The sequence below is a fragment of the Triticum urartu genome, chromosome 1A (genome assembly GCF_056163025.1).
Source record: "Triticum urartu cultivar PI428250 chromosome 1A, HENAU_Tu73, whole genome shotgun sequence".
Taxonomy (NCBI): domain Eukaryota; kingdom Viridiplantae; phylum Streptophyta; class Magnoliopsida; order Poales; family Poaceae; genus Triticum; species Triticum urartu.
This window is the reverse complement of record NC_141873.1, coordinates 177,895,537-177,967,625: the sequence shown is the minus strand read 5'-3', so window position 1 is coordinate 177,967,625 and position 72,089 is coordinate 177,895,537. Positions and strand designations below refer to the sequence as shown.

General features: G+C 45.7%; 1 protein-coding gene and 1 pseudogene across 2 annotated transcripts; one reads left to right on the top strand and one right to left on the bottom strand.

Annotated features, from left to right (window-relative positions):
- Positions 1 to 59,334: 59,334 nt before the first annotated feature.
- LOC125554080 (protein trichome birefringence-like 26) lies at positions 59,335 to 66,112 on the bottom strand. Of its 2 annotated transcripts, none has more exons than XM_048717691.2 (3): positions 65,783 to 66,112; positions 61,089 to 61,393; positions 59,335 to 60,370 (listed from the first exon to the last, which is right to left on the bottom strand). In XM_048717691.2, exons 1-3 carry the CDS (start codon positions 65,970 to 65,972, stop codon positions 59,588 to 59,590), a joined length of 1,278 nt encoding a protein of 425 aa, XP_048573648.1. In that variant the 5' UTR covers positions 65,973 to 66,112; the 3' UTR covers positions 59,335 to 59,587. The 2 variants fall into 2 exon arrangements, with proteins under 2 accessions (XP_048573648.1, XP_048573654.1); XM_048717697.2 differs by having other exon boundaries at positions 61,089 to 61,366; positions 65,783 to 66,108.
- On the top strand, positions 62,863 to 63,001 carry LOC125527223 (small nucleolar RNA Z247; annotated as a pseudogene).
- Positions 66,113 to 72,089: the final 5,977 nt, after the last annotated feature.

Below are 72,089 nucleotides of genomic sequence, written 5' to 3'. Positions count from 1 at the left end.
GAGATAAAGTAGAGTCCATCAATAAGTTCTTGTCACCGGTCATGTGATTTGTACATCCACTGTCAAGGACCCACTCAGTAGCTTTGAGAGATTCATCATGCAGATGAATTAGTGCATCTTACGAACTCATATACTTCATAGTGAAGAATATGACATCAAATTCATCAGATGGAATTTCATCAAGTGGTGCAATAGATACAGCAGTATAAGGACGTGAGAAATGAGTAATTCATTTCTTCATGATTAGCTTGCGTTCTTTCGAGCACTCTCAGGTCTCCGGCAAATTCTTCAGACGTTCAAGTTTGTCTGGAGACCTGTCCCTGCATAAGAGATTAGTTCTTTTTCTTCACCACCCACACCTGGAGGGGTGGCAAAGAGTTCATCATTCTGCGAGCTCCATAAGAGAATGGTGGCATTGAAGCCCGTGCACTTAGTTTCACATAAGAGGGGTTAGAGTATGCATATGAGTAAGCAGAGAAATTCTTCGAGGACTTATGAACATAATGATTTGAAGAATAATGCACATATTCATAACTCTTAGATTTTCCCTACGAAACAGATGCATTAGCACGATGATGTTCATATGGGGAATTTGATCCATATGAGGACTTTGGTCCATATGAAGAATTTGATCTAGGTTCCTATTCTTCACAGGTGGTGTCATGAGGACATTCACCTGAAGACTTTCAAGGAACCTTTTGGGAACCCAGATTTTCTTCATAGGGGGACCGTTCCTACAGTTAGTTCCAACATATCTAGCAAATACTTCACCATTCTGATTTTTGAACAGCTTATAGTTGGAGTCAAATGACTTATTAGATGAATATGAAGATTCACATGTAAAGTGAGATAAAGTAGATGGATCTATGGGAGGTCCTTTCGCAGCAACCTATGAGGTTTTGGGATACTACTTAGGTTTCCAGTAGGTCCCATCAGCATTGAGTTTCCTCTCAAAGGCAATACCCTCTTTCCTAGGTTCCTATTCAAGATCTGCTTTTTATCACATCACAAAGAGCTTGATGCCCTTTGAGGCTTTTGTACATGCCTGTCACATACAATTCCTTCAACCCTGCATTTTTTCAGTGATACTAGTGGTATCCTTAGATGAGGAATTTGTGACCACAGAAATAGTTGAAGAATTTGAAGCAATAGAAGCATTTGAACTTTCAGGTGAAGAATTAGCAGATTCACATTCAATGCATTTCAAACATGGTGGAATGAATTCATCCCGAGCAGAACTGATTTGTTAAGCAAGTAAGGAATCATTTTCCCTTTGAAGATCATCATGACTCACCCTTAGTTTCTCAAGATCTTGTTTTCTTTGAAGAAATTCATAAGAAAGCTTCTCATGATCGGCTAAGAGTGTTCCATGATGACCTTGAAGGTTATCAAACTTAGACTATAGTCATTGAAGATTGTCAGTTTGAGTTCGATTCATTTCCTCACCCAACAGGTCATCACTTTTATCTAGCAAATTTTGAACCCTTTCCGAAGCTTTTTGTTGTTTCATGGCAATATTAGCGAGCTTGGAATAGCTAGGTTTGAGGTTTTAATTAGATTCATCTTCACTCAATTCAGAGGAGGGATATTTGAGTACCTTGGCACATTTTGCCATGAAGCAATAGGTGGGAGCAAAGTCATCGTCGCGATCATCAGCGGAGTTGGAGTTGTCATGTTCCTCAATGTTGAAGATGGACTTGCTGACGAAAGCAATAGCGAGAGCTAGGCTCGCCACAGCAGAGTCTGACTCCTCAGATTCCTCCCCTTCCTCATTTTCCACAGATTTAGCTTCAGAGTCCATTTCCTTGCCAATGAATTCCCAAGCCTTTCTAAAACAGCTCTTCTCGCGAGATGAAGATTTTGAGGATTTTGATGATGAGGACTTTGAAGATTTCTTCTTTTTCTTCAAGTCATCTAAACTGTCATCCTTGTACTTCTTCTTCTTTGATTACTTCTCCCACTGAGGACAATCAGCAATGAAGTGACCAGACTTCTTGCATTTGGGACAAGTCCTCTTCTTGCAGCCACGGATGAGGAATCTAATCTCATGTCATCACCTCTTGAAGATTTTCCAAAACGGCCATGCCTTGAGAACTTCTAAAATTTCCTCACGAGCATTGCTAGCTCCTGGCTTAGTTCCGATCCTCAAGATCACCAAGGCTGCTGTCAAAATCTTCCTCTTGAGATGAGGAAATTGCCTTGGCCTTCAGTGCCCGTGATCTTCCATAGCTTGGCTCGTAGACGTCTCTCTACACAGCTTGTTGGAACTCATGAGTATTCAGTCTCTCGAGGATATCAGCGGGATCTAGTGACTTGTAGTCTCCACGTTCTTGAATCATCAGTGCTAGTGTATCGAATGAGGAATCAAGTGATCTCAGCAATTTCTTTACCACCTCGTGGTCGGTGATGTCAGTGGCACCAAGTTCTTGAAGCTCATTGGAGATGTTAGTGAGGCGATCAAAGGTTTGCTGAACATTTTCGTTGCGAGTCTTTTGAAGCGTTGAAGAGATTGTGAAGAACGTCAACTCGAGAATCATGTTGGGTTGAGATTCCTTTGTTGACCTTAGACAGCCTATCCCAGATAAGCTTTGCAGACTCCAAAGCAATCACTCTGCCGCACTGTCCTTTGCTCAGATGTCCACATATGATATTCTTCGCTTGAGAGTCGAGTTGCTTGAATCTCATCACATCAGCAGCATTCACGGAAAGAGTGATGGAGGGAACGCCATTTTTCACAACGTACCAGAGATCGTTGTCAATTGCCTCAAGATGCATGCACATCTTTTTCTTCCAGTAGGGGTAGTACGTCCCATCGAAGGTAGAACACCCAGCCGAGACCTGATCATGCATGTAGTCGACATAACTAAAACTCTAGGTGGTTCGACCAAAATCACACAGAACAAGGGAGTACCTTGCTCTGATACCAATTGAAAGTGTGTTATATCAACTACAGGGGTGAATAGGTGATTTTTACAAATTCGTCACTGAGAAAATACAACTTGAGGAATTTGCTAAGTGACGAACTACAAGCAGCGAAATAAGTACTCAGTTGCATGCATAACAAGACAGTAGCATAGTCATCATGATGAAATGAAACATACAAAGAGCACAAGTAGCATGCAAACAGGATAAGCAGGCAGAAGACAAGATGACTGAAGAAATAGGATCGAAGAAATTGAGAAAGTACTCAGTCAAAATCTTCAAACAATAACAATCAATTTCCTCAACACATAAGCGAGGAAATCAAAGGGTTGAGGAAATAGGACCAGTAGCTCGGTGAAGACAGTGATTTGGTAGACCAGTTCCAACTTTTGTGACAGTTGTACGTCTGGTTAGAGTGGCTTGGTATTTAAACCAAAAGACACACAGTCCCAGGACACACAGTCCTTATCGTATTCTCCTTGAGCTAAGGTCACACAAACCTCGCCCAATCACTCGTGGTAAGTCTTCAAGGTGACTTCCAAACCTTCACAGACTTGGTCACCCGGCGATCCACAATTCCTCTTGGATGCTCTAGACCATGACGCCTAACCATCTAGAAGATGCACAGTCTTCAAAGATAACAAGCGTCGGTTCCACATAGTAACAATCTCTTCAGTGATGCTCAATAACTTTGGATTGAAGGTGTCGGGGTTTTGGATTTTTCCTCACTGATGATTTTCTCTCAAAGTCCTCGGAGGATGGGATGCTCTAAATGACAAGTGTTAGTTTCTCTCGGAGCAGCCAACCAGCTAGTGGTTGAGGGGGCGGCTATTTATAGACAGGGAGGTGCCCGACATGATAATACATAAATGCCCCTAATGATATGACCGTTATGTGGATAAGATATTTGGGACAGTTGGTGCTAACCACAACAACGGTCGGAAATTTGAGCTCTCAAATTTCTCAGGGCTATCATGTTCCTCACTGTAGGAAATCCGCACTGGCGAATTCCTAACTCCTCAGTCAGAACAAATTCCTCAGAGACCAGAAGATCTTCGTCTCTGTCACTAAAGAATTGACTGAACTACATGAGATTTCCAAAGGCTTCACTCGAACGATTGGGTATGTGTAGGCTTTGAGATGAGCATCACTTGGAAAAAAATTTCCTTAGTATTACCTCGACCCCCTTTAACACTACGGTGTTTCCTATGACTCAAAAGAAAGGAAAATGAAACTACGAAAACTAAAGTCTTCACGCTTCATAGTCCTCGCATCAATATCAATATCTTCAAGGTCACACCAATTTCCTCATTTTCAAAGTCTTCAAGTGAAGACATTCATTTTTAGGGGTCGACTTTCTTAGAATATATCAAATTCCTCATAGACTTATAAGACCTGTGTACACTCACAAACACATTAGTCCCTTATCCTATAAGTCTTCAATACACCAAAATGACTAAGGGGCACTAGATGCACTTACAAGAACACACCATGACATACATTAAAGAACCAACATCACTGGAATATGGAACTCTTGACATGTACTCAAACTCTTCGTCATTACTAGGACAATGAGAAGATGATAATTTGAAATGAGGAGTAATGGGAGTGCCTACTGACTTAGCATCATGCATATTAAACCGATGAATAAGTTTCTTAATGTAACTCTGCTGACTAAGAAATAACAAACCAGAATTTCTGTCCCTCATAATCTCCATACCTAGAATTTTTTTAGCAGCACCAAGATCCTTCATCTCAAACTCACTACTTAACTGTGCCTTTAAAGTAGTGGTATCTTTCTTGTCCTTGACAGCAATCACCATATCATCAACATATAACAGCAAGTATATAGGAGATCCATCAACAAATTTAATGTAAACACAACTATCATATGCAGACCTCTTAAATCCATGTGCTATCATAAATGAATTAAACCTTTTATACCACTATCTCCGAGACTGTTTCAAACCATATAGGGACCTCTTTAACTTGCAAAAAAAATTCTTCTTACACTACTGCAGGATGTTGCTAATGCGACACTACGATTAGAGACCCTTCGAGAAACTGTGTGCGATGTAATAATCGCAAACGGTGGTGTATGAAAATCATCAAAAAAGGTGAAAACATTTGTGATGGAGGGTGCATCAAACATGGTTCAGATTTTAGTTGCGTGTGCGATGAAGGGCATACGGCTCGGTTCAATTAACTGTTTGCGATGGGGAGGAACAAAAGAAACAGGCAGCCAGATGAAGGCGTGTGCGATACACAGCATATGGTTCACTCGGATGAACTTCTGTGACTAGGCAACACAAAAGAAATGGGCAGCTAGATGAAGGTGTGTGCGATGTATAGCATACAGTTCACTCAGATGAACTATTTGTGATTAGGCAACACAAAAGAAATGGTCAGCCAGATCAAGGTGTGTGCGATATACAGCATGCGGTTCACTCGGATGAACTGTTTGTGTTGACACAAGAGAACCGAAACGGTTCAACTTAACAAGGCGTGTGTGTTGTGCGATGGGATTGCATGCAGTTCACTCGGCCCTTGTCGTCAGTGTGTGAGCTCTGTGGCAACCGTTCGCTCCCCAGACTCCTCTTCATGTACCGTGGCAACCGTCCACTGGCTCTTTGCCTTTCTCTCTCGATTTAGAACTGATGTCGCACGCTAGCTCTTGCTCCCTCCTCCATTTGCCTTCACCCTTCCTTCTGCCATTGTTTGATCATCTTCTCCATGGAGGGAACAAGCCGGAAACGGCCCCGTTATTCTTGCCCCTATCTGAATGATGACGCGCTGGAGGAACTCATTGATCGATGCGACGTCGTCACCTCGGCTAGCATGGCAGGTTCATTCAAGACCATTCTCGACTCAACTAATAACATCATTACAAGGAACCCAAGGGTCCAGGAGCGGTTTGATCTCCCCTATCTTCTTCGACGTGACCCTGCTAACTGGCGCGGGGACGAATGAAGCCTCGCCTTGTGTAAGTTGATGTTGCTTGATAATGATACGTATGATCTTAAGATTCCATCGCTTGAGGGCAAGGCTTGGGCAGGCACAAATGGAGATTGGGTTGTTTATATTGGGTACAACTGCGAGTGGGAACTTGTGAATGTGTACACTCGTCGCCGGGTTCCACTTCAAAAAATCTCAGACGTCTGCCCAGAGGTTGAGTACACCGGTATTCTACGTGAGTTCATATACGATCATGCTGACTGTCGTCTACGGAAGAGAGCAATTTGTCGAGTTCCCAACCGCTCTTGGGGTTATAGGAATGCTTATGTTGTCGCTATCATCGACAAGCTTGTTGTCGTCCTTCATGGTTCGACTCGATGGATATTGCTCAAAAATCAGTTTCTATACACGGATGAGTATTGTGATGCAATTCAATACGAGGGTCTTGTGTTTGCTGCCACCACTCGTGGCACTATTTTTGCATGGAATCCTCATGTTTCGGTACATTTGTCTTCCACCGTAATTATAATTGTTTCATCCCATGCATGTGGGTTAGCTAGTTTCCCTTTACTAATTAACCTTCTTGTGTTTCCAAGGTCCTATGAACATTCCACCACCTATACTTGAAAATTTTATTCACGAGCATGAGGACGAGTAGGACCCATATACTCAGTGGCGCCTGGCAACTTATTCCGATGGATCACCTCTTCTTATCTATATATGGGGCACTGCTGATGTTACTAAGGAAGCAGGTGTTGTCTCGTATGGTCGCACTCTCCGGACCTATTCCAACATCCGTTGCAGGGTATTCGGGATGGATACTAATGTACTAGAGCCAACACCTTCTCCCTGGTTCAGTATTGAAACTCTTGGAGGAAACTCGCTCTTCCTTCGAGAAAACTATCCAATGATGGTGCAAGGTGATTGTAACGCCCTCGATGCGGCTATATCTCCCACGTGTCGAAGCACAACTTAGAGGCATAACCGCATTGAAAGCAATGTCGCAAGTGAGGTAATCTTCACACAACCCATGTAATTCATAAGGGAAAGAGATACATAGTTGGCTTACAATCGCCACTTCACACAATTACATGAATAAAACATTACATCAACTAGATACAATCAAGGTCCGACTACGGAACCAAAATAAAAGAAGAACCCCAAATGCGACAAAGGTCCCCGATCGACCCCAACTGGGCTCCACTACTGATCAACTAGAACGAAACAACACAAAGAGCAAGATCTTCATCGAGCTCCTCCTGAGCTTGGTTGCGTCATCTGCACGGTCTCATCGGCACCTGCAATGGTTTTGGAAGTATCTGTGAGTCACGGGGACTCAGCAATCTCGCACCCTCGCGATCAAGACTATTTAAGCTTATGGGTAAGGTAAAGGTATGAGGTGGAGCTGCAGCACGCGACTAGCATATATGGTGGCTAACATATGCAAAAGAGAGCGAGAAGAGAAAGCAAAGCACGGTCGAGAATCTATGATCAAGAAGTGATCCTAGAACAACCTACGTCAAGCATAACTCCAACAACCGTGTTCACTTCCCGGACCCCGCCGGAAAGAGACCATCATGGTTACACACGCGGTTGCTTCATTTCAATTAAGGTCAACTTCAGGTTTTCTACAACCGGACGTTAACAAATTCCCATCTGCCCATAACCGCAGGCACGGCTTTCGAAAGTTCAAATCCCTGCAGGGGTGTCCCAACTTAGCCCATGACAAGCTCTCACGGTCAACGAAGGAATAGACCTCCACCCGAGACATTCCGATCAGACTCGGTATCCCGGTACAACAAGACATTTCGACAGGGTAAAACTAAACCAGCAACACCGCCCGAATGTGCCGACAAATCCTGATAGGAGCTGCACATATCTCTTTCTCAGGGCACACCGGATTGTCTAAACTTCCGGTAGGCCAGCCCAGAGTTGCCCCTGGTGGCCACCGGCGGCTGACATTTTTGGACCAACACTCAGAGGAGCACTGGCCCGGGGGGGTAAAATAAAGATGACCCTTGGGCTCGCCGACCCAAGGGAAAGAAAAAGGCTAGGTGGCAAATGGTAAAACCAATGTTGGGCATTGCTGGAAGAGCTTTACTTAAGGCGAACTGTCAAGGGGTTCCCATAATAGCCCAACCGCGTAAGGAACGCAAAATCCAGGAACATAACACCAATATGACGGAAACTAGGGCGGCAAGAGTGGAACAAAACACCAGGCATAAGGCCGAGCCTTCCACCCTTTACCAAGTATATAGATGCATTAATTAAATAAGATATATAGTGATATCCCAACAAGTGAATAAATGTTCCAACAAGGAACGGCCTCCAATCTTCACCTGCAACTAGCAACGCTATAAGAGGGGCTGAGCAAAGCGATAACATAGCCAATCAATGGTTTGCTAGGACAATGGTGGGTTAGAGGTTTGACATGGCAATTTGGGAGGCTGACAAGCAAAAGATAGGCATCGTAGCATTGGCATAGCAAAAGAGCGAGCAATCTAGCATAGCAAAGATAGTAGTGATTTCGAGGGTATGATCATCTTGCCTGAGATCCCGCAAGGAAGAAGAACGAGTCCATGAGGAAGACAAACAGACGTAGACGAACGGGTCCTCACAAACTCGACATTAACAGAACCAACCCGAAGAAGCAACACCGGAAAGAAGCAAACAATCATGGTAAACAACCATCACATAATCATGGCATGATGCACAATCAAGTATGATGCATGTCCGGTTCAAGTATGCATCGCATGGCAAAGTGCACAAGCAATCCTACAAATTAAGTGGAGCTCAATATGCATCGGGATGCATATTGACAAAACACCACATCAATTATTTAGTTCTCTCTCGTTTATGTACCCCAACAATATTAAAGGTTGATCAACATGGCAAGAGGTGAAGCACAACAAAACTACCTATCTAGGCAAGTTGAAATGAGGCCGGAAGCAACGAACAACATTTCCGGAAACTCCTCATATGCATATATTAGGTTTGCTACTGTTCTGCCCTAAACATAATTTTAGAGTTGTTAAGCATGCAAAATGAAGCCACCATGTTAAACAAGGCATTTTTCTACCCCATTTACATATAAAGATTATTACATTCCGAGTTACGGTTATTTAGTTATGAATTAAATCATTTTAACATGGCATAGGAGCAAATTAATGCAAACAACATTTTTAGCATTTGAAACATGGGTGAAAGTTGCATATTATTAATCTACACAAAATTCTGAGCAAGTTTCATATATAAAACATTTTAATCCGATGCACGGTTAGTGAGTTATTAAATGCATGAACTAGGGGGGCTAATCTGCAAAACTGGCAATCCCTGGATAAATGGGCAAAATCGCTCCGCAGAAAAAAAACATGAATCGGGCCGAATCTGGGCAAGCCCAACAGCAGAAGGAAAAAAATGGGGCGCTAGGTGCTCTCTCACCACGGGCTTCGGCCCGGCTGGAGGGGAAGCAGGCCGAGGCGGGGGCGGCGCGCTGGGCCGGATGGAACTGGCCTGGGAGGCGAAGCCGGCGCTGGGCCTTGGCGCTGGCTGCGGGAAGCTGGGCCGGCGATGCTGGGCCTTGGAGCTTCGGCCCATGCGGGGAGGAGGCGGAGGCGCTCGTCTCCCTTGATCCCGATGGGATCCCAGGAGGCAAGGGCGGCGGCGCCCGAGGTTAACGGCAAGGCGGCAGCGGCGGCTTGCCGTCGGGGAGGAGCAGAGGAGGCCCCTGAGGTGCGGATCCGGACAGGATCCGTCCGTTTCCGGCCGTGGTGGTGATGATCCGGCGACGGAGGCAGCGAGGCGGCGAAAGTTGGCGCCGGCGACGAGGCTCGGAGGCGGCGGCGGAGGAAGACTCGGGCGGCGGCGGATCTGAGTGGCGGCGGGAAGACTCGGGCGGCGGCGACCGATTGGGCTCCGCGGGTCCGATACGGGCCCGGCAGGCCTGGCGCGGTGGAGGAGGAGAGAGAGGACGGCGGCGCTGACGTGGCACGCCGTGGTTGGTCGCGGCGGGCGGCGCGGACATGTCTGGCACGGGAAGAAACGTCCGGCGGCGCGGATCTAAGAATTTTTAGGGTTAGGGGAAGAATGAACCGCGAATTTCGGAGGGGGGTTGTATATATAGGCATAGAGGGAGCTAGGAGAGTCCAAATGAGGTGCGGTTTTCGGCCACGCGATCGTGATCGAACGACCGAGATGATGGAGCAGAGTTAGGTGGGTTTTGGGCAAAATTGGAAGGGTGTTGGGCTGCAACACACACGAGGCCTTCTCGGTCCCTCGGTTAACCGTTGGAGTATCAAACAAAGTCCAAACGATACGAAACTTGACAGGCGGTCTACCGGTAGTAAACCAAGGCCGCTTGGCAAGTCTCGGTCCAATCCGAAAAAGTTTAATCCCCACACATGAAAGAAATGTAGAAATGACCACCGGAGGAGAACGAAGCGCCGGAATGCGAAACGGACAATGGGGAAAATGCTCGGATGCATGAGACGAACACGTATGCAAATGAAATGCACATGAAGACATGCCACGCAAGCAATGACAAGGCAACAACAGCGAATAACTGAACGACACCTGGCACATCGGTCTCAGGGCGTTACAACACTCCACCACTACGAGAGGATCTCGTCCCGAGATCTAGAATGGCACCGGAGGGACAACGGAAGAGAAAGAGAAGAGGTAAGACTAAGTTGCTTCTTTGACAAACGAGTGAAACCAAAGAACCTTGCGAGGTTGAACAAATTGAAAGAAAAGAATACATTGAAGAGGAACGAAGTGGAAAACACTCCGTTAGGAAAAAGGAACAAGGAACATCATGAGAACCCTGTAGGTTGAAAGACATGAGAAAAGGGTTGCGATGAACAAAAAATTACATGCAAGCACTCCGGTAGAAAACGAGAAGTACAAGGAACGATAAAGATCAATTACGTCAACACTCCGATTGGAAATGGAAGGAATTGAACATGATCTTGGCAAAACAAGATGATAGGTCGAAGAGAGCGACATCACAATGCCTCCGGAACAAAAGAATAGAATATAGATAATTGAAATAGGAGAAATGACGAGAAAATGCCAACTTCTGCCAAAAGAGCTTGAGAAGGCATCCTTAGGAGAAGGGTCGAATGGAGTTGTTGAAAAAAACCCAACAATGAAAAGAACGGGGTTGTAGTGGGCTTATGGAGAACATCTCAAAACTATTAGGTGAAATTCTGCCACTAACAGGAACGATATATCCTATTGATAACAACAAGGAGATGAGAAGTTTAAATCACCGGGAGGATAGGTGAATAACTTGGGTCATTTATAAACACCACTATAGCAACAATCCTTAGGGAAGGCTTTAGGTGAAATATACCCCCAGATAACTCCAAAGAAGAGATTGATGGATTTAAAATACCTCATTCTTAATAACATGTGAATCATGAACTCAAATTATCAAGAATGATGTAAAACCACCTCCAAAGATACGGTAGAAAGAAATTGCACTCCGGATTGCAAGAAGAAGAAAGCTTGAGGTTCTTAGAAAAGAATCTTGATGAAAACTTCGAGAATGAAATAAATCCTCTATGAACCAACAAGTGGAACCTTCATGAAGAACTCCGGTAACAAAAGGATGATCAAACGGAAAGAAAGGGTAGTTGAAAACACAAGGTGGAACCTTGTACAGATTTAGATAGATCTCCGTGATTACATAATTGCGAGAGCTTGGAACTCTGGGAAAGAAAAAATGAGCACTTGAAACAAGAATAAGTATGATGAACCACTCCGGAAAAACAGGAATTGAGCAAACTCGATGAAACAAGAATAAGAATTACATTATGCTTATTCCTCACCAATTAAATTGATGACAAACAATGGATTTGGCATACTACTTATTCTCCTAGAAAGGATTAAAAGAGATATATCAAACTTGAGAAGGTCTTCAACGAACCACCGGTAGAATTTGAAAAGCATGAATGCATAGATATGATACACAAAGGAAGAAAACTCTTGAATGAACCACCGTAAGAATTGAAAAAGAACGAAGAAAAGATAAAGAAACACCGGGAAGAATTAGCAAATGAACGAAAATGCTTGCTAGGATTTAGATACATGAGAACGAAAAGGTCACGAGCTGATAAGAGAATACTTGAACGATGCACCGGTAAGATTGGAGAATGTCAACTGAAAGCTGAGAATGAATAAACATGAATTGATGGACTCCGGATAATCAAACTGAGACGACTCTTGAATTACTCCGGATAGGTGAAAAGAATTCTCACGATCAAAACAATTACGAGAGGATGGCAACATGCTAGAATCACGAATCTTGAAGAGAATGGAGCAAGATTAAAGAGAAACTCTTCTTCGGTCTTCAAAAATCTGAGAATTACAACGGGAAACACCACCAAGAATTGTTGAGGCACTCCGGGATGAAGAATGGAAAGGTTGAGCCAATGATGAAAAGAATTTGAAAGATCTTGGAGAAATACATTTGACTGATGATAATTCATTCTTACGTCAAACTTTGAAAAGAATTTGAAAATAACTCCGGGAAAATAAGAAGAGTCAGGTAAGATCCTAGGAAAAGACTTATGGGTTAGGGCCCACTAAAAAGAAACACCGTAGAACGATTTAAAAGAGAGGTTGCACTGGTTGAATTAAAAGGCTTGAATGAGATAACATTCTCAAAATAGCTTGAACGGATTAAGAGTGGGAACACGAATCTTCTGAGATATCTTGAGCACTCCAGAACAATTGAATAGCGAGAAATGAATGAATATGATGAGCACCGGCATGAGGACACATTTGAAACGAGGAAAAGGATGTGATCACCATCGAAAGATTGCATTGAGAACACCGGGGAAGATAAAAGAACAAAGAATGATAAACTTGAGGCTCCGTTAGAATCTTCATGAGCAACACCGGGTAAGAATATTGACGGAAAAAAAGAGTGGGGAGGCTTCACATGAATAAGATGGATACTTGATGAAGAAATCTGAATCCTTTAAGAAAAACAAGGGTGGGAGGGTGGGAAAAACAAAGGCAACTTGGAGACGGATGAAACAAACACCGTTGAGAAGAACTGATACTTGATCTTGCGGTTGTTGAAATGATCGGATCCACTTGAAGAGAAGCACACCGGTTAAAAAGGATTGACAAAACAACCTCGATGATCGAGAAGGATTAGTATTCACATAGGAATATGAGAACACCACTTAGGGAAGGTATGGAATCAACACTTGACATTGAAGCAACTCGAATACCACAACTTAAAACAAAACAAAGGTTTGGCTTGCAAAATAAGCTGGAACAAACATATGATAGAGATTTCGTCCAAAGTTTTCGTGGTGGGGCCTACACGGGCTTGATCGTACAGCACCATCATGTACAAGGCAGTGCACATGACATACGAAGCGTCCCCGAGTTGGCATAGCCAAGGACTCTTTAAGACACAACGAGACCACTGTAAAACCGACCGTGAATAGGCGGACCACTAGACGTCGAACCCCAATTTCATATCATACATTTGTCAGAAAGATATCCTAAGAGCTACTTGAATTCCCACCTATGAAACTCCCGAACCTTTCCGGTTATGCAATCAGGTGTTGGGGATACAGGGGAAGCATAATATCTCACCCAAAACTAGCAAATCCTACATCCAGCTGTATCCATCCTTCAACACATAACCAAGAAACCTTCGGAAACCATCTACCTCAACCTTCGAAAAGCATCTGTTATACAAGTTATGGCGATACTCCCGAACTCCCGCCCCAGTACTGGGTGGCGTCGAGGTTATCTCACCAACGAACTGCATAAAAGAGATTTTCAATGTCGGTGTACTAAACTCAGGTATTCCAGAACTGCAACGATAAAATTATGATGACAACACCTCAGAGCTCAACTCCCCGGGACACTTCCACTAAACCCCTGACAGGAGGCACCAAGACAATGTTCTCATCATAAGCCATCGGAACGATTCCAAGATACCGGCGTGATCCTAAAAAAAATTTAGTGAAATTTGAGAAGAGAAGAGCCAAAACTCTACGTCAGGATGCCTTACCAGAGCGATGAGGAGACTGGGAAGTAAAAAGAATTCCTAAACTCTTCGATATATAATTCCTAAATGACTCAAAACATTTTTCTAGACACAACTCGGCCGCTAAAACGATCAAGAAATGGGGCTCCTAAGGTCGGGGAAGGCTCTGATACCAACTTGTAACGCCCTCGATGCGGCTATATCTCCCACGTGTCGAAGCACGACTTAGAGGCATAACCGCATTGAAAGCAATGTCGCAAGTGAGGTAATCTTTACACAACCCATGTAATTCATAAGGGAAAGAGATACATAGTTGGCTTACAATCGCCACTTCACACAATTACATGAATAAAACATTACATCAACCAGATACAATCAAGGTCCGACTACGAAACCAAAATAAAAGAAGAACCCCAAATGCGACAAAGGTCCCCGATCGACCCCAACTGGGCTCCACTACTGATCAACTAGAACGAAACAACACAAAGAGCAAGATCTTCATCGAGCTCCTCCTGAGCTTGGTTGCGTCACCTGCACGGTCTCATCGGCACCTGCAATGGTTTTGGAAGTATATGTGAGTCACGGGGACTCAGCAATCTCGCACCCTCGCGATCAAGACTATTTAAGCTTATGGGTAAGGTAAAGGTATGAGGTGGAGCCGCAGCACGCGACTAGCATATATGGTGGCTAACATACGCAAAAGAGAGCGAGAAGAGAAAGCAAAGCACGGTCGAGAATCTATGATCAAGAAGTGATCCTAGAACAACCTACGTCAAGCATAACTCCAACAACCGTGTTCACTTCCCGGACCCCGCCGGAAAGAGACCATCATGGTTACACACGCGGTTGATTCATTTCAATTAAGGTCAACTTCAGGTTTTCTACAACCGGACGTTAACAAATTCCCATCTGCCCATAACCGCGGGCACGGCTTTCGAAAGTTCAAATCCCTGCAGTGGTGTCCCAACTTAGCCCATGACAAGCTCTCACGGTCAACGAAGGAATAGACCTCCACCCGAGACATTCCGATCAGACTCGGTATCCCGGTACAACAAGACATTTCGACAGGGTAAAACTAAACCAGCAACACCACCCGAATGTGCCGACAAATCCCGATAGGAGCTGCACATATCTCTTTCTCAGGGCACACCGGATTGTCTAAACTTCTGGTAGGCCAGCCCAGAGTTGCCCCTGGTGGCCACCGGCGGCTGACATTTTTGGACCAACACTCAGAGGAGCACTGGCCCGGGGGGGTAAAATAAAGATGACCCTTGGGCTGGCCGACCCAAGGGAAAGAAAAAGGCTAGGTGGCAAATGGTAAAACCAATGTTGGGCATTGCTGGAAGAGCTTTACTTAAGGCGAACTGTCAAGGGGTTCCCATAATAGCCCAACCGCGTAAGGAACGCAAAATCCGGGAACATAACACCGATATGACGGAAACTAGGGCGGCAAGAGTGGAACAAAACACCAGGCATAAGGCCGAGCCTTCCACCCTTTACCAAGTATATAGATGCATTAATTAAATAAGATATATAGTGATATCCCAACAAGTGAATAAATTTTCCAACAAGGAACGGCCTCGAATCTTCACCTGCAACTAGCAACGCTATAAGAGGGGCTGAGCAAAGCGATAACATAGCCAATCAATGGTTTGCTAGGACAATGGTGGGTTAGAGGTTTGACATGGCAATTTGGGAGGCTGACAAGCAAAAGATAGGCATCGTAGCTTTGGCATAGCAAAAGAGCAAGCAATCTAGCATAGCAAAGATAGTAGTGATTTCGAGGGTATGATCATCTTGCCTGAGATCCCGCAAGGAAGAAGAACGAGTCCATGAGGAAGACAAACAGACGTAGACGAACGGGTCCTCACAAACTCGACGTTAACGGAACCAACCCGAAGAAGCAACACCGGAAAGAAGCAAACAATCATGGTAAACAACCATCACATAATTATGGCATGATGCACAACCAAGTATGATGCATGTCCGGTTTAAGTATGCATCGCATGGCAAAGTGCACAAGCAATCCTACAAATTAAGTGGAGCTCAATATGCATCGGGATGCATATTGACAAAACACCACATCAATTATTTAGTTCTCTCTCGTTTATGCACCCCAACAATATTAAAGGTTGATCAACATGGCAAGAGGTGAAGCACAACAAAACTACCTATCTAGGCAAGTTTAAATGAGGCTGGAAGCAACGAACAACATTTCCGGAAACTCCTCATATGCATATATTAGGTTTGGTACTGTTCTGCCCTAAACATAATTTTAGAGTTGTTAAGCATGAAAAATGAAGCCACCATGTGAAACTAGGCATTTTTCTACCCCATTTACATATAAAGATTATTAAATTCCGAGTTACGGTTATTTAGTTATGAATTAAATTCCGAGTTACCGATTGGGCTCCGCGGGTCCGATCCGGGCCCGGGGGGCCTGGCGCGGTGGAGGAGGAGAGAGAGGACGGCGGCGCTAACATGGCACGCCGTGGTTGGTCGCGGCGGGCGGCGCGGACATGTCTGCCGCGGGAAGAAACGTCCGGCGGCGCGGATCTAAGAATTTTTAGGGTTAGGGGAAGAATGAACCGCGAATTTCGGAGGGGGTGTATATATAGGCATAGAGGGAGCTAGGAGAGTCCAAATGAGGTGCAGTTTTCAGCCACGCGATCATGATCGAACGACCGAGATGATGGAGCAGAGTTAGGTGGGTTTGGGGCCAAATTGGAAGGGTGTTGGGCTGCAACACACATGAGGCCTTCTCGGTCCCTCGGTTAACCGTTGGAGTATCAAACAAAGTCCAAATGATACGAAACTTGACAGGCGGTCTACCGGTAGTAAACCAAGGCCGCTTGGCAAGTCTCGCTCCAATCCGGAAATGTTTAATCCCCACACATGAAAGAAAGGTAGAAATGACCACCGGAGGAGAATGAAGCGCCGGAATGCGAAACGGGCAACGGGGAAAATGCTCGGATGCATGAGACGAACACGTATGCAAATGAAATGCACATGAAGACATGATATGCAATGCATGACACGCAAGCAATGACAAGGCAACAACAGCGAATAACTGAACGACACCTGGCACATTGGTCTCGGGGCGTTACAGTGATCCAGCTGCTGTTAACACAACGTTACTACCATTTATGAGAGGAAACTGTATCTATACCTCGGACATTAGTATGCTTCCCTACCGTCCCAATATGGGTCCTGACATTGGCCGCTTCAGCCTCCTTGATCAGTCATGCGTTGGTCTCGAGATTGATAGTAGCTGGCCCTTCCCAGAGAATCACTTCTGGTTCAAAGCAAGTGTTTCCAACGCCAAGGAGTGGTTGAGCTGAAGTTCATTTCATCGTTTTGTTATTTGTTGTGTGAGAAAAACTTTACTAGAATGTTTTGTTGGAAATGATCTGTAATCCAACATGTATCCTTGTTGTCGTTGTGGGTTGATGACTTGTTGTATGTAATCAATGGTACATTTGCATACGCGTCCATGAACTCACGCCTGCTAGTGGTGTCCATATGAACAGTGCTAGTGATTTTAGTTGCAAAAATTAGATAGTGCTAGTGATTTGTAGCTGCATATTTTGACCAATCGCAGTGTCACAAGGTTGACAAATGGCAATGTTACTAGATAAACAAATGTCAATCTTTCCAGTTTGAGAAATGGCAACATACCAAAAATGATAGATATGCAAATCTTACCAAATTGTTTGTACGTGGTTGCACACGGGCCATGCAAAACAACCGTTTGCATTGAAGGGATGCAGAAATCTTGCTTAACACATTTTCCCTTGGCTTCCTGGGGAAGCTGTCGGTTTGCATACGGGTGTTCTAACTAAAATGTTTGTGATGAGTGTTTTATATTTAAAAATCGTTGACGTTTTTTTCAAAAGAAAATTGTTTGATAAGTCTGTTCATTAAGAGAGAACAACGCAAGTTCGTTCAAACCATATCTTTCATTCAGTCACACTGCGAATTTATATTCACATGATCGAGAACTCGAGATACAGTATTAAACACCAAAAAAACTATTTTCCGGCGGCGGTGGAGGCGGCATGCCGCATCGTCGTTGTCGTTGTCGTCCTCCGGGACGCCGTCATTGAAGTATTCAAGGCAGCACAAAATGTTCTTCACTTGTAAATCAAACATCATGTCGTCGCGCGAACGACGGGCGGGGCGCGGGAGGACGACAACTGGTGCCGCTGAGAGGTAGCGGTTGACGGCAGCATCCCATGCCGCTGAGAGGGGGGCGCGCACGGGCACGGGCGTGGCGGGTGCAGCCAAATGCACGAGGACCAGCGCCGCGGTGGGTGGAGGGGTGCGCACGGCGCGGCGGGGTGCAGCCAAACGCACGGGGGCCGGCGCCACGATGGGTGGAGGGGCGAGCACGGGCACGGGCACAGGCGCTGGCGCTGGCATGTACACGAGCACGCGCGGGTCCGCGGAGACCTCACTGACGCCCACGGCTTCTAGCTCGGCGATAGTGCTCGGCGACCAGCCCGTCAATGCTACAGGGATGGTCGCTGGCGCGGGTGCGGGGATGGGAGATAGGATGGGAGCGGGGGCAGCAACCGCCGCAGCCAGCTAGTTCTGGGCCATGTCCATGAGGCCCCATTCCTCCTTATTTTCTATCTCCTCCGGCTCAGATTCAACTTCACCAAACTTGAAGACTAGTCGCAGATGATCATTCTGCGCCATGGCGGTGGAGGTCTGCAGGGGGTGGGAGCCGAACAGTAAGGCCGCCCGTATTAAACAGCGTCTCAGGCGCCATTAATGGAGAGGAAGGCGGGCGGCCATGGAAGTCAAAGGGCTCGCTTCCCAGTGAGCCTGCGCAGCGTAAAGCTCGCACGCTTCCTGGTGAGTGATAACCCACAAGTATAGGGGATCGCAACAGTTTTCGAGGGTAGAGTATTCAACCCAAATTTGTTGATTCGACACAAGGGGAGCCAAAGAATATTCTCAAGTATTAACAGTTGAATTGTCAATTCAACCGCACCTGAAAGACTTAATATCTGCAGCAAAGTATTTAGTAGCAAAGTAATATGGAAGTAACGGTAACAGTGGCAAAAGTAATAGTATTGGTTTTGTACTGATTGTAACAGTGGCAACGGAAAAGTAACTAAGCAAAGATCAATATGTGAAAAGCTCATAGGCATTGGATCGGTGATGGATAATTATGCCAGATGCGATTCCTCATGCAATACTTATAACATAGGGTGACACAGAACTAGCCCCAGTTCATCAATGTAATGTAGGCATGTATTCCGAATATAGTCATGCGTGCTTATGTAAAAGAACTTGCATGACATCTTTTGTCCTACACTCCTGTGGCAACGGGGTCCTATTGGAAACTAAGGGATATTAAGGCCTCCTTTTAAAAGAGTACCGGAACAAAGCATTAACACTTAGTGAATACATGAACTCCTCAAACTATAGTCATCACCAGAAGTGGTCCCGATTATTGTCACTTCGGGGTTACCAGATCATAACACATAGTAGATGACTCTTGACTTGCAAAATAGGATCAAGAACTCACATATATTCATGAAAACATAATAGGTTCAAATCTGAAATAATGGCACTCGGGCCCTAGTGACAAGCATTAAGCATAGCAAAATCATAGCAACATCAATCTCAGAACATAATGGATACTAGGGATCAAACCCTAACAAAGCTAACTCGATTACATGATAAATCTCATCCAACCCATCACCATCCAGAAATCCTACGATGGAATTACTCACACACGGCGGTGAGCATCATGAAATTGGTGATGGAGGAAGGTTGATGATGATGATGGCGATGGATTCCCCTCTTCGGAGCCCCGAACGGACTCCAGATCAGCCCTCCTAAGAGAGATTAGGGCTTGGCGGCGGCTCCGTATCGCAAAATGCAATGAATCCTTCTCCTTTATTTTTCTTCTCCCCTCACGTGAATATATAGAGTTGGAGTTGAGGTCGATGGTGAAGGAAATATGCCCTAGAGGCAATAATAAAGTTATTATTTATTTCCTTATATCATGATAAATGTTTATTATTCATGCTAGAATTGTATTAACCGGAAACATAATACTTGTGTGAATACATAGACAAACAAAGTGTCACTAGTATGCCTCTACTTGACTAGCTCGTTAATCAAAGATGGTTATGTTTCCTAACCATGGACAAAGAGTTGTTATTTGATTAACGGGATCACATCATTAGTTGAATGATCTGATTGACATGACCCATTCCATTAGCTTAGCACCCGATCGTTTAGTATGTTGCTATTGCTTTCTTCATGACTTATACATGTTCCTATGACTATGAGATTATGCAACTCCCGTTTGCCAGAGGAACACTTTGTGTGCTACCAAACGTCACAACATAACTGGGTGATTATAAAGGAGCTCTACAGGTGTCTCCAAAGGTACATGTTGGGTTGGCGTATTTCGAGATTAGGATTTGTCACTCCGATTGTCGGAGAGGTATCTCTGGGCCCTCTCGGTAATGCACATCACTTAAGCCTTGCAAGCAATGCAACTAATGACTTAGTTGCGAGATGATGTATTACGGAACGAGTAAAGAGACTTGTCGGTAACGAGATTGAACTAGGTATTGGATACCCACGATCGAATCTCGGGCAAGTAACATACCGATGACAAAGGGAACAACGTATGTTGTTATGCGGTCTGACCGATAAAGATCTTCGTAGAATATGTAGGAGCCAATATGGGCATCCAGGTCCCGCTATTGGTTATTGACCGGAGACGTGTCTCGGTCATGTCTACATTGTTCTCGAACCGTAGAGTCCGCACGCTTAAGGTTTCGATGACAGTTATATTATGAGTTTATGAGTTTTGATGTACCGAAGGAGTTCGGAGTCCTGGATGAGATCGGGGACATGACGAGGAGTCTCGAAATGGTTGAGACGTAAAGATCGATATATTGGACGACTATATTCGGACATTGGAAAGGTTCCGAGTGATTCGGGTATTTTTCGGAGTACCGGAGAGTTACGGGAATTCGCCGGGAGAAGTATTGGGCCTTATTGGGCCATACGGGAAAGAGAGAGGGGCTGCCTAGGGCAGGCCGCACGCCCCCCCAAGGCCTAGTCCGAATTGGACTAGGGGGAGGGGCTGCGCCCCTTCCTTGTTTCCTACTCCTACTACATGGAAGGACTCCTAGTTGGACTAGGAAAGGGGGAATCCTACTCCCGATGGGAGTAGGACTCCCCTAGGGCGCGCCATAGAGAGGGCCGGCCCTCCCCTCCTCCACTCCTTTATATACGGGGGCAGGGGGCACCCCATAGACACACAAGTTGATCTTCGTGATCGTTCCTTAGCCGTGTGCGGTGCCCCCCTCCACCATATTCCACCTCGGTCATATTGTTGCAGTGCTTAGGTGAAGCCCTGCGACGGTAGAACATCAAGATCGTCACCACGCCGTCGTGCTGACGGAACTCCTCCCCGACGCTTTGCTGGATCGGAGCCCGGGGATCGTCATCGAGCTGAACGTATGCCAAGAACTCGGAGGTGCCGGAGTAACGGTGCTTGGATCGGTCGGATCGGGAAGACGTATGACTACTTCCTCTACGTTGCGTCAACGCTTCCGCTTCGGTCTACGAGGGTACGTAGACAACACTCTCCCCTCTCGTTGCTGTGCATCACCATGATCTTGCGTGTGCGTAGGAAAATTTTTGAAATTACTACGTTCCCCAACAGTGGCATCCGAGCCTAGGTTTTATGGTTTGATGTTATATGCACGAGTAGAACACAAGTGAGTTGTGGGCGATATAAGTCATACTGCCTACCAGCATGTCATACTTTGGTTCGGCGGTTTTGTTGGATGAAGCGGCCCGGACCGACATTACGCATACGCTTACGCGAGACCGGTTCTCCCGACGTGCTTTGCACATAGGTGGCTTGCGGGTGACTGTTTCTCCAACTTTAGTTGAACTGAGTGTGGCTACGCCCGGTCCTTGCGAAGGTTAAAACGGCATCAACTTGACAAACTATCGTTGTGGTTTTGATGCGTAGGTAAGATTGGTTCTTGCTTAAGCCCGTAGCAGCCACGTAAAACTTGCAACAACAAAGTAGAGGACGTCTAACTTGTTTTTGCAGGGCATGTTGTGATGTGATATGGTCAAAACGTGATGAGATATAAGTTGTTGTATGAGATGATCATGTTTTGTTGAAGTTATCGGCAACTGGCAAAATCCTTATGGTTGTCTCTTTATTGCATAAGATGCAAGCGCCAAATAATTGCTTTACTTTATCGCTATGCGATAGCAATAGTTGCAAGAGCAATAGTTGGCGAGACGACCATGTGACGACATATTGATATAGATCAAGATGATGGAGATCATGGTGTCATGCCGGTGACGATGGAAATCATGATGATGCTTTGGAGATGGAGATCAAAGGCACAAGATGATGATGGCCATATCATGTCACATATTTTGATTGCATGTGATGTTTATCTTTTATACATCTTATTTTTGCTTAGTTTGACGGTAGCATTTTAAGATGATCTCTCACTAATTATCAAGAAGTGTTCTCCCTGAGTATGCACCGTTGCAAAAGTTCTTCGTGCTGAGATACCACGTGATGATCGGGTGTGATAGGCTCTACGTTCAAATACAACGGGTGCAAAACAGTTGCACACGCGGAATACTCAGGTTATACTTGACGAGCCAAGCATATACAGATATGGCCTCGGAACACGGAGACCGAAAGGTCGAGCGTGAATCATATAGTAGATATGATCAACATAGTGATGTTCACCAATGAAACTACTCCATCTCACGTGATGATCGGACATGGTTTAGTTGATTTGGATCACGTGATCACTTAGAGGATTAGAGGGATGTCTATCTAAGTGGGAGTTCTTAAGTAATATGATTAAATTGAACTTAAATTTATCATGAACTTAGTCCTGGTAGTATTTTGCAAATTATGTTGTAGATCAATAGCTCGCGTTGTTGCTTCCCTGTGTTTATTTTGATATGTTCCTAGAGAAAATTGTGTTGAAAGATGTTAGTAGCAATGATGCGGATTGGATCCGTGATCTGAGGCTTATCCTCATTGCTGCACAGAAGAATTATGTCCTTGATGCACCGCTAGGTGACGGACCTATTGCAGGAGCAGATGCAGACGTTATGAACGTTTGGCTAGCTCAATATGATGACTACTTGATAGTTTAGTGCACCATGCTTAATGGCTTAGAATCAGGACTTCAAAGACGTTTTGAACGTCATGGAGCATATGAGATGTTCCAGGAGTTGAAGTTAATATTTCAAGCAAATACCCGAGTTGAGAGATATGAAGTCTCCAACAAGTTCTATAGCCAAAAGATGGAGGAGAATCGCTCAACTAGTGAGCATGTGCTCAGATTGTCTGGGTATTACAATCGCTTGAATCAAGTGGGAGTTAATCTTCCAGATAAGATAGTGATTGACAGAATTCTCTAGTCACCATCACCAAGTTAGTAGAACTTCGTGATGAACTATAGTATGCAAGGGATAACGAAAACGACTCCCGAGCTTTTCATAATGATGAAATCGATGAAGGTAGAAATCAAGAAAGAGCATCAAGTGTTGATGGTAGTCAAGATCACTAGTTTCAATAAAAGGGCAAAGGGAAGAAGGGGAACTTCAAGAAGAACAGCAAGCAAGTTGTTGCTCAAGTGAAGAAGCCCAAGTCTGGTCCTAAGCCTGAGACTAAGTGCTTCTACTGCAAAGGGATTGGTCACTGGAAGCGGAACTGCCCCAAGTATTTGGCGGATAAGAAGGATGGCAAAGTGAACAAAGGTATATTTGATATACAGATTATTAATGTGTATTTTACTAGTGTTCGTAGCAACCCCTCGGTATTTGATACTGGTTCAGTTGCTAAGAGTAGTAAGTCGAAACGGGAGTTGCAGAATGAACAGAAACTAGTTAAGGGTGAAGTGACGATGTGTGTTGGAAGTAGTTCCAAGATTGATATGATCATCATCGCACACTCCCTATACTTTCGGGATTAGTGTTGAACCTAAAAATAAGTGTTATTTGGTGTTTGCGTTGAGCATGAATATGATTTGATCATGTTTATTGCAATACGGTTATTCATTTAAGTTAGAGAATAATTGTTGTTCTGTTTACATGAATAAAACCTTATTTGGTTACACACCCAATGAAAATAGTTCATTGGATCTCGATCGTAGTGATACACATAATCATAATATTGAAACCAAAAGATGCAAAGTTAATAATGATAGTGCAACTTATTTGTGGCACTGCCGTTTAGGTCATATTGGTGTAAAGCGCATGAAGAAACTCCATGCTGATGGGATTTTGGAATCACTTGATTATGAATCACTTGATGCTTGCGAACCATGCCTTATGGGCAAGATGACTAACACTCCATTCTCCGAAACAATGGAGCGAGCAACTGACTTATTGGAAATAATACATACTGATGTATGTGATCCGATGAGTGTTGAGGCTCACGGCGGGTATCGTTATTTTCTGACCTTCATAGATGATTTGAGCAGATATGGGTATCTACTTGATGAAACATAAGTCTGAAACATTTGAAAAGTTCAAAGAATTTTAGAGTGAAGTGAAAAATCATCGTAACAAAGAAATAAAAGTTTCTACGATCTGATCATAGAGAAGAGTATTTGAGTTACGAGTTTGGCCTTCAGTTAAAAACAATGTGAAATAGTTTCACTACTCATGCCACCTGGAACACCACAGCATAATGGTGTGTCCGAACGTCATAACCGTACTTTATTAGATATGGTGCGAACTATGATGTCTCTTACCACTATCGTTTGGGATTATGCATTAGAGACAGCTGCATTCACGTTAAAAAGGGCACCATCTAAGTCCGTTGAAATGACACAATCTGAACTGTGGTTTGGCAAGAAACCAAAGTTGTCGTTTCTTAAAAGTTTGGGGTTGCGATGCTTATATGAAAAAGTTTCATCCTGATAAGCTCAAACCCAAATCGGAGAAATGTGTCTTCATAGGATACCCAAAGGAGACAGTTGGGTACACCTTCTATCACAGATCCGAAGGCAAGGCATTCATTGCTAAGAATGGATCCTTTCTAGAGAAGGAGTTTCTCTCGAAAGAAGTGAGTGGGAGGAAAGTAGAACTTGATGAGGTAACTGTACCTGCTCCCTTATTGGAAAGTAGTTCATCACAGAAACCTGTTCCTGTGACTACTACACCAATTAGTGAGGAAGCTAATGATGATGATCATGTAACTTCAGATCAAGTTACTAACGAACCTCGTAGGTAAACCAGAGTGAGATCTGCACCAGAGTGGTACGGTAATCCTATTCTGGAAGTCATGCTACTAGATCATGATGAACCTACGAACTATGAAGAAGCGATGGTGAGCCCAGATTCCGCAAAATGGCTTGAGGCCATGAAATCTGAGATGGGATCCATGTATGAGAACAAAGTATGGACTTTGGTTGACTTGCTCAATGATCGGCAAGCAATTGAGAATAAATGGATCTTCAAGAGGAAGACGGACGCTGATAGTAGTGTTACTATCTACAAAGCTAGAATTATCGCAAAAGGTTTTCGACAAGTTCAAGGTGTTGACTACGATGAGAGTTTCTCACTCGTATCTATGCTTAAGTCTGTCCAAATCATGTTAGCAATTGCCGCATTTTATGAAATCTGGCAAATGGATAAACAAAACTGCATTCCTTAAATGGATTTATTAAAGAAGAGTTGTATATGATGCAACCAGAAGGTTTTGTCAATCCTAAAGGTGTTAACAAAATATGCAAGCTCCAGCGATCCATCTATGGACTGGTGCAAGCATCTCGGAGTTGGAATACATGCTTTGATAAGTTGATCAAAGCATATAGTTTTATACAGACTTGTGGTGAAACCTGTATTTACAAGAAAGTGAGTGGGAGCACTACAACATTTCTGATAAGTATATGTGAATGACATATTATTGATCGGAAATAATGTAGAATTATTCTGCAAAGCATAAAGGAGTGTTTGAAAGGAGTTTTTCAAAGGAAGACCTCAGTGAAACTGCTTACAAATTGAGCATCAAGATCTATAGAGATAGATCGAAACGCTTGATAAGTTTTTTCAATGAGTACATACCTTGACAAGATTTTGAAGTAGTTCAAAATGGAACAGCCAAAGAAAGAGTTCTTGCCTGTGTTACAAGGTGTGAAATTGAGTAAGACTCAAAACCCGACCACGGCAGAAGATAGAAAGAGAATGAAAGTCATTCCCTATGCCTTGGCCATAGGTTCTATAAAGTAAGCCATGCTGTGTACCAGATCTATTGTATACCCTACACTGTGTTTAGCAAGGGAGTACAATAGTGATCTAGGAGTAGATCACTGGACAGCGGTAAAAAATTATCCTTAGTGGAATAAGGATGTGTTTCTCGATTATGGAGGTGACAATAAGGTTCGTCGTAAAGAGTTACGTCGATGCAAGTTTCGACACTAATCCAGATGACTCTAAGTCTCAATCTGGATACATATTGAAAGTGAGAGCAATTAGCTAGAGTAGCTCCATGCAGAGTATTGTTGACATAGAAATTTGCAAAATACATACGGATCTGAATGTGACAGACCCGTTGACTAAAATTATCTCACAAGCAAAACATGATCACACCTTAGTACTCCTTGGGTGTTAATCACATAGCGATGTGAACTAGATTATTGACTCTAGTAAACCCTTTGGGTGTTGATCACATATTGATGTGAACTATGGGTGTTAATCACATGGTGATGTGAACTATTGTTGTTAAATCACATGGCGATGTGAACTAGATTATTGACTCTAGTGCAAGTGGGAGACTGAAGGAAATATGCCCTAGAGGCAATAATAAAGTTATTATTTATTTCCTTATATCATGATAAATGTTTATTATTCATGCTAGAATTGTATTAACCGGAAACATAATACTTGTGTGAATACATAGACAAACAAAGTGTCACTAGTATGCCTCTACTTGACTAGCTCGTTAATCAAAGATGGTTATGTTTCCTAACCATGGACAAAGAGTTGTTATTTGATTAACGGGATCACATCATTAGTTGAATGATCTGATTGACATGACCCATTCCATTAGCTTAGCACCCGATCGTTTAGTATGTTGCTATTGCTTTCTTCATGACTTATACATGTTCCTATGACTATGAGATTATGCAACTCCCGTTTGCCAGAGGAACACTTTGTGTGCTACCAAACGTCACAACGTAAATGGGTGATTATAAAGGAGCTCTACAGGTGTCTCCAAAGGTACATGTTGGGTTGGCGTATTTCGAAATTAGGATTTGTCACTCTGATTGTCGGAGAGGTATCTCTGGGCCCTCTCGGTAATGCACATCACTTAAGCCTTGCAAGCAATGCAACTAATGAGTTAGTTGCGAGATGGTGTATTACGGAACGAGTAAAGAGACTTGCCGGTAACGAGATTGAACTAGGTATTAGATACCGATGATCGAATCTCGGGCAAGTAACATACCGATGACAAAGGGAACAACGTATGTTGTTATGCGGTCTGACCGATAAAGATCTTCATAGAATATGTAGGATCCAATATGGGCATCCAGGTCCCGCTATTGGTTATTGACCGGAGACGTGTCTCGGTCATGTCTACATTGTTCTCGAACCATAGAGTCCGCACACTTAAGGTTTCGATGACAGTTATATTATGAGTTTATGAGTTTTGATGTACCGAAGGAGTTCGGAGTCCCGGATGAGATCGGGGACATGACGAGGAGTCTCGAAATGGTTGAGACGTAAAGATCGATATATTGGACGACTATATTTGGACATCGGAAAGGTTCCGAGTGATTCGGGTATTTTTCGGAGTACCGGAGAGTTACGGGAATTCGCCGGGAGAAGTATTGGGCCTTATTGGGCCATACGGGAAAGAGAGAGGGGCTGCCTAGGGCAGGACGCGCGCCCCCCCAAGGCCTAGTCCGAATTGGACTAGGGGGAGGGGCTGCGCCCCTTCCTTGTTTCCTACTCCTACTACATGGAAGGACTCCTAGTTGGACTAGGAAAGGGGGAATCCTACTCCCGGTGGGAGTAGGACTCCCCTAGGGCGCGCCATAGAGAGGGCCGGCCCTCCCCTCCTCCACTCCTTTATATACGGGGGCAGGGGGCACCCCATAGACACACAAGTTGATCTTCGTGATCGTTCCTTAGCCGTGTGCGGTGCCCCCCTCCACCATATTCCACCTCGGTCATATTGTTGCACTGCTTAGGCGAAGCCCTGCGACGGTAGAACATCAAGATCATCACCACGCCGTCGTGCTGACGGAACTCCTCCCTGACGCTTTGCTGGATCGGAGCCCGGGGATCGTCATCGAGCTGAACGTGTGCCAAGAACTCGGAGGTGCCGGAGTAACGGTGCTTGGATCGGTCGGATCGGGAAGACGTATGACTACTTCCTCTATGTTGCGTCAACGCTTCCGCTTCGGTCTACGAGGGTACGTAGACAACACTCTCCCCTCTCGTTGCTGTGCATCACCATGATCTTGCGTGTGCATAGGAAATTTTTTGAAATTACTACGTTCCCCAACAGGTGGAGCATCAGGGGGCGCACAAGATAGGGGGGTGCGCCCCAGGGGGATGGTCGCGCCCCCCACCCTCGTGGACAGGTGTGGGCCCCCTGACGTTGAATCTTTCGTCAGTATTTTTTATATATTCCAAAATATTCTCCGTGAAGTTTTAGTTCATTCCGAGAACTTTTGTTTCTGCACAAAAATAACACCATGGCAATTCTGCTGAAAACAGCGCCAGTCCGAGTTAGTTCCATTCAAATCATGCAAGTTAGAGTCCAAAACAAGGTCAAAGGTGTTTGGAAAAGTAGATACGACGGAGACGTATCAGCTCCCCCAAGCTCAAACCTTTGCTTGTCCTCAAGCAATTCAGTTGAGAAACTGAAAGTGATAATGAAAAACTTTTACAAACTCTGTTCGATCTTGTTGTTGTAAATATGTAAAGCCAGCATTCAAGTTTTCAGCAAAGATTGTGAACTAACCATATTCACAATAACATTTAGGTCTCATGTTTGCTCATATCAATGGCATAATCAACTAGCAAGCAATAATAGTAAATCTCGGATGACAACACTTTCTCAAAACAATCATAATATGATATAACAAGATGGCATCTCGCTATCCCTTTCTGAGACCGCAAAACATAAATGCAGAGCACCTCTAAAGATCAAGGACTGACTAAACATTGTAATTCATGGTAAAAGAGATCCAGCCATAGTCATACTCAATATAAACAAACAGTAATGCATGCAAATGATAGCAGTGCTCTCCAACAAGTGCTTTTTAATAAGAGGATGATGACTCAACATAAAAGTAAATAGATAGGCCCTTCGCAGAGGGAAGCAGGGATTTGTAGAGGTGCCAGAGCTCGATTTTTGAATAGAGATAAATAATATTTTGACTGGCATACTTTCATTGTCAACATAACAACCGAGAGATCTCGATATCTTCCATGCTACACACATTATAGGCGGTTCCCAAACAGAATGGTAAAGTTTATACTCCCTCACCACCAACAAACATCAATCCATGGCTTGTCCGAAACAACGGGTGCCTCCAACTAACAACAATCCTGGGGGAGTTCTGTTTGCAATTATTTTAATTTAAGCATGGGACTGGGCATCCCGGTTACCAGCCATTTTCTCGTGAGTGAGGAGCAGAGTCCACTCCTCTTGAGAAGAACCCGCCTAGCATGGAAGATATAGACAGCCTAGTTGATACATGAGCTATTCGAGCATACAAAACAGTATTTCATTTGAAGGTTTAGAGTTTGGCACATACATATTTACTTGGAACGACAGGTAGATACCGCATATAGGAAGGTATGGTGGACTCATATGGAATAACTTTTGGGTTTATGGAAGTGGATGCACAAGCATTATTCCCACTTAGTACATGTGAAGGCTAGAAAGAGACTGGGAAGCGACCAGCTAGAGAGCGACAACAGTCATGAACATGCATTAAAATTAATCAACACTGAGTGCAAGCATGAGTAGGATATAATTCACCATGAACATAAATATTGTGGATGCTATGTTGATTTTGTTTCAACTACATGCATGAACATGTGCCAAGTCAAGCCACTCGAATCGTTCAAAGGAGGATACCACCCTATCATACCACATCAAAACCATTTTAATAGCATGTTGGCACGCAAGGTAAACCATTACAAACTCCTAGCTAATTAAGCATGGCATGAGCAACTATAATCTCATCCTGAATCAGGAATGATGAATTAATCATATTTACAAAAACAAGATAGGTCGAGTTCATACCAGCTTCTCTCATCTCAATCAGTTCATCATATATCGTCATTATTGCCTTTCACTTGGACGACCGAACAGTGTGGATAATAATAATAGTGCACGTGCATTGGACTAAGCTGGAATCTACAAGCATTCAATACACAGGAGAATACAAGGTAATATGGGCTCTTTGTTAGATCAACAATGATGCATATGAGAGCCACTCAACATTTTCATCATGGTCTTCTCCTCTCGACCCACAAAGAAATAAAAGAAACAAATCTATTTACACGGGAAAGCTCCCAACAAGCAAAAGAAGAAAGGGAAATCTTTTGGGTTTTCTTTTTAATTACTACTACTACAGGCATGGAAAGTAAACTAGCTAAAAGCTACAACTAATTGTTTTGGTTTTCTTAAGGTTTTTCAAACACACAAGAAGAATGCTAGAAAAGAAAATAAACTAGCATGGATATTACAATGAAAAGGTATGAGCACCGACAACTGGCATGAGTGTGTGTGAGCATGAATGTAATGTCGGTGAGAGATACATACTCCCCCAAGCTTAGGATTTTGGCCTAAGTTGGTCTATGGCCATGGCTCAAAGCTGCCCTCTCCTTTGTACGGAGGAGTGTCCTCTGGGTGCCACTGGTTGGCGATCTCCTCCGGATCCCACTGATAAACAAACTGGCGGTAAGGATCAAGTGGTGGCCCCGGCTCAGGCTCTGGAGCTGATGTCAGGCTCCAGTATGCATGAACAGCCTCCGGCAACACGAGGTACATGCCTGAAAATATATTAAACAAAGAGGGAGCAGGCAAGGTAATAATCTCATAGTAGTTTTTATCAAATATCAATTTATACTTAAGCATCTTCTTCTTATCTTTAACAATAAAATCATGTGCTACCATACTCTTATAATCTAGAAAAATAGGGGGCAGCAACTTTTCCTCTTTCTCATAATGCCTAATAGGTATCCTAAAGTGTGCAGCAAGGCATGAAGCAAAGATGCCTCCGAAGATGGGACCCTTTGTACGGTTCAGATTCAACTGTTTAGCAACAGTAGCACCTAAACTGAAAGTGGTATCATGAAACAAAGCATGGCGCAAAATAACAATATCAGGGGCACTAAGGTTTCCACTGTTCCCGCGACCAATTAAGCATCTACTAGCAAATATTGCAAAGTAACGTAGAACAGGAAAATGTATGCTAGTGATTCTTGCATCGGAAACCTTCCTTGTTTCCCCAACAGCAATCATATCAATAAACCCCTCCACATCATTACGATGTGGTTCCTCTATGCTGCCCGCAAAGGGTATCTTACAGACCCGACAAAACTCATATAGTGAAATCTCCTTAACCTCGTCATATAAATGAAATTCCACTGAAGGTGGTGATTTCTTAGCATGAAAGTAAAAATTTTGCACGAAAATATTAGTGAGGAGGAGATACTGTTCGCGCTGGTCGCGGAGGAAGTCGATGAGTCCTGCATTCTCAGCCAACTAATAAAAATCTTCATAAATCTCGGCTTCTCTCAAGAACTCATCACAAGGCCATTCACACGGCCGAACCTCCGCAGTGCGAGGGAGATTATATTTGGGCTTCTTATTCTCTTCACTTTGCTTATCCTTCAAGCTTCGGCTCGAAGAGCCCCTCAACAATCTCTTCATCATTTTCTTTCTCTGAAAAATTTCTGAAATTCTTAGTGACTCAAAATAAAAGTGAACCAAACTCAACAAGATTGATAGCAACTACTCCTACAAGTGCCTAGAGGTCATATCATGCATTAAAACTACTTTTGACCACATAAATTTGACATGCAAGCTCAAGAACAGGGTCACCTAAGCAGCAAAAATTTGCAATAAATAAAGCACTAGAACAAAAACTAATTGGACCATTGGAGGAGTCACATACCGAAGAACAATCCCCCAAAGCAGTTTTGTGAATGGAGCTTTGAGCAAGGAGATCGAAAATGGCAGCAAGATAAGCTAGAACTTGGGTTTGAGCTGGTGGATGATTTTTCTGGAGGAAGACGAAGTGTGTGGGTGCAAGAATAAGTGGAGGGGACCCACGTGGAGTCCACGAGGCAGGGGCGCGCCCCCGGGGTGGGCGCGCCCTAGACCCTCGTGGCCAGGTGTTGAGGCCCCTTGTGTGTTCTCGGTGCCAATAATTCTTAAATATTCTAGAAAAAATCATATAAAATTTTCAGGCCATTTGGAGAACTTTTATTTTCAGGATATTTTTTATTGCGAGGATAATTCAGAAAACAAACAGAAAATACTATTTTTGCTTTATTTAATCTAAATAAAAGAAAGTAAAAGGAGGGTTCAGAGAGTTGTGCTTTCTAACTTCATCCATCTCATGCTCATCAAAAGGAATCCATTAACAAGGTTGATTAACTCTTGTTAACAAACTCTTTTCGAATAACATGAAACTGGAGAATTTTCGAATAGCACTAGGTTACCTCAACGGGTATATGCACATCCCCAACAATAAGAATATCATATTTCTTCTTGACAATAGGAAGAGGAAATTCAAAACCTCCAATAGTAATCGTTGAAGTTTTTCCAATAGAATTAATACTATGGACTTGAGGTTGTTTGCTCGGAAAGTGTACCGTATGCTCATTACCATTAACATGAAAAGTGACATTGCCTTTGTTGCAATCAATAACAGCCCCTGCAGTATTCAAAAAGGGTCAACCAAGAATAATAGACATACTATCGTCCTCGGGAATATCAAGAATAACAAAGTCTGTTAAAATAGTAATGTTTGCAACCACAACAGGCACATCCTCACAAATACCGACAGGTATAGCAGTTGATTTATCAGCCATTTGCAGAGATATTTCAGTCGGTGTCACCTTATTCAAATCAAGTCTACGATATAAAGAGAGAGGCATAACACTAACACCAGCTCCAAGATCACATAAAGCAGTTTTAACATAGTTTCTTTTAATGGAGCATGGTATAGTTGGTACTCCGGGATCTCCTAGTTTCTTTGGTATTCCACCCTTAAAAGTATAATTAGCAAGCATGGTGGAAATTTCAGCTTCTGGTATCTTTCTTTTATTTGTGACAATATCTTTCATATACTTAGCATAAGGATTCATTTTAAGCATATCTGTCAAACGCATATGCAAAAAGATAGGTCTAATCATTTCAGCAAAGCGCTCAAAATCCTCATCATCCTTTTTCTTGGATGGTTTAGGAGGAAAAGGAATGGGTTTCTGAACCCATGGTTCTCTTTCTTTACCGTGCTTCCTAGCAACGAAGTCTCTTTTATCATAACATTGATTCTTTGATTGTGGGTTATCAAGATCAACAGCAGGTTCAATCTCTACAGCATTGTCATTGCAAGGTTGAGCATCAACATGAACATCATCATTAACATTATCATTAGGTTCATGTTCATTACCAGATTGTGTTTCAGCATCAGAAATAGAAATATTATTGGGATTCCCAGGTGTGTCAACAATAGGTTCACTAGAAGCATGCAAAGTCCTATCATTTTTCATTTTCTTCCTTTTAGAAGAACTAGGTGCATCGATATTAGTTCTCTGAGAATCTTGCTCAACTCTCTTAGGGTGGCCCTCAGGATACAAAGGTTCCTGAGTCATTTTACCCCCTCTAGTCACAACTCTAATAGCATTATCCTTTTTTCTTATTATCTAATTCATTGAGCAAATCATTCTGAGGTTTAAGTACTTGTTCTACTTGAGTGGTAACCATAGAAGCATGTTGACTAATAAGCTTAAGTTCACCTTTAACTCTAGACATATAATCACTCAAGTGTTCAATCATATAGGCATTACGTTTCAATTGTCTACCACATAAGCATTGAAGTTTTTTTTGTTTAACAATAAAATTATCAAACTCATACAAGCATTGGCTAGCAGACTTATTACGAGGAATATCACCTTCATCAAATCTATAGAGAGAATTTACCTTTACTACCTATGTCGGGTTATCAAGACCATGTATCTCTTCAATAGGTGGTAAATTCTTAACATCTTTAGCTTTAATACCTTTTTCTTTCATAGATTTATTTGCCTCTTGCATATCTTCAGGATTGAGAAATAGAATACCCCTTTTCTTTGGAGTTGGCTTAGGAGTTGGTTCAGAAAGTGTCCGGTCATTTTCATTACTCAACATATTATTCAATAGCAATTCAGCTTGATCAACAGTTCTTTCCCTAAAAACACAACCAGCACAACTATCCAGGTGGTCTTTGGAAGCATCAGTTAGTCCATTATAAAAGATATCAAGTATTTCATTTTTCTTGAGAGGATGATCAGGCAAAGCATTAAGTAATCAGAGAAGCCTTCCCCAAGCTTGTGGGAGACTCTCTTCTTCAATTTGCACAAAATTATATATTTCCCTTAGGGCAGCTTGTTTCTTACGAGCGGGGAAATATTTAGCAGAGAAGTAATAAATCATATCCTGAGGACTACGCACACAACCAGGATCAAGAGAATTAAACCATGTTTTAGCGGCACCCTTTAATGAGAACGGAAACAACTTAAGGATAAATTAATAGCGAGTTTTCTCATCATTAGTAAACAGGGTGGCTATATCATTTAATTTAGTAAGATGTGCCACAATAGTTTCAGATTCATAGCCATAAAAAGGATCAGATTCAGCCAAAGTAATTAACTCAGGGTCAGAGAAATCATAATCCTTATCGGAAATACAAATAGGTGAAGTAGCAAAAGCAGGGTCATATTTCATTCTAGCATTCAAAGACTTTTCTTTCAGCTTAGCTAACAGTTTCTTAAGATCATATCTATCATTGCAAGCTAAAAAGTCTCTAGCAGTTTCTTCATCCATAACATAACCCTCAAGCACGACAGGCAATTCATATCTAGGGGGAGAATCTTCATCATCACTTTCATCAATATTATCAGTTTCAATAATTTCATTCTCTCTAGCCCTAGAAAGTTTTTCATCAAGAAATTCACCTAGTGGCACAGTATTATCAAGCATAGAAGTAGTTTCATCATAAGAATCATGCATAGCAGAAGTGGTATCATCAATAACATGCGACATATCAGAATGAATAGCAGGTGTAGGTGTCGCAAGTTTACTCAAAACAGAAAGTGAATCAAGTGCAGAGCTAGATGGCAGTTCCTTACCTCCCCTCGTAGTTGAGGGAAAAATCTTGGTTCTTTCATCTTTCAAGTTCCTCATAGTGATCAACAGATATAAATCCCAAGTGACTCAAAGAATAGAGCTATGCTCCCCGGCAACAACGCCAGAAAATAGTCTTGATAACCCACAAGTATAGGGGATCGCAGCAGTTTTCGAGGGTAGAGTATTCAACCCAAATTTGTTGATTCGACACAAGGGGAGCCAAAAAATATTCTCAAGTATTTGCAGTTGAGTTGTCAATTCAACGGCACCTGAAAGACTTAATATCTGCAGCAAAGTATTTTGTAGGAAGTAATATCGAAGTAACGGTAACAGTGGCAAAAGTAATAGTATTGATTTTGTACTGATTGTAACAGTGGCAATGGAAAAATAACTAAGCAAAGATCAATATGTGAAAAGCTCGTAGGCATTGGATCGGTGATGGAATTATGTCGAATACGATTCCTCATGCAACAGTTATAACATAGGGTGACATAGAACTAGCTCCAGTTCATCAATGTAATGTAGGCATGTATTCCGAATATAGTCATACGTGCTTATGGAAAAGAACTTGCATGACATCTTTTGTCCTACCCTCCCATGGCAGCGGGGTCCTATTGGAAACTAAGGGATATTAAGGCCTCCTTTTAATAGAGTACCGAAACAAAGCATTATTAGTCAATACATGAACTCCTCAAACCATAGTCATCACCGGGAGTGGTCCACTTTGGGGTTACCGGATCATAACACATAGTAGGTGACTATTGACTTGCAAAATAGGATCAAGAACTCACATATATTCATGAAAACATGATAGGTTAAGATCTGAAATCATGGCACCCGTGCCCTAGTGACAAGCATTAAGCATAGCAAAGTCATAGCAACATCAATCTCAGAACATAATGGATACTAGGGATCAAACCCTAACAAAACTAACTCGATTACATGATAAATATCATCCAACCCATCACCGTCTAGCAAGCCTACGATGGTATTACTCACGCACGGCAGTGAGCATCATGAAATTGGTGATGGAGGAAGGTTGATGATGATGATGATGGCGACGGATTCCCCTCTCTTGAGCCCCGAACGGAGTCCAGATCAGCCCTCCCAAGAGAGATTAGGGCTTGCCGGCGACTTTGTATCGTAAAACGTGATGAATCCTTCTCCTTAATTTTTTCCTCCCCGAACATGAATATATAGAGTTGGAGTTGAGGGCGGTGGAACAATAGGGGGCCCACAAGACAGGGGGGCGCACCCCCTACCCTCATGGACAGGGTGTGGGCCCCCTGATGTTGATTCTTTCATCAGTATTTTTTATATATTCCAAAAATATTCTCCGTGAAGTTTCAAGTCATTCCGAGAACTTTTGTTTCTACAAAAAAATAATACCATGGCAATTCTGCTGAAAACAGCGTCAGTCCGGGTTAGTTCCATTCAAATCATGCAAGTTAGAGTCGAAAACAAGGTCAAAAGTGTTTGGAAAATTAGATACAATGGAGACGTATCAGTGAGCTTGCACATCGGAGGATAGCTTGCACGCCTCTCGGTCAGCCTGCGCACCGGACTGCGCTCGCACGCCTCTCGGTCAGCCTGCGCACCGGACTGCGCTTGCACGCCTCCCGTTCAGTCAAGGTCAAGCAGTTGTCCGCACGGCACCTCCTACAGCCATTAAAACCAAGACACGTGGCATCACGTGAATGGTTAACAGAACGCACACGGTTTGAATGATACAAACGTTTGAGATATTAAAGTGGCAACTATTTTTTCAAAATGCCTTTGTTGGCTGTCATTATTCGACTGCACCTTCTCTCAAAATGGACACGAAAATACCACATCATGTCGGGTGCCATTCCATAATAGCATGTAAAGTTTCATGAATTCCAGACGAGTTTTGGATTTACTAGGATTTAAAAACCAGGCATCTCATTGTTTTGTCGGCAGTCAACGGTGTCCTGGTGTTTGAAATTCATTCCCATTTCTTGCATGGGACCTAAGCATGCACCCAAGGACACATATTTGATTTTTCAACCAATTTATATGCACTAGAGCATGTGCATGTAGTTCAAATTTGAATTATGCACGTAAATGCATGGAAAACATAGTTAATCAATAAAATGGCCAAAAGAACGCCAAAAAATCACAAAAATTGACACAACACTCCTGTTGTTCTATGTTGACACAAGAAAAAATTTGGAAGCAATAAGAGGCAGTGGATATCGTTTCGTCCCCAAAGGTGAGACGTTTCCTACCGAAACCATGATGCTTGTTGTGAAAAGCTCTAGTTTGTGAGAAGCATATACCCAAACCTGCCCCAAACAGGACAAAAATTTTACCGTGGCATGTTAATGCTGCTCCATGAAATCATGCCAAGTTTCATGAATTTCAGACGAGTTTTGGATTTACTAGAATTTAAAAATGAGGCATCTCAATGTTTTGCCGGCAATCAACGGTGCTCTGGTGTTTGAAATTCATTCCCATTTTTTGCATGGGGCCTAAGCATGCACCCAAGGACACAGATTTGATTTTCAACCAATTTATATGCACTAGAGCATGTGCATGTAGTTCAAATTTGAATTGTGCACATAAATGCATTGAAAACTCAGTTAATGCATAAAAATGTCCAAACGAACCCCGAAAAATCCCAAAAATTGACACAGCACTCCTGTTGTTCTATGTTGACACTAGAAAAAATTTAAAAGCAATAAGAGGCAATGGATATCGTTTTGTCCCCAAAGGTGGGACGTTCCCTATCGAAACCATCATGCTTGTTGTGAGAAGCTCTGGTTTGTGAGAAGCATATACCCGAACTTGCTCCAAATGGGACAAATTTTTTAACACGACATGTTGGTGCCGCTCCATGATAGCATGCCAAGTTTCATGAATTTCAGACGAGTTTTGGATTTACTAGAATTAAAAACCAGGCATCTCAACATTTTGCCGCAATCAACAGCGCCCTGGTGTTTGAATTTCATTCCCATCTCTTGCATGGGACCTAGAAATTCACCCAAGGACACAGATTAGATTTTTCAACCAACCTTAGTGCATTGGAGCATGTGCTTGTAGTTCAAATTTGAAGTATGCACATAAATGCCTAGAAAACCCAGCTAATGCATAAAAAAGGCCAAACGAACCCCAAATATTCCAAGATTGAACACAACACTCTTGTTGTTCTATGTTGACACTAGAAATTTTTTCAAAGCAATAAGAGGCAACGGATATCTCCCCGTCCCTAAAGGTGGTACGTTCCCTATCGAAACCATCATGCTTGTTGTGAGAAACTCTGTTTTGTGAGAAGCTTATACCCAAACTTGCCCCAAATGGGACAAAATTTTCACCACGGCATGTTGATGCCGCTCCATAATAGCAATCCCAAGTTTCATGAATTTCAGACGAGTTTTGGATTTACTAGAATTTAAAAACGAGGTATCTCAATGTTTTTCCGGCAATCAACAGTGCCCTGGTGTTTCAAATTCATTCTCATCTCTTGCATGGGACCTAGAAATTCATACAAGGACACACATGTGATTTTTCAACCAACTTTAGTGCATTGGAGCATGTGCTTGTAGTTCAAATTTGAATTATGCACATAAAATGCCTAGAAAACCCAGTTAATGTATAAAAAAGGCCAAACGAACCCCGAAAAATTCATTCCCATTTCTTCCATGGGACCTAAGCATGCACTGAAGGACACAGATTTGATTTTTCAACCAATTTGTATGCACCGGAGCATGTGCATGTAGTTTAATTTTGAATTGTGCACCTGAAATGGCTAGAAAACCAGTTTAATGTATGAAATGTCCAAACGAACCATGAATAATTCCAATTCTTTTACGACACACATACAGTTGCATGCACTGCAGATAAAAGGTCTACAATTCAAACACCATCCAGTGCCATTGTGACCCCATTTTGTAATTCAAATCAAGTAGATCCCACACAATTTATTCTCACCAACCGTGTGAGATGTTGTACAAAATATCTTGGAGCACCGTCGGTGTATAGTACGCCTATGGCTTACGCGATAAGGTGCATCAGCTACAGTCCACAGCCGGCGTGTCAAGCACACTAGCTTGCTCCCCCGAAACTCCCGCCTCTGCATCCCTCACAATCTCGGAAATATCTACCGCTAGGAAGGTTTTAATGTTTGATAGCACACGATTAGTATGTGCGGACCGTGTGCGATGTCTGTTACTCCCGGTCTGCTTCAGTCCCTTGATTCAAATTTTCAGTAGCCCCAGCATTTTACTCCCGCCTCTGCATCCCTCGCAATCTCAAAATGTCTGCTCGCCCTTGATCCAAATTTTCAGTAGCCCCGCCTTGTTACTCCCACCTAGTAAAATTTTCAGTTGCCGCAGTATTTCCTCAAACACAACCTCCACTCACACAGACACACACAACCCTCGAAACCATTGGTAGGTCGCCGCCATCGCCGGCGCCTCCATCCTCAACCTCTGCATGTGTGCCGGGGAGCTCGAGTAGCCAATGGCCAAAAAGAGGTATCGCGGCCTTTTCGCCCGACGCTGGTGAGGTGGTCGTCGAGGTGTCCCCGTCGTCCTCCGTGGGCCCGATCCGCCATCGCCGGTTCCCCGGTCCGCCTGCCGCCGCGCCCCTACGCCGGTTCAAGGACTTCCTCGTCCTCCCCCGGACCCGGCAGCCGATGAAGTCCTACCTCGGGGTCCGGCAGCGGCGGTGGGGGACGTGAGTCGCCGAGATTATAGATCGAGAGACCCACACCCGCTAGTGGCTCGGTAGCTTCCACACAGCCGAGCTCGCGGCCATGGAGTACGACCGCTGGCAGTGATGAAGCTGTGTACCTAGGGTAGGGGCACGGACCTGTCCAAGGAGCCCTACCCAAGGACACCCCTGGAAGAAGTCACCTTTCAATCGACTTGAAGGTATCCCACTCGACGGGTTCAAGACATTCGACCAAGAAGCTATCATTCGACCATGAAGCCAACCACTCGACTGCCAGGAGACCTAAAGTCACTCCACAGGCAAACGGTCGGCTATTAAGTAGTATTTATGGTCATTATCACACTTTATTAGGGGCGTTACCAGTAATGCCCAACCTTAAATGTACCTTAAACCCTGCATCACTGAGGGCAGGTGAGGGCCGGCGAACTCTATATAAGCCACCCCCCTCCTCAGTATGAAGGGTTCGCACCCCTGTAATTCACACACGCATAATCCAGTCGACCGCCTCCGGGCTCTGAGACGTAGGGCTATTACTTCTTCCGAGAAGGGCCCGAACTCGTAAACCTTGCGTGCTTACAACTTCTCCATAGCTGAGATCTTGCCTCTCCATACTTACCCCCCTACATCACTGTCAGAGCTAGAACCACGACAGGCAGCGCCCACCGTGGGGCCGGAATCTTAGCGCCTGATTGGAGAAGTTGCGATTTTTCCGATCCCTTTGATCATGGTTTCGTGCGGAGTTTTGGTGGAGGGCCGCGAGATCCGCCTCGGCGCGCTCACGTTCATCGCCGACAACTCCGCCTGGCTTTAGGAGGCGCCACTCGACATCGACGCGCTCCCCGTCCGCAGTGTGACGCATTTCCGCGCATGCGTTCGTGGCGTCCTCCTACGGCAGCCGTCGACCCAGTATCGGTCGGCCCCCGTATCGTCTCCCCGCTTTGTCTCCCACCGGCGCAAGCGCTCCGGTCGGTCGAGACTTCAGAGGTGGGTGAGGCATGCCGTGGCTCGCCAGTCGGCCGCCCCGCAAGTCGCGGCAATCGAGCCCGACGAATCCCTCTGCGGCCTGTTCGACTGGCTCCGCGGAGACCGCATCCAAGTGCGACAGCAACGACCCAGCGGCTAAGATTCTGGCGGTCGATGGAACGCACAGTCCTCCCGGTTTCCCTCGCGCTGATGGAGGCGCGGGTGGGGGCGACCGTCGCATCCCCACGATGAGTATCTCCCCGAACCTCTCACATCATTACAGCGAGAGGAGCTTCGCCGCCGGAACATGGACGCACTCCACACTCCTATCGTCGGAGAGACCCCCGAGGCCCGGGCCTTGGAGGACGCGCGCTTGGCTAACTTGGCCGAGCGCACTCGACTGGAGAATCTCCAGCGAGCACTCGACGAGCAAGCGCGTCAGCGGGCTCCCGAGTCTAGTCGACGCCAGCTCTTCCCGCCGACGCAGGTATACCGAACCCCAGTTCAAAATTTGGCCGCCGCGGCCCGTATAGCAGAATCGATTCAGCCCTCCCAGTCAGAGGCTGGCAGGGGCTTGTTGCAGATCAGAGCGTTGCTCCGGGCGGCAGGAAACCAGAATTCCGCTGTTTCTCAGTCGCGGAATAGGATCCACAGTCGATCCGTTGCAACAGATACAGTCTAGTCGGCTCACAGCCCGAGGTCGCCCCCGAGGCATGAGGGACGTGGTGACCGGCATGATCAGTACAGAAGGAATGAGCAGTATGACCACCGATCCGATCGTGATGATCGACGTCGAGTGCCAACCCCTCCCCCGAGGAGTGGGTCATATGCGCCTCGACATCGAGATGACAGGCGCCCTCATAGCGTTGGGCAGAGGATTCCAGTCGACCCCAGGGACCCAGGCTTTGACGCGAGATCTATCCTCGTTCAAGGTTTGGTTGACAGGAACAGGGCTCATCGGGAAGGCCAGAACAGAGATGCGCCCGCCAGCAGCAGAGTACGTGTTTCAGGGCCAGAGTGTTTCAGTCGAGCCATCAGGGCCGCAGTGATTCCTCCCAACTTTCGGTTGGCGACTGGAGTCAGCAAGTTCACCGGTGAGTCTAAGCCTGACACTTGGCTCGAAGATTACCGAGTGGCTGTACAGATTGGCGGTGGCAGTGATGAGGTGGCCATGAAGCATTTGCCTCTCCTGTTAGAGGGCTCGGCCAGAGCGTGGCTGAATCAGTTAGCACCCAGCAGCATCTACACTTGGGAGGATCTCTCTCGAGTGTTTGTCACAACCTTTGAGGGAACATGCAAGCGACCCGCAGGCCTTACAGAATTGCGGTCTTGCATGCAGAAGCCGAGTGAAACTCTGAGGGATTACATCCAGAGGTGGATCACTTTGCATCACACAGTTGAGAACGTACCGGATCACCAAGCAGTTTGTGCCTTTAAAGAAGGCGTCAAGAACAGAGAGTTGAACCTGAAGTTCGGTCGGACCGGAGAAATGTCCCTGAATCGGATGATGGAAATTGCCACCAAATACGCTAACGGAGAAGATGAAGATCGACTCCGGAGTGGCAAGCAGAAAGCAGTCGCCCAGGAAACCGGAGGCAATTTCAGTCGAAAGCAGAAGCGGAAGGCCGAGCCAGCCGCCCCTGGGGAGGCCCTGGCCGTAACCCAGGGAAATTTCAAGGGAAAACCCAAAGGTCCCTGGAAGCCCAAGAAAGTCAAGGATCAAGATGGAAATGATGTTTTGGATCTGCCATGTCACATCCACACCAAGAAAGATGAAGAGGGTAATTTTATTTACCCAAAGCATACCACTCGACAGTGCCGGCTCCTGATCCAGCAGTTTCAGGGCAAACAGCCCAAAGATAAGGAAAAAGAGTCGGACAGAGTTGAGGACAAGGAAGATGGCGACGATGGATACCCCCAAATCAATTCCACCCTGATGATTTTTGCTGATGTCGAAAGCAAAAGTCGACTGAAAGTCATTAACTGTGAGGTGAATATGGTTGCTCCGGCGACACCCAGTTATCTGAAGTGGTCTCAGACTGCCATCACATTCGACCAGTCCGATCACCCTACGCACATTGCCACCCCTGGGAAGCAAGCTTTGGTGGTCGACCCAGTTGTCGAAGGCACTCGACTGACCAAAGTCCTGATGGATGGTGGCAGTGGCCTGAACATATTGTATGCTGAAACATTGAAAGGGATGGGCATTCCGATGTCTAGGCTCAGCGCCAGCAACATGAGCTTCCATGGAGTCATTTCTGGAAAGAAAGCCGAGTCACTCGGCCAGATTGCTCTCGACGTGGTTTTCGGTGATTCAAAGAATTACCGCAAGGAAAAGTTGACATTTGAGGTTGTGGACTTCCAAAGTGCTTATCATGCTATTCTGGGTCGGCCAGCTTATGCACGCTTCATGGCTCGACCGTGCTACGTGTATCTCAAGTTGAAGATGCCCGGCCCCAGAGGTGTGATCACCGTTACCGGCAATCGGAAGAAAGCAGAGGAGTGTTTTCAGAAAGGATCGAAGATTGCTGACGCTCAGATGGCAGTTGTTGAGCTACAAGAGTACCAGAAGACTGCTGATCCGAGTGAATTGCTACGAGCCAAGAAGCCTGCTTCAGAATCTGCTTTTCAGTCGTCCGGCGAAACTAAGCCAGCTCACATTCACCCGACCGACCCCGACGCTGCTCTGACTCACATCTCAACGACGCTCGACTCCAAATAGGAAGAAGCGCTCATCCAGTTCCTCCGTGAGAACTGGGACGTCTTCGCATGGAAGCCTTCTGACATGCCTGCAGTTCCCAGGGGGCTGGCTGAGCACCGTCTACGAGTCGACCCGAAGTTCAAGCCCGTGAAAGATCATCTTCGACGGTCCGCCGTCCAGAAGAGGAAAGCTATTGGCGAGGAGGTGGCTCGGCTCTTAGCAGCGGAGTTCATCCGAGAGATTTACCACTCCGAGTGGCTCGCCAATGTTTTCATGGTCCCCAAGAAGGACAAGTCACTTCGCATGTGCATTGACTTTAAACACATCAATCGGGCCTGCCCGAAAGATCATTTCCCTCTCCCCCGCATCGACCAGGTAGTGGACTCGACCGCGGGGTGTGAGCGTTTGTCTTTTCTAGATGCTTATTCAGGGTACCATCAGATCCGTCTGTATGGACCCGACGAGATCAAAACGGCTTTCATCACCCCATTTGGGTGCTTCTGTTATGTCACCATGCCCTTCGGCCTCAAGAATGCTGGAGCCACGTTCATGAGGATGATTCAGAAGTGTTTGCTCACTCAGATCAGTCGGAACGTAGAAGCATACATGGATGATATTGTGGTTAAGTCACGGAAAGGTTCCGACCTACTGACTGACCTTGCCGAAACGTTTGCTAACCTCAGGGGATACGATATCAAGCTCAACCCATCAAAGTGCACATTTGGAGTTCCAGGTGGAAAGTTACTCGGTTTTCTCGTTTCCGAACGAGGAATCGACGCCAATCCCGAGAAAGTTGGCACCATACTCCGGATGAAGCGCCCTGTGCGTGTACACGATGTCCAGAAGCTTACAGGTTGCTTGGCCGCTCTAAGTCGATTCATTTCTCGTCTCGGTGAAAAGGCATTGCCTCTTTACCGACTGATGAAGAAGTCTGACAAGTTCGAGTGGACTCCAGAAGCTGACGCAACGTTTGCAGAGCTCAAAGCTCTGCTCTCCACCCAGCCGGTGCTTGCTGCCCCAATCAGTAAAGAGCCTCTGCTGCTGTACATTGCGGCCACGGGACAAGTTGTCAGTACAGTACTCACGGTTGAGCGGGAAGAAGAAGGAAAGGCCTTCAGAGTTCAGCGCCCAGTATATTATGTGTCTGAAGTTTTGACCCCTTCGAAGCAAAGATATCCCCATTACCAGAAGCTTGTATATGGGATCTACATGACCACGAAGAAGGTTGCACACTACTTCTCTGACCGTTCCATTACAGTCGTCAGCGACGCTCCACTGTCAGAGATCTTGCACAACAGAGATGCAACTGGTCGAGTGGCGAAGTGGGTGATTGAACTCCTTCCCCTAGATATCAAGTTTGAAGCAAAGAGGGCTATCAAGTCCCAAGCAATTGCAGATTTCGTCGCCGAGTGGATTGAACAGCAGCTTCCGACTCAAGTTCACTCGGAGCACTGGACCATGTTCTTCGATGGATCTAAGATGTTGAATGGTTCCGGTGCTGGGGTAGTATTGGTCTCCCCCCGAGGAGATAAGCTCAGATATGTTCTCCAGATTCACTTCGATTCCTCCAATAATGAAGCAGAATATGAAGCACTCTTGTATGGGTTGCGCATGGCCATTTCACTCAGCGTTCGGCGCCTCATGGTCTATGGCGACTCAGATTTGGTGGTTAATCAGGTGATGAAGGAGTGGGACGTCAGAAGCCCAGCTATGACTAGCTACTGCAACGCAGTAAGAAAACTAGAAAAGAAATTCAAGGGGTTAGAGCTTCATCACATCCCCCGACTGAAAAATCAAGCAGCTGATGATCTGGCAAAGATAGGCTCCAAGAGAGAAGCCATTCCCAGCAATGTGTTTTTGGAGCACATCCGCTCGCCGTCAGTCCAGGAGGATCCTTTTACAGAAGAAGCCCCACAACCGAAAAGTACCACAGATCCGACTGAAGTCGAAATTCCCGCTGTGGTCGACCTGGTCATGGAGGTCTTGGCAATCACTCCCGACTGGACGATACCATACATCGCGTATATCTTGAGGAAAGAACTTCCAGAGGACGAAGAAGAGGCTCGACGGATCGTCCGTTGATCCAAAGCTTTCACAGCCATAAAAGGACAGTTGTATAGAGAAAGTGCGACTGGAATCGGTCAGAAGTGCATAATGCCAGAAGAAGGTCAGATGATCCTTGATGATATCCACTCGGGGACCTGTGGTCAACATGCGTCCTCTCGGACCATTGTGGCTAAAGCATACCGAGCGGGATTTTACTGGCCAAGAGCAAATGAGATGGCGAAAGAGATAGTCGACAAGTGTGGAGGCTGCCAGTTCTACTCCAACATGTCACACAAGCCTGCATCAGCCCTGAAGACCATTCCACTCGTCTGGCCCTTTGCTGTCTGGGGACTGGACATGGTTGGTCCACTGAGAACAGGCAGGAGCGGTTTCACTCATGTGCTTGTGGTAGTCGACAAATTTACCAAATGGATTGAAGCTAAGCCCATCAAGAATCTCGATGCTTGCACTGCTATCAGTTCCGTCAGAGGGCTAACATTCAGATATGGGGTCCCGCATAGCATCATCACTGATAATGGGTCAAACTTCGATTCAGACAAGTTCAGAGCTTTTTGCGCCTCTCAAGGCACACGAGTCGACTACGCGTCGGTCGCGCATCCTCAGTCGAATGGACAAGCTGAAAGAGCAAATGGTCTGATTCTCAAAGGATTGAAGCCTCGATTGATGCTGATCTCAAGCACGCAGCAGGCGCTTGGGTCGACGAACTTCCGTCGGTTTTGTGGGGGCTGAGGACCACCCCGAACCAGTCGACCGGAAGAACGCCATTTTTTCTGGTTTACGGAGCCGAAGCCGTCCTGCCGAGTGATCTACTTCACAACGCCCCCAGAGTCGAGCTTTATAACAAAGACGAAGCAGAGCAAGCCTGGCAAGACGCAGTCGACCTCCTAGAGGAGGAGAGGGAAATGGCTATGATCAGATCGACCATCTATCAGCAAGACTTGCGTCGATTCCATGCCAGAAATGTGAAGAGCCGAGCCTTCCAGGAAGGAGATTTGGTCCTCCGAGTGGATCAACAGAAACCACACAAACTTGCTCCTACTTGGGAAGGCCCCTTCATCGTCACCAGAGTCCTCCACAATGGAGCATATCACCTCTACAATGTTGATCACCAGATCGACGAGCCACGAGCTTGGAATGCGGAACTGCTCCGCCCCTTTTACACTTGAGTTCTCCCTTGGACGAGATGTAATAAGAAAAAATTTCTGCAGTTCATTTTTACCAAAGACAAGAGTGTCCCAATAATTGCTGTCACTCTTGTTTGCATACGAAATCCCCCAGTGGGTGACTTAGCTGCGAATCCGTTTCGCCTAAGTTTGAAAAATCCTACCGAGTGGAGAGCAATCCTCCCACTCGGGGGCTTAGCTGCAGTCCGGTACTCGCCTAAGTTTTCCCACTTAGAGGCTTAGCTGCAGTCAGGCACTCGCCTAAGTTTGAAAAAATCCTACCGAGTGGAGAGCAATCCTCCCACTCGGGGGCTTAGCTGCAGTCCAGTACTCGCCTAAGTTCTCCCACTTAGAGACTTAGCTGCAGTCAGGCACTCGCCTAAGTTTGAAAAAAATCCTACCGAGTGGAGAGCAATCCTCCCACTCGGGGGCTTAGCTGCAGTCCAGTACTCGCCTAAGTTCTCCCACTTAGAGACTTAGCTGTAGTCAGCCACTCACCTAAGTTTGAAAAAATCCTACCGAGTGGAGAGCAATCCTCCCACTCGGGGGCTTAGCTGCAGTCCAGTACCCGCCTAAGTTCTCCCACTTAGAGACTTAGCTGCAGTCAGGCACTCGCCTAAGTTTGAAAAAATCCTACCGAGTGGAGAGCAATCCTCCCACTCGGGGGCTTAGCTGCAGTCCAACCACTCGCCTAAGTATTTGAAAATCCTACCGAGTGGAGAGCAAACCTCCCACTCGGAGGCTTAGCTGCAACCCAGCGCTCGCCTAAGTATATAAAAATCCTACCGAGTGGAGAGCAAACCTCCCACTCGGGGGCTTAGCTGCAGTCCAAGCACTCGCCTAAGTGATTAGAAATCCTACCGAGTGGCGAGCCAGACTCCCACTCGGGGGCTTAGCTGCAGCCCAGTGCTCGCCTAAGTGTTCAAAAATCCTACCGAGTGGAGAGCAAACCTCCCACTCGGGGGCTTAGCTGCAGCCCAGCGCTCGCCTAAGTGTTTAAAAATCCTACCGAGTGGAGAGCAAACCTCTCACTCGGAGGCTTAGCTGCAGCCCAGTGCTCGCCTAAGTACAGGACACAACCCAATCCGCAAGTCGACTGCTACCTTCTCCTTCGGAGCTGCGCCGCAAATACAAGGTTATTCCGAGTGAAGATCAAGATCCACTCGACGAATCAAACCATGAAGATATTCAACGAGAAATCAAGATCAGATAAAGCCTAAAAGGTCCCAGACCTCAGATCAAAGTACTCGAGCCCTCGGCTCGGCGGGGTTTAACGGTTACAAATCCACTCGGCATTCCGAGGCAAATTTAAAGTGAAGCATAAAAGTTTTTCATTCCTCAGGAGGAGGACTGGAAGGGGCGACGAACTCGTCCAAGTCGATCCCGTCTGCAATACGAGTGGCAGCAGCAATAAAAGTCTCCATGAAGTCTTGAAAGTTGTGCTTCCTGGTATTGGCAACTTGGATGGCGGCCAGCTTTTCTTCTCGCGCCTCCTTGCAATGGACGCGGACCAGAGACAGAGCGACATCAGCACCACATCTAGCAGAAGATTTCTTCCATTCCGCCACTCGACCTGGGACTTCATCCAGTCGGACCATCAGGGACTCGAGGTCGTTCTGAAGCGTCGTTCCAGGACAGAGTGATGTGTCGATCCGCGACATCGCAACCTTCAGCCGAGCAAGATAATCAACAATGCTGGTAACACGAGACTCCAGTCGGAGCACGTTCATAGCAGCCTCGTCCTTCACGAGAGAATTGGCGGGATCCAAGCCTGGCTCCACTCGACTGGTTTCCTCTTCGAAGCTCTGGCAGAATTCTGCAAACACGATTCAAGAATAAGACAGTGGCCGTACGCGGTCTCGGTAACTACAAGACAGCCGGGTTGGAATAATTACCTTCGAGCAAGACGAACAGCTTCTTGGCGAGTCCACCGAGATAAGCCTCCAGATCTTTTACCTTCCCCGCCAGCTCACCCGCCTTGTCGTGCAGAGCCATCTTTTCTTTCTTCAGTCGACTGGCATCTCGATTAGCTGTCTCAAGAGCAGTTTTCAGTCTGGAGTTCTCCTGTTCAAGAGTTCCGACCGAAGCCAGTTTCTCTTCTGCGAGCTTCGTTTTGCTCGAGGCCTCCTTCTGTGCCTCTGCAAGATCTTGATCCTTCTTCTTCAGAGCTTCCTCCAGTTTATCTGCGGCGCGTCGAGTGGAACCAACATCAAGAATGGAAAAGAAAGAAAAGCCACCCGTTAAGAATGGAGAACCTCACCAACCATACCTTTTTCTTCTTCTTGCGCCTTCTTCAAATTCTCCTGGGCAAGCTTCACGTTAAGGTTGAGCTAGATCTGCTGATTCTCCAACTCAGTATAGCGAGCTACAAGTTCACAGGATTTCTATAAAAAGAAAAATCAGTCGACAGACGTCCAAAATAAGTTGCTTCCGAGTAACTAAGAGGCAATGATGACGTTTCTAAGACTACAGCCGAATCAAGAACATTCGACAGTAGTCTCGGGGACTACACCCACTGGGTGCACTCAGCGTGCCCCCACTGTAAAAAAAAGTCGACTGCCCGCAGTCGACCGGATACAGTCCCATTCGACATGGCCTGACCAAACCGAGTGAAGAAATACAGCTACAGCAACACAATATAAAGACTACAGTCGACTGCCCGCAGTCCACCGTAGTCTCGGGGACTACACCCAGTGGGTGCACTTAGCGTGCCCCCACTCGTCCAAGAATTGGCAGACACACCCAGTGGGTGTACAGATACAAAGATCTTCGGAAAAGAGTGTCAGGACCCCGATTCCAAGTCACATCGATCTAGCCGGTAACACCTCATATCACTTTGCGGCCTCACGCACGGTATCCCACGGGTGTCGCCTTACCATGGTCCGGGACCGTTTGCGCCTTTTGGCTCACGTATATGATAGTGTCGCTAGCATCCATATGACAGAGAACCCGGGCCGACATGGCTAGTCGTGAACCCAAAGCGGCACAGACCTATGGAGACAGGCATACATGAATCACATCAAACATGTCGGTCATCAACGAGTGATTCCGGGCTGTAGCACTGGGCTAACAGGACTCCGGGGAATCTCGGGCTATAGCAGGCTAGGCAGGACTCCGGAAGTCACCGTGTGACATTTCCCCGAAGGGACAGACATAGGGACGAAGTGAAACACATGCCGGCCAGTCAAGTGTCCTGAACAGTAGTGCTGGGCTAGCAGGACTCCGGTGAACTGGGCTGTAGCGGACTACTATGGCTCGAGGAACACTAGACTACATTTCCCCATAAGAAAGGCTGCCAAGGATAAACAACTAGATTGTCGGATCCCACTCATACCAAGCATTTCAATCATACACACAATATGCCCGATATGAGTACATACAACATGGCATCACAACAAAACTCTACAACTCAAGTACTTTATTTAAAGGCTCCAGAGAGCCATACATAACATGTTCATACAGATAGGGGTCACATGACCCGACACTCAAGTCATACAAACATACAAGCACATGCGGAAGCAACTAGTCTGAGTACAGACTCTAGAAAGAAAGAAGGCTTCTCGAAGCCTGTCTATCTACATAGGGCCCTCCATGGCCAGGATCACCACCTGGGTGGCTAGTCACTCGTCGACGTCAAGGTCTACATAAAACCCATCGGAGGGGGCAGTGTTGTTGTCTGAAAACAATAAATAAGCAAACATGAGTACAAAGGTACTCAGCAAGTCTTACATCAGAACCTACTATACATGCTTATTCTCAAGAAGGCGGTGGGGTTGATGCAGCAAGCCAGCTTTGACTCTTGGCTAAGCTATCCTACGGAACTCCACCAGTAAAATAGTTTTCGCACACGAGTCCACTACTCACCAACACAATACTCCACCGGGGATCCTCCCTCGTCATCCTACGAGAGGGCCATCCTCGGTACTCACACTTATCTTGAGTCTTTTAGTAGTATCCATTAACTTGTCTATGAACTGTATAGGCAACCAAGTAGTCCTTTACCGCGGATGCGGCTATTCGAATAGTTTATACCCTGCAGGGGTGTACTTCGTCATACACGCTTTCACCACTTACCGCCGTTTACACGACATGTACTCGGCAACCTTCAAGCGGAAGCCCAGCGAGGGTGTCGGCCACGGCCTACCTAAACACTTAAGTCTCTAGTCCAGGTTTATCGCCTATCCAGGTTCCATCCGCAGGGAGTCCGGCCAAGGTTTCCACATACGGCCCCGAACGATGTGAACAGGGTTCCCGAGACACCAAACGGGTGACTCGGTACACCGTGTCACGGTGTATCTACCGCAACATAGCCCACCCCTAGGGTCAGCGCTACGCACGGCCGCCAACACATAACCTACAAACACCAAAAACTAATTGCAACTCCTGGACAGAGTACTAGGGTGAATAAGAAGCCGAGAGGGTCCATTGGTTTCGGGCCCAATGTACGGTAGTAACTGCATCTTAAATCACACATACAGATCTCAGTTCTTATGGACGGCCTCAATGAAACAACCCACCATGTACTCCTACATGGCCTCTCATCGATACCTTTACCAAAAACATGTTCAATACATCCCTCATATTACCGACATAAGCATTTCACTCTAGCTCATCACCTAGATGAACCAGACCTGACTCAACTCTAAGCATAGCAGGCATAGCAAGGTAGGAATCACATACATGGCTCAATCAACTCCTACACATGCTAGTGGGTTTCATCTAGTTACTGTGGCAATGACAGGTCATGCAGAGGATAAGGGTTCAACTACCATAGCACACAGCAGTTTGAATCGCGATGTCTTAATGCAGTAAACAAGAGCAGGAGCGAGAACATGGGTTGTATCAGAATGATCAATGGTTGCTTGCCTGATGGAGTGGTAACGGGATACTGCCCTTCAGTTGGATACTCGTGAATATCCTCGGAGGCAGAACCTACCACGAAGGACACATCGGAACACAATCAACACATGACGATATGCAACAATATGATGCATGCTATGACATGGAAATATGATTGTGTCTTGGCCTAATGCAAGCTAAAATAGGAAGGGATGAACCCATTTGAATCAAAGATTCAAATATTAGCTCATTAAACATGGCATTTATAGTGCATTTCCTTATTCTGCTTAAACAGCAAGGTAAACTTGCTTTGTCATGCATGAAACCATTACAGATGGATAGATTGAATTTTTCTGATAATTTTTCATATATAATTTATCTCATTTGGAGCTATGGTTGAATTTCTATGAATTTTTGAAGTTTGAACTATTTTCTGGAATTTCCTGAATAAGAATAAATCTAGAAAATCAATTACTGCGTCAGCAACGCGTCAGGGTGACGTCAGCAGGTCAAAGGCGCCAGTCCAGGTCAAACCTGACTGGTGGGGTCCACTAGTCAGTGTCTTTGTGCACTAACTACGTTTAGTTAGCCTAATTACCTGGCAGGGCCCACTAGTCAGTGACTATACTAATTAACTAGCCTATTTAGTTAGCACTAACAGAGTAATTAGTCGGGCGGGGCCTGCATGTCGGTGAGAGAGGGGGGGTCAACCCACGTCAGCAGGTCAACCTCGCCGGTCAGCGGGTCTAAACCTGCCGGCGTTTAGCCGCCGGCGAGGCCAGACGCGGTGGCGCGCTGTGGAAATCGCCCACAGGGCACCAATTGATGCGCGGAGAGCAGCTACGGGTAGCTGGGAACGAACCGCGGCGTTTGGTGGTGGTGGTTGGGCTCGGGGTGGCCGAAAACGTCGCCGACGACGAGCCTTGCGGTCGCCGGAGTCAGGCGAAAGTGAGCCCGAGGCTACGGGGCACGGCGAGGCGTGTGGTGAGGTGCGTTGTGCCCCTAGGGATGCAGTGAAGTAGTTAGACTAGGTGGCGTGGCCGGTGTTTGGCCGGAGACACGTCGGCGACGAGCTCCAAGGCGGCGCGTGCGGGTGAGCTTCGTGTGCTCGTTGTGGTGCACGAGAAGAAGAACGGGGAGGATGGGGAGGTGCAGCAGCTCACGGCGATCACGTAGAGGCAGACGGCGCGGTCGGGGACGAGTCGATGCGGCGGCGACGTCGAAAGGGATCTCCGGCGATGCTCGGTGAAGATGAGGTCGAAGAAGATGTTGCAGAGCGTGTGAGCGCTCGGGGCTCAGCTGCTCGACGGAGTCGACGATGGCGGAGAGGATGGACACGGTGGTGCAACACGGGGACGATGGTGGACGCGGTTTCACGGTGGCGCGAGCACGGCAGCGTCGGCCATGGCGGAGGAAGAGCGATGGAGAGGGACCAGGGGGAAAGTGCGGTGTCTGCGAGGTCGGGGGATGCAAGGGAGTTCGTCCCACGTCGACAGGTCGACGAGGGGAGCGGCGAGGCGGCGGCAGCTGCGTGGCGCGCATGCAGTGCTCGCCGTCGAGCACCTGCCTGCTTGGCCAAGCCAAGCTGCTCGCTGGCGGGGTGGCTGGGCTGGGCCGGCAGGTGGGCCTGGTAGGTGGCGCCAGGTAAGTTTTTCTGTTTTTTTGTTTTCTTTTCTATTTTTTTTCTGTAGCTTTAGAGCTTTATTTAAAATACCTAGGCACTTTCTAAAATCCTGAAAATAATTGTCGGCTCTGTTGGGATTATTCCTAACAGCCCTGACTTAATTCCAGAATTATTTGAACATTTAAAATATTTATTAGCATTTAAATGTCCAAAGGAAACATACATATGATTTAATCCAGTGACCTTTTGTTGACCTAGAAAATTGTGCACCTATTTTGCCAGAGGTTCTAACCCAAGGCAAAGAGGGTGAACATTTTAGAAGGGCATTTCAGGTTCATTGAAGTTATTTTTAGTAAACCCTAGTTGATTTCAAGAGGGGTGCTGGGGGTTCTGCCTTCCCCATTTCAAGTTTCTGATGAAAAATAAACATGATGCACACTCTAATGCATGGACTAGCTAGGGTGTGACAAAGAGATTCTTCAAACAGCATATCATAACAGACCAAGCGTTGAGTCGACTGACCTGAACGTTGCTCTGAAGAGCCGAGCTCGCGTCATAAGTTGCTTGGCTGGCCTCCCGAGCCACCTTCACTTGCTCCATCATGATCCCCGCCTGACGTATAGCCTCTTTTGCGGCAGCCGCTTGGTCCTCAGGGACAGGGTACGCGGCAAAAAGCGAAGACGGATCCGCAGTCGACGTCGAAGGCCGCACACTTGTCAGAGGAATGGCGAAAGTCACAGAAGCCCGAGCGGTATCACCACCATCCCGAGCTACGGCCTCAGACGCCGGAGCAGATTGGGGGATCTTGTCAGCCGACGCCCTCTTGTTCCTCCTCACTCTCAGCGGTTCGTTGTCGTCGTCATCCGGGAGGTCAATAACATGAGGAGGGGCTACAAGGGAAACATTCAATCGACCAGAGTTGCAATAAATGTTCAGTCGACTCAAAACGGAACGTCAGTAATCGTACCAAGGTTGGAGGTAACAGCATCCTCCATCTCTTGGTCATCGTCCTTGGCGGAGATCTCAGAAGTAGCAGCGCTGCAAATCTCAAAAATCAGTCAGTTGGCTCGATGAATCGACCAAAGATCTGTCCTCGGTCGAAGAAGGAAAGCAAGTTTTATTATTACTCGGAAATAGTAGGGACAGCCATCTTCATCTTGGGCAGAGCCTTGGGCGGCTTGGACAGCGTCGCGCGTGGGTGCTTGGGAGCCTTCCCAGTCGGCGTAGGAGAAGAGGTCTGAGGACGTTTCGACGATTGCCCAACAGAAGCAGTCGCCTTGCCACGTTCCCGCACCGGATCGTGTGTGAGCTTGGATCGCCCCTCCGGGCGAGGGGGTTCAACCTCCTCCTCCTCCTCTTCCCTGGAGTCGACGTTGTCGTCTCCCTCTCCTTCACCATCGGACTCCCACTCACCTTGGTCGTCTCCACTCTCACCTCCGCTCGCCTCCCCTTCCTCAGTTGGCCCCTGGGCCCCGTTGGGCGTTGAGCACATCTCGGTAGTCGCCTGGAAAACAACAGACAAGACAAAAGTCAATCGACCTACCCAAAGAAGACCAATGAAGAAAACAAGATCTCAGTCAAGAGTGTAAAGACATACCTGGTCCACGTCATACGAGTTGTCGAGTGGAATTACCCTCCTGGCTCCTCGGGGGTTGTCTTTGTTCCCCGTGATGCTCGACAGCCACCCCTCCAGCATCTCGTCAGTAACCTCCTCCGGGTGGACCCGAGTGGTGTCGTCGAGACCCGAGTACAGCCACATCGGGTGGTCACGAGCCTGGAGCGGTTGGATGCGCCTCCGGAGGAAGACCTCCAGCAAGTCTATACCAGTCACGCCCTCACGGACAAGCTCAACCACTCGACCAGCCAACACTTTGACTTGGGCCTTTTCCTCCGGCGTCACTTTCAGAGAAGCAGGTTTTTCGGCTCGGTCGAGAGAGAAAGGGGGAAGTCCGGTCGACTGCCCTGGGGTCGCCTGGTCTTGACAGTAGAACCAGGTCGACTGCCAACCGCGGACCGACTCCGGGAAAGTGATAGATGGAAAACAACTCTTTCCCCTCGTCTGGATCGCCAGGCCCCCGCACAGTTGAATCACCTGCGTCCTTTCGTCACTCGACTTGGCCTTCTTGACCGATTGAGAACGGCAGGTAAAGATGTGCTTGAAGAGTCCCCAATGGGGGCGGCAACCCAAGAAACCCTCACACATGGAAATGAAAGCAGCAAGATATACGATGGAGTTGGGAGTGAAGTGGTGGAGCTGCGCTCCAAAGAAGTTCAGAAAGCTCCGGAAAAAGGATGGGGCGGCAGAGAAAACCCTCGGTCGATATGGGTGGCTAGGAGCACACACTCACCGTCGCGAGGCTGAGGTTCGATCTCTCCCCCCGGAAGACGCGCAGCTTCGTGGGGAATGACTCCCCCCTCGACCATGTCGTCGAGATCTTCTTGCCGGATCACCGACGGCATCCAGTCGCCCTGGATCCAGCCGCGGGGCAGAGCGGACCTTGAGGAAGATCCGCCCCGAGCAGATCTCTTCCCTTTCCCCTGCGCCGCCGCCTTCTTCGCGCGCTCCAGAGCGGATGTCTTGTCCTTCGCCATCGTCGCCGGCAAATCTTGCACGGTTCTACGGCGCTAGGGTGAGGGCGGAGGTGGTGGAGGAGCTTGCGAAGGGAGAGAGGAAGAAGAGAGCACACTGCTTGGAAACCCCGAGCCGGCTACTTATAAGAGGCCGCTCCCGAGTGGCTGACTGATAGGCCCAGGCGATCCAGTCAAATCCCGCAGCAGACGCGCGCGCGGTACGTGGCGAAAAAGGTGGCGCGGAAATCGAGGAGCTTCCGCTTTATCGCTTCCAATTACTGCGGCCGCTCCCGTCCCGCGCGCTTCCCGAAATCCGAATCCCACGGCATCCGCGGGCTGCAAAACAACTTGTCAAAACAGAAGACCCCGCTCGCACCGACACTCGGTATGTCACAAGTAAAGAAATTCACTCGGCGAAAGGCCTGGAATGGATCAAGGCGACTGAAAAGAGGTTGATGACGTCGTCCGTGACGATTTACCCGAAACGAGGCACTCATGTAGCCCAAAGAACCGGTCGGAAAGATCTCCAACTCTTTCCCCACTCAAACCTCGATCCATTCGGGGGCTAATGATGAAGCTGTGTACCTAGGGTAGGGGCACGGACCTGTCCAAGGAGCCCTACCCAAGGACACCCCTGGAAGAAGTCACCTTTCAATCGACTTGAAGGTATCCCACTCGACGGGTTCAAGACATTCGACCAAGAAGCTATCATTCGACCATGAAGCCAACCACTCGACTGCCAGGAGACCTAAAGTCACTCCGTAGGCAAACGGTCGGCTATTAAGTAGTCTTTATGGTCATTATCACACTTTATTAGAGGCGTTACTAATAACGCCCAACCTTAAATGTACCTTAAACCCTGCATCACTGAGGGCAGGAGAGGGCCGGCGAACTCTATATAAGACACCCCCCCTCCTCAGTATGAAGGGTTCGCACCCCTGTAATTCACACACGCATAATCCAGTCGACCGCCTCCGGGCTCCGAGACGTAGGGCTATTACTTCTTCCGAGAAGGGCCCGAACTCGTAAACCTTGCGTGCTTACAACTTCTCCATAGCTGAGATCTTGCCTCTCCATACTTACCCCCCTACATCACTGTCAGAGCTAGAACCACGACAGGCAGGTCCACTACCACGGGGCGACGGCTAGGCTCAATTTCCCCTTCGGCACACGTCCGGTCCACCTCGTTCCACCGAAGCCAGGGGTGGTGAGCTCGATACGACGCAGGAGGACCGCGAGGCGTGGGAGCGTCTCGAGGCCGAGGCCGCCGACAAGGCCTACATGCAAGAGCTCCACTGGCAGCACCCGAAGCTCGTGGAGGCGGAGCAGGCGATCTTTGCCGGCGCGGAGGGCGGCAAGGTTATCGTGCTATCCTTCGATGACGAGGTCGAAGGCGGCAAGGACGACGACGCGGAGGGCGGTGAGGTTATCACACTCTCCTCTGATGACGAGGTCGAAGGCGGCAGCAACGGCGGTGCGGAGGGCGTCAAGGTGGGCCCCGAGGATGAGGAGATCGATGTCGACGAGTGGAGGAGTGCCTTCCCCAACGACCCTGATGACTGTACTGGCCCGGACCCGGCTCGCGGCACACCGTACATGGCGAGGAAGGATTGGCTCGACCTCTACTTCGACCAAAAGTAGTCTAGCTTAGTTTAAATTTATGTTTTATGTTCGGTTATGCAAAACTATCTATGTTTATGTTTGAATGCATGCTACTTTCGGTTGAACCTGCTTTGAACTTGATCAAATTGATGTTTACAACCTTAAGTTTAGGGTATCGACTAGAAAAGGCCAAAAATTGCTGGAGTATATAGATATCCACTAAGGGTTTTAGTCCTTTTAACTTTTTAAGGATCGCTTAGAGATGTCCTTATGACTTGTTTATTTCAGATCTTCACAATGTGATGCTCTATATGTGCAACTATTTGTTGTGCAGTTCAATTTCATCAATAACAGTTTCAACAATACCACTATGAATTACGATATTTGGTTGATGTTAAGGATATTGCAGTTAACATACCTTTTCGTTTTTCAATTGTTGTTTAGGAACATGCATTGTATTGAATGACTAAATATGCAATCCCAGGCTACATAGCAAGTGTTACCTTAATGTTCTGATGATGTCTAGATATACATGTAATAAAATTTTATATAATGGGATGGATGGAGTGTTGTACTACATCATTTTTCAATTGTTGTTTAGCTTCTAATATTAACTTGGTGCTTTTAGGTACATATATCATTGCCAAAGATCCACACTTCGACCCTTTCTGGGTACGGGCAATGAGATATTCATGAACCAGCATCAAGGGAGGAAACTGATAAAGATTGTTATTAAAATGGGTCAAAAGATGTCAATCGAACTATTTGTTTACACTTTATGCAAGACAACAGTGAACTGTGGGATGGTAAGTAAGAACCCTGTAGCCTTCTTTTTACTGTCCGTAATGAGTTGTGTTAGATGACAATATCTGAATCTTTTTTTCTTTTGTTGTGAATTCTGAAACAGTTTACTCAAGATTACCTCTCAAACTACATGATTAGCGGTCGGACATCATAAGGGGTTGGACTAGAGTCCTGCATGCCTTCTGCATTCAGGAGAGCACAATAGGGCCATTCCGCTTCACCTTGTTCAGCAACTGAAATGTCTGTCGCCTCTTTCTTTACCATCTGTAACAAGTATAGAACCCTGGTGCATCATTCTTTAGTTGGTGTTTCTGTAATTCTTAAACATATGTACCTGTTCGAATAATGCATTGGTTCTTTGAACCTGATGGATATGAATAAAGCTATAGCCTACTTTAAAGTTTAAATTAGGTACAATTTTAAATAGCAGCAATTAAATTAGGGCGAAATTATGTTGTGCAGGTCATTGCGGCACACACGGTTGGTAAAATACAAACGTTTGCGATATACACCATAATCCAAGACTGTTCATAGAGAGGAAACGTGTGCAATGCACACAGTTGCCGTTTGCAAAGCGTGTGTGATGTCAGATACTATCACATACGGTGCGGGAAAACTAAATGTGTGTGATTGTCTACATATCATACACGGTTTATAATCATGAACTGTTTGTGATATGCTAGGCATCGTAAATCACCCGTGCCTAGAATCTGCCTAGAAAACTGTCGTGCCTGGAATCTGCCTAGTTTTAGGCAGAACCACAAAACTCCGACTGCGAAGACAATGCGAGCGCAAACGAGTGGCAAGAATGAAGCGTTTGGGATACTCGAGATATCGAAAACGATTATACAGGGACAACTGTATGCATCAAGGCTCCCTATCCTCGACGGTTTCTGGATCGTGTGGGAAGGAACCCCCTATCGCCCACACTCACTTGGAGACGGTTCCATATGCCAACCAACCACATGAAGTTTTAACTCCGTTATTTGCACGAGAAGTCAATGCTACTGCATCCAAACGCATTGACATTTCTCAGAAGGACGAGGTGTGCAACCAGACACATCCAAGAACAAGCGGCCAGTTCACACCATCCAGACTACAATGTACACACCTGTATATTCTTGACTACTACTTCCTGCTAAACTAGAATCACGTCACGCTAGCATGCCAGGAACTAAACCCCGAATCGAGGTTGCCAACTTGGCCCACAACCAGCCCTACAACTCTTGGTCAGCAAGGAGCGCAAGATCTAGAGGTTTCATCAGTTGAGAACCAGCTTCATAATCAGATCGTTCCAGGCGTCGATGGGCCCTGGCACGCACCAATGCAGGCAATCATTCTGAACGGATGAGCCATCCTTGTTGCCCTGTGCAAATGGATGGAACATCCTGTAAGGACCAGCATGGCCGTCAGGTCTCATGGACGAAATGCTGTAAGTGTCCAAGAGCTTCAGTTTCACCACATCCCTTGAGCTATTGGCCGCTGTTACGGCCTTGTTGAACTCCTCAAGCTCAATCCCCCTCATGACATGTTCCATGTATTTCCCACCGTACTCTCCCTTCTTGTAAGGCAATACCCTGTTGCAAGTTCCGCCGCTGAACCACTCGCCGTTCTCAAAGTGATCAGGCGCCCAGGTCCTGAAGAGAACAACTGGCTTATGGTGTGCCGAGGAGATGAATTTGAGTACCTCTTGTAAAGTCCTGCGATACAAGTGCTCAAACCCGACTTCAGTTAGGTTCTTGTCCTGGCAATGATGACAGCCTAACACCTTATCACTCTCCCAGTAGACCGCAGTCTTAAGAAACCATTGTCCACCGGCAATCACAACATAGTCAAACCTCTCGTACTGACTTATCCAGGTTGGTTCAAGTATGTCAAGGTGAAGCTGGATCTCGGAAGTGGACTCGCCATTCTCATTTTCAAAAACCTCTGATTTGACGAGGAAGGGAGCCCAAACGAGGGACACAGTGAAGTTGTATGATTGGAAGTGCCATCTCCTATTTTTGAATTCTTTATCATGGTAGACCTCAACAGGTTCGTCAGCCTAAATAAACAGCAAGCAGGTCCAATAATAAGGATACTATACCACTACAAATGCAAGGTATAGAGGGGAGAGGCATGTTACATAAGTAATGCATTGTTGTTCTAACCCAACTAGAAGTACATTTAAATAGTGCACACAATTTATAAATATGAGAAGAAAAAAACACCACTTTTGATCCTAAACTACTGGCTTCATTCACATTCCTCTTCAAACAATTTTTGGGCTCATTTGAATCCATAAACTATCAATATGTCAGCCTATGTGTGTAAAATTGGTTACAAAATATGACTCCAATCTGTGCAAAAATAAAGTAAATATATTACATTTTTTTGCACAGATAAATGACCATATACTTTCAAACAAAGATTTACATGCATAAACCTCACGTCACAACCTACATACAAGATTCTCTTCAGATATTTTCAAAATTTCAGAAGCTATTCTTGCATTATAGAAACTGGCCAGGGGTGAACTGCTCTGGATACTAGTGGATACAATAGCTTAGGGGGTTACGTATCTTAGCATAATTCAGTGCACGCTCCTCCAATTGTAGTATCTCCTAATGAGGAGAAACAAAATTTCCTTTTAGGGCATTTAAACGTAAAAAATAAGAAAATACAGATACGAGCATGATGCTTCAAGTAAGCATTAACAGCAGCACTTCAGTATGACAAACTGATAATTAAAAGGAGGAGTCATGTAATGTGGTATAATTTACCTTAGACAGAAGGCATATCAAGGACTGAACTTGGTTACGAAGAATGGAGTCACCGATAAGGCCCCATGCTTTGTTCCTCATAGCACCTAGAAATCTAATTTCATCAAACGGTGGCAAATCACATTCATAAGGTTTCCACCTCCAGTGAAGATATCCAGTGTCTGGTCTACCATTCATCATACAATTTTGGTGATCATCAATAAATCGACAACTTGAATTTGTATAGGCTGGGCCAGAGGGATTTGGTAGCCATTCTCCATTGAAAAGGTCACATTTTCCTATGCAAGTAGTATCCACGTCAGATTCTGGAAATCAGAAAAATACAGAAATAAGCAATTCAGCTTAAAACGTTTTTTTCTTCTTTCAGATTTCCACGAGAGTAAATCCTTAGGTAAAAGAGTAGTGAGGTGGGTGCATTCAGGTAACAGAAACTGGGAACTGCTCCACTGAGTCATTAATCTTGTCCATTTTGCGAAAACATGAAAACATGGCAATAGAAGGCACCTGGTACTAACTGCCCCTGATTCTCTAGGCTATGCTTTGCTTTTATTTTCCAAAAGAATAAAAAATAAATCGCTACCCCTGATTCTCTCTCTGTTTCGGCAAGAAAATTATTGCATCTGAAAATGATTGCTGCCAAATTCCTTATAGAAAGTTAGAAACTAAAAGATTTGATCTGAAATTCACCAAAATTGCTCTTCCTGAAGACCACCCGTGGAACTTGCCCATACATCAGGACGCAAGGCCACATGCTCATCGTGGCACAGCATCTTCATAGTGGCAAGGTTGTCTTGATGTGCTGGTGAAGGTCATCACATGCAGGTGAGAGTCTATGAATGCTCATGAAAGGTTATCGTCCATGCGCTCATGAAGGTCACCTTCATCCTTGCTACAGCATTCTGCACTTGCTCCGCTTTTTGTCACCAACATGAAGGTCAATTGCTTGCTGCACTAATTGTCTCAAACGGTCTAGCCACAAAGAAATGTTACCAGCAATGTCCATTGTTAAACGTGATATGCTAGGCGCATTGGTCCCACCTGGGCCGAACTAGGTTGGTTAGAGATAGAGTTAGGCAATATTCTTGTAACCTCTTTTCATCTCTATCTTCTCTCTTTGCTTGGTTCTCAAGATGTAATCTAAACAGCCTGTATGCATATCTCAGGGATGAGCCCCTGCCTAAAAAACACGGAACCGTCGCCTCCAACGAGGTACGACGTTCATCGCTCGTTTACATGGTATCAGAGCCTCCTCCATCCACTACATCTGGAGAAAAACCCATCTCCATCGCCAGCCATGTCGTCCTCCTCAAGCATCGGTCAGTCCTCCCTCCCTGGGCAGGTCACGGAGAAGCTGACCCACACCAACTACGTGTTGTGGCATGCGCAGGTGACACCGCAGCTGAGGGGAACTGGTTTCTTCGGCTACGTCAACGAGACCATGCCGGAGCCCGCCAAGTTCCTCGCCACGAAGGACAAGGACGGGAAAGATGAACAGACGCCGAATCCACTTCATGTGATCTGGTTCAAAGAAGGACAGCAGGTACTTGGATACTTGCTAAATAATCTCACCAAGGAAGTCCTTGTGCAGGTCACATCCATAGCTGTGCCGTATGAACTGTGGGCTGCTCTTGCGCATATGTTCTCGTCGCAGTCCAGAGCCCGCGTCAACAACATCCGCGCCACACTCTCCACGGCGCAAAAGGGCACGCAAACAGTGGCGGCGTACTTTTCTCACATGCGATCTCTCGCAGATGAGCTTGCAGCCGCGGGAAAGCCGATCAATGATGATGAACTGGCCTCCTACATCACCGCCGGCCTCGACATGGAGTATCAGCCTCTCATCTCCGCCAACGACGCCCGCACCAAGCCCATCAGCCTCGACGACCTCTTCGCTCAGATGAGCAGCTTTGATCAGCGCCTTGCCCTCTACAACGGGGCGGGCTCTGGTGGAGGCTTCAAGTCTTCTGCCAACGCAGCCGTCCGCGGCCGTGGAGGTAGCGGCTCTCACTACCGCGGGCGCAACAAGGGCAAGCCATCGGGCGGAGGCAACAGCAGCGGTGGCAACTCCTCCAACAGCGGCGGCGGCGGGCGGCCCTTCTACAACAGCAACAGGGGTCGCCGCAACTCCTCTGGCAAGCCTCGCGCGGGACCAGATGTTACGCGCTGCCAAATCTATGGCAAGCCAGGCCACACAGCAAGGGATTGCTGGTACCGTTTTGAGGAAGATGAAGAATCTTCCCAAGATGAGAAAATTGCAGCAGCGGCAGAAGGCTCCTACGGCGTCGATACCAACTGGTATGTGGACAGCGGCGCGACAAACCACATTACCGGCGAGCTGGAGAAGGTGACCGTACGTGAAAAGTACCGTGGACAGGACCAAGTTCACACTGCCAATGGAGAAGGTATGAGAATTAGCCATATTGGTCATTCAGTATTTAAAACTCCCCATAGAAAAATCCATCTTAGAAGAATTCTGCATATTCCTAGTGCCTCGAAAAATCTCCTTTCCGTTCATCGCATTGCCCTTGATAACCATGTCTTTCTTGAATTTCACCCGTTTTTCTTTTTGATCAAGGATCAGGTCACGAAGAAAATCCTATATCGAGGTAGATGCGTTCGAGGGCTTTACCCGTTGATTCCGGAGCTTAGGAGATTGAATAAACAAGCCTATGGTGTCACCAAAGTTTCATCAACACGGTGGCATGATAGATTAGGGCATGCATCTTTTTCTTTGATCAATCAAGTGCTTAGGAAAAATAAGCTCCCTTTTGTTGGTGAGCGTAGTTGTGAAACAATTTGTGATTCATGTCAACGTGCTAAGAGTCATCAGTTACCTTATCCTGTGTCTACAAGTGTTTCTACCAAACCTCTTCAGCTTATATTTTCTGATGTTTGGGGGCCTGCCCCTACTTCGGTTGGAAGACACTCTTATTACGTTAGTTTTATCGATGACTACAACAAATACACATGGATCTATCTTCTTAAGAAACGATCTGATGTGTTTCAAGTGCACAACTTTCAAGCACTCGTAGAAAGAAAATTTGATTGCAAAATTCTAGCTCTCCAATCTGATTGGGGAGGAGAATACAGAAACCTAAACTCATTCTTCCAACAAATTGGCATATCTCACCATGTGTCTTGTCCTCATGCTCATCAGCAGAATGGTTCTGCTGAGCGTAAGCATAGGCACATACTTGAAGTGGGTCTTGCCTTGCTTGCTGCTGCATCCATGCCACTAAAGTTCTAGGATGAAGCGTTTCTCACCGTTGTTCATCTTATTAACATATTGCCTAGTCGGGTCATCAACAATGAAACTCCGGTAGAACGCTTGCTTCACACCAAACCCGACTATACTTCCTTACGAGTATTCGGGTGTGCCTGTTGGCCCAACCTTCGCCCGTACAATAATCGCAAGCTCATGTTTAGATCCAAACAATGTGTTTTTCTGGGTTACAGTCCACAACCCAAAGGTGTAAAATGCCTGGATGTGTCTACCGGACGCGTATACATCTCCCGTGACTCAAGATGGCAATGGGGCCCCGAAACCCGCGTCCCCACGGGTTTTTACCCTATTAGGGGACGGGGATGGGCGTCTTTTTAACCCCGCGGGGCCGTTGTTGGGTAAAATATAAAACCCGACACATTTCACGGGTTCAAACCCGTTTCAACAATACCCGTTTCAACAATGTCAAAAAATGTCTTACATTTTGAGACAGAGGGAGTAACTTTTTTGGTGCCCACAAACATATACCCATTTCCTTATAAATATTTTCTAAAAAATGAATAGCAAAGGAGCTGCTAACATTTAATCAAAGAAGTCAACAAGTAGCAATTTTGTCTTAACAATTGATCTGTGTCGAAGCTCGTAATCTTTTTTATGGGTGTAGCGAAGCAAAGCTTTTAGTATAATTGTATAGAATTTCATTCCCGTACTTTTTAACTCAAGTACATCCCATGGCAGTATCTGAATTCTCAGTATTTTACATAAATATTTATCCACTAGACGGGATTAAACCACCGGTCTTGTGTCTTACTTTCTATCCCATGCAAAAGCACGCCTTAAAACCAAAATGTAGAATTCAAGTTGGCAATTGCCCATGGAAAACAAAATAAATACAACTGTCGTTATAACGGCTCCTATGCTCATAAATAAAGGTTCAATGTTTCCAAACATGGAGGATAAATAAAAGATCAACTTTTTATACTAGAAAGTACATACATCAAATCAAAATGTTCGAAACTGCTCCATTTTGTTCTCAGTCCCGTTTCGAGCTTCCCATAGAACCGCGGGAAAACAACACTTACCTAAAAAATTATAGGGCAAACACCGATTTCCCCAGCATTCAAGATGCAACAAAACAATCAGACTGCAAATGTGCAATCCTTATTCCTCTGCAATCACCAAATATGTTTCTGAACCTTACTAGTCTTATTAAGACCACAACAGGCGTTCAGGAACGATAGAGTAAAATTCCTATTTCACGGAACCAAAACATAAGTTCCAAGTTCCAACCTTGAACTCAAGAAAATACGGCGCAATTTCCAACAAACAAAAAATCACCAAAAACTGCAGGCGAGACAAAATGAGAAACAATTCGCCCTCACTAAACCCCCCGACAAGATAAGCCTAAACCCTACGAATCTCTGAACTTTCTTACTCAACTGAAATTAGAACTGGCAGAGAAATCCCGTACCTTCCTTGATATCCGGCGACAGAGACGAAGAGGAAGAGAAGGAGCAGAGCAGACGGAAGGCGACGCCGGCGAAGAGGATCCACCCGATGGCCTTGAGCCCTCCCAATCCCCATCCCCCTCCGCCTCCCTTGCGAGATCGAGGAGAGAACGGCAACGCCGCCCACGGCGACCACCTCGGGCCCAAGCCCATGGGGTGCTACCGTGTTAGGATAATACTACTAGGATAGGATGGGCCCCAGCTCGAGTGCTTGTGCGTGCGAGCCGAGCCGAGCAGGGTAGGAGAAGAGGAGAGGAAGGAGACACTGGGACTGCGAGTTGACGACATCTGACCCTCTCGGTCCTCTTTTTTGTTTTTTTTGGAGTTCTGACCCTCTCGGTCTGGGCGTGTGAGAGTCCATTGTGGGGCCTGCCACCATTCCCAGCCTCTTCCGTCGCCTCCTCTTCCTGACCGGGCCTCGTGGCCCGTCATCTTAATTCCTACTCCTTTCATTTTAAAATATAGTTCGTCCGTTTCTAAAAAAAATATAGTACGTTCGTGCTTTTCGAGATTCAACTTTAATCATAAATTTAACAAAAAAATTGACTGGCAAAAAAATTATATAATTAAAAAAAAATTTGAATACAAATTTATTGGTATAACTTGTGCTCCCGGCGCGGTCGATCTCGTTAGTTAAATTTATGATCAAAATTAAAGCACGAAGATAGAGTAAGCACTACATAGCACCTATTTGGCGCTTTATTTTTTTCTTTTTCGAGAATCACCTATTTGGCGCTTCAGCGCCCATTATAGGTCAGTTTACAAATGGGCGCACACCCTCCTGCGAGCTGGACCGGCCCATCTAATTTTTTCTGGTTGTTAAATCGCAAAAAACTGTGAGCAGCCATATTCTTTTCATGTGAGTACTTACCTCTTTTCCAACTGTGTCTAAAGAACAACCTTTTTTCAACGTTTTCTTCTTTCTTCTTGCCTTTTTTTTCTTTTCCCTTTTCAATCTTTCTTTTTCGATTTTCCTATTCCTTTTCTCATTTTTCGTATGGTTTTGTTCAGTTTTTTTCTTTTTCTTCCTTATTCTTATTCTTATTCTTATTATCTTCATTTTGTGTCATTTTTCTTTTGATAAATGCATGAACTTTTTTAATTTGTAATTTTTGGTAACTAGAAGAACTTTTTTTTAAATCCATCAAATTTTTTTAGAATCGATTTAAAAAAATTATCTAACCTTTTTCAATCTTTATCTTTACCTACTAATAAAGCATGCATTGCTTTCATCGGGTTCACCGTCACGGTGTTTTTATGAAAAATCCATATTCAAGGTGGTACTAATTTTTAGCTTTGGTAATTTTCGGTTTCATCCGCTTTGTCCAGTCTACATCTACATCTTCCTATACGTCCTAAATCTGCTTTATCCAGTCTGCAAACGAAGCGGCCCATATGTTCTTTGCCGCTGCACGCCTTCCAGCCCGTCGTTGTACGCTAAAGTTTTGTACATCGCTGGCCCGCATCAGCTAAAAACCTAGCTCGCTTTCTTTCACTGTATGTAGCTGCGTTGAGACTCTTTCTTCCATCAAATAATCCCACCTCACTACTTTACATCTGATCTCACCACTTCATATACGTACGCCCTAGAAAATCAACAGGCTGTCTCCAAAATCAAGAAGGAAATAAAGCAATTAAGTCTTGTGCATATTCATACACCCTTGAGAATCAACAATGCCCCCTTAAAATTGGGAAGGGAATATGAATGGAACGAAGCAGCCTCCAGAAATATTAGGAAGGGAATGAACCCTCGGAAATTAAAAAGGGAATGACGAAATTATCTTCCCAAGGAAAAGAACAACTCAGATTTGCCCCCCCCCCCCCCCCCCCCCGAGAAGGAGCAGAGCAGACGGAAGGCGACGCCGGCGAAGAGGATCTTCCGCCTCCCTTGCGAGATCGTGGAGAGAACGGCAACGCCGCCCACGGCGACCACCTCGGGCCCAAGCCCATGGGGTGCTACCGTGCTAGGATAATACTACTAGGATAGGATGGGCCCCAGCTCGAGTGCCTGTGCGTGCGAGCTGAGCCGAGCAGGGTAGGAGAAGAGGAGAGGAAGGGGACACTTTTTTTTGGGAGACACTGGGACTGCGAGTTGACGACATCTGACCCTCTCGGTCCTCTTTTTTGTTTTTTTAGGAGTTCTGACCCTCTTGGTCTGGGCGTGTGAGAGTCCCATTGTGGGGCCTGCCACCATTCTTAGCCTCTTCCATCGCCTCCTCTTCCTGACCGGGCCTCGTGGCCCGTCATCTTAATTCCTGCTCCTTTCATTTCAAAGTATAGTTCGTCCGTTCCTAAAAAAAAATATAGTATGTTCGTGCTTTTTGAGGTTCAACTTTAATCATAAATTTAATCAAGAAAATTGACTGGCGAAAAGAAATTATATAATTAAAAACTTTTTTGAATACGAATTCACTGGTATAACTTGTGCTCCCGCCGCAGTCGATCTCGTTAGTTAAATTTATGATCAAAGTTAAAGCACGGAGATAGAGTAAGCACTACATAGCACCTATTTGGCGCTTTATTTTTTTATTTTTCGAGAATCACCTATTTGGCGCTTCAGCGCCCATTATAGGTCAGTTTACAAATGGGCGCACACCCTCCTGCGAGCTGGACAGGCCCATCTAATTTTTTCTGGTTGTTAAATCGCAAAAAACTATGAGCAGCCACATTCTTTTCATGTGACTACTTACCTCTTTTCCAACTGTGTCTAAAGAAAAACCTTTTTTCAACGTTTTCTTCTTTCTTCTTGCCTTTTTTTTCTTTTCCCTTTTCAATCTTTCTTTTTCAATTTTCCTGTTCCTTTTCTCATTTTTCGTATGGTTTTGTTCAGTTTTTTTATTTTTCTTCCTTATTCTTATTCTTATTCTTATTATCTTCATTTTGTGTCATTTTTCTTTTGATAAATGCATGAACTTTTTTAATTTGTAATTTTTGGTAACTAGAAGAACTTTTTTTTTAAATCCATCACCTTTTTTTCAGAATCGATTTAAAAAAATTATCTAACCTTTTTCAATCTTTATCTTTACCTACTAATAAAGCATGCATTGTTTTCATCAGGTTCACCGTCATGGTGTTTTTATGAAAAATCCATATTCAAGGTGGTACTAATTTTTAGCTTCGGTAATTTTCGGTTTCATCCGCTTTGTCCAGTCTACAGCTACATCTTCCTGTACGTCCTAAATCTGCTTTGTCCAGTCTGCAAACGAAGCGGCCCATATGTTCTTTGCCGCTGCACGCCTTCCAGCCCGTCGTTGTACGCTAAAGTTTTGTACATCGCTGGCCCGCATCAGCTAAAAACCTAGCTCGCTTTCTTTCACCGTATGTAGCTGCGTTGAGACTCTTTCTTCCATCAAATAATCCCACCTCGCTACTTTACATCTGATCTCACCACTTCATATACGTACGCCCTAGAAAATCAACAGGCTGTCTCCAAAATCAAGAAGGAAATGAAGCAATTAAGTCTTGTGCATATTCATACACCCTTGAGAATCAACAATGCCCCCTTGAAATTGGGAAGGGAATATGAATGGAACGAAGCAGCCTCCAGAAATATTAGGAAGGGAACGAACCCTCGGAAATTAAAAAGGGAATGACGAAATTATCTTCCCAACTCAGATTTGCCCCCCCACCCCCCCCCCCCCCCCCCACACACACAGACACCGTGAGGGGGCATGACTCATGAGAGAGATGGAGCGGGTAGCAGGCTGTTGGTTGTTTACGGCAGATTTTTTAAAACTTAAAAAAAGGAAGACATGATACATTTAGGTGCGTGTGATTATCTATAATTAAAAAAGAATTTAAACTGTACAATATGGTTTTAGATTAGTATGAGGTTAGTGGTCACTGTGCATGATGTAAGTCTTTTTAGAGATTCCAACTAGTGACTACATACGGAGTAAAATGAGTGAATCTATACTCAAAAATATGTCTACATACATTCGTATGTTGTAGTCCATTTGAAATGTCTAAAAAAAACTTATATTTAGGAACGGGGGAGTATTTTTTTTACCCAGTACAGAGACGCTCATATATATGCACATGCATTCATTCATATAAACACACATACACATCTTATCCCTACTAGCAAAAGGGCTCGTGCGTTGCAACGGGAAAAAGAAAACATTATACGCCCTAGAAAAATATCCAATGGGCTACATTGCAACATATAAAAGATAATTAATCAATGTTTTAAATAGCGGGCTATGAAAAATAGCGACGCGCCTCCAAATCAGCTATAGCGGGCTATTTGTGAAGGCGGCCATTTAGCGGCACCCTGCTGAAAAAGCTATAGCGGGCTATAGCGGAGCTATAAGCGGATATTTAAAACTATGTAATTAATATGTTCTTGTATCCTGAAACTCGACTTCGCGAAGGCTTTCGACACCATCCAGCATGAACCGATGATTGAGATCATGCAACATATGGGATTCAATGAGAAGTGGTTGGGGGTGGATCAAATGTATCTTTTCCTCCGGAAGCTCTTCGGTGTTGCTTAATGGAACCCTAGGGGAACAGTTTGATTGCCTTTGTGGGGTCCGGCAGGGAGATCCATTGTCGCCGTTGATCTTTGTTCTCGCAGCGGACCTATTACAGTCAGCGATCAATGATGACAGTCGGTTTGGTTTGCTGCAGTTACCCCTGCCCACTTCCGACAGTAACTATCCAGTAATTCAGTATGCAGACAACACGATCAATGTGTTCCCTACTTGTATCTCACAAGCGCAAGTATTGAAATCTATACTGGTTGACTAGGCGAAGTCGGTGGGCCTAAAGATCAACTTTCACAAGTCAACTTTGGTTCCCATCAATTCTGATCCGGTGCTGGCAGAGGAAATTGCAGTCATTTTTGGCTGCTCTATTGGCAACATGCCGTTTACGTACTTGGGCCTGCCCATGGGCACCACGCGCCCGAGTGTGACTGACCTGATGCCGTTGGTCACCTCGGTTCAGAGGAAGGTACCTGCTGCAGCCTCGCTTTTGGACTACGGTTCCAAGTTAACGTTGCTCAATTCTGTGGTCACCTCTTTGGCTATCTATGCCATGTGCTCCATCAAGATAAACCCAAATATAATTGAGCACCTTGATAAACTGCGTAGATCATGTCTTTGGGTGAGAAAGTCAGACGATGGGGTTAAGGGCAGCTCGCTGGCAGCTTGGGATATGGTGTGCAAACCCAAAAGCAAGGGAGGGCTGGGGATCATTGATGTGACGCCCTCGATTCAATCGTACACTAATCATACGCGTAAATGTGTACGATTAAGATCAAGGACTCACGGGAAGATATCACAACACAACTCTAGACACAAATTAAAATAATACAAGCTTTATATTACAAGCCAGAGGCCTCGAGGGCTCGAATACATAAGCTCAAATACACAAGGGTCAGCGGAAGCAAGAATATCTGAGTACGGACATGAGTTAGACAAGTTTTGCCTTAAGAAGGCTAGCACAAAAGCAACATTGATCGAAAAGGCAAGGCCTCCTGCCTGGGAGCCTCCTAACTACTCCAAGTCGTCAGCGGCCGTCACGTAGTAGTAGGCACCCTCGGGGTAGCAGTAGTCATCAGTGGTGTCGTCTGGCTCCTGGGATCCGTCATCTGGTCGCAACAAACGGGTATGGGGGAAAATAGGTAGCAAAGCAGCCGTGAGTACTCGTCCAAAGTACTCGCAAGACTTACATCAGATCTAAACTAAATATGCATATGTATCAAAGGAATGGGTTGTATCTGTGGACTAAACTGCAGAATGCCAGAAGGGAAGGGGAAAGCCTAGCCTATTGAAGACTAGCATCTTCTGGAACCCACCATCTTGCAGCAACAGGAGGGAGTAGAGTAGCATAAAGTAAAGTAGTAGAAGTGTTATCAACCTCGGCCAAAGATCCTTTCTCGACTCCCTGCGAGAAAGCAATCCCAGAGCCATACTATGCATTTCTCATCACGATCCAATTCTCATCACCATCCAATTCTCATCACAAGTATCCAGTTCTAGTTGTATCGATCGGGATACAACTCCAAGTGTCCGTTACCGTAGGACAGGCTATCGATAGATGTTTTCTTTCCTACAGGGGTGCACCAACTTACCCACCACGCTCGATTAACTCCGGCCGGACATACTTTTCTGGGTCATGCCCGACCTCGGCCAAACAATACGCCGCAACCCGACCTAGGCTTAATAGAGAGGTCAGCACGCCGGACTAAGCCTATGCCCCCAGGGGTCATGGGCCATCTCCCCGGGAACTCCTGCATGTTGCGTACGCGGCCGGTGAGCAGAC

What these genes read in the sequence shown, in the direction of transcription:
- LOC125554080 (XM_048717691.2), bottom strand. Translation starts at nt 65,972, where the DNA reads ATGGGCTTGGGCCCGAGGTGGTCGCCGTGGGCGGCGTTGCCGTTCTCT. An exon ending in GTCGCCGGATATCAAGGAAG is followed by an intron (nt 61,394 to 65,782) that starts GTACGGGATTTC and finishes TCTGATTTCCAG; the next exon opens with AATCTGACGTGGATACTACT. An exon ending in TGATATGCCTTCTGTCTAAG is followed by an intron (nt 60,371 to 61,088) that starts GTAAATTATACC and finishes CTGTTTATTTAG; the next exon opens with GCTGACGAACCTGTTGAGGT.